Source organism: Podarcis muralis, chromosome 2 (assembly GCF_964188315.1).
Source record: "Podarcis muralis chromosome 2, rPodMur119.hap1.1, whole genome shotgun sequence".
Taxonomy (NCBI): domain Eukaryota; kingdom Metazoa; phylum Chordata; class Lepidosauria; order Squamata; family Lacertidae; genus Podarcis; species Podarcis muralis.
This window is the reverse complement of record NC_135656.1, coordinates 26,173,354-26,245,442: the sequence shown is the minus strand read 5'-3', so window position 1 is coordinate 26,245,442 and position 72,089 is coordinate 26,173,354. Positions and strand designations below refer to the sequence as shown.

General features: G+C 43.6%; 1 long non-coding RNA gene across 1 annotated transcript; it reads left to right on the top strand.

Moving 5' to 3' along the window:
* The first annotated feature begins 27,807 nt into the window (after nt 1-27,807).
* Nucleotides 27,808-71,772, top strand: LOC144326713 (uncharacterized). Its single transcript, XR_013391691.1, has 2 exons — nt 27,808-28,820; nt 69,091-71,772. It is a non-coding gene; the product is annotated as an uncharacterized LOC144326713 (long non-coding RNA).
* Nucleotides 71,773-72,089: the final 317 nt, after the last annotated feature.

The following is a 72,089-nucleotide window of genomic DNA, read 5'->3' as shown; positions in this document are numbered from 1 at the left end:
TGGCTTCTGTAAATCCAGGCCTGTCCCTGGAAAATAGGGACACTTGGAGGGTCTGTATTTTAAGAATAGGAGTACAAGAGGGTACAAAAGCACAAAGTCCTTTTTCGATGAAGAGGAGTTGGCCTTATCTAGTGCCCAACCAGATTCTTCATTGTCATTCCCCAGATGCTGGTTAATTTCAGGCATCTTGTGCCTGACTTAGTGATCTAAGATCATTGACTCAGAAAACAGGAAAGGTCAGGTTGACTAACATCCAGCCCAGAGGCATTAGGCATCACAGCCAAAATAAACAGACGTTGCAGAGGATGCAGCCTCCCAGAATATGATTCTTATGTCGCAAGAGAGAAAGAGGCAGATTCGGAGGGAGAGAGAGAGAGAGAGAGAGAGAGAGAGAGAGAGAGAGAGAGAGAGAGCAGACAAGCAAGAGGATATGATGTGATTTGTCAAGCACGTTCCTGCCATCATGAAGGAAAAATGAAGTTATCCATCTTGAGTGACTTCTCTGGGAAACAGATGGTGGTGGTAGCTGGGTGGATCAAATTGGGAGCTGGAAGAAGACAGGGCTGAACAGAAAATTAAGAGGATATGGCACAGGGATTGCTTTTGTTAATTAAGAGAAAAACACACAGTAATCCTTAAGAGATCCAAGACAAATAAAGCATCTTTGTTTGGGGCAAAAGACGTTGGCTTTTAATCCTCATTGAGCAACCTGGGCCAACACCCTCCTCCTCCCGTGCTTCTGAAGGAATGTTGGCCATCCCAGCAGAGCAGGTGGGAGGCACCCCAGACAGATCTGCAGAGAGGAACAATTCCCAGGGCTTTTAGAGCATGACTATCATGTTCTGTTTGTGCAGACAAAAGGGAATGCAGGTGTTTTCCTAAGTGGAAATGCTGCTTCTGAGTCATTAGCTGCCTGGTAGAGAGAAAAGAGGTGCTGGAGCTCCGGTAGAATCTGGTCATCATCTTGGGCAAAACAATGTATATCATCATTTTCAGATGCACAATTGTAACACACTTGTTGAGCATTTTACAACCCTGATCTCATTTGTCAACATATCTCTTCAGTGAAGTAGTTTATATTTTTTTTAGAGATGGAGCGCAGAGGAGGAATAATCACGGCTTGCCCCAGGCAACTCGGAGAGTTGGAACGGCAACCCTGGCTTCAGTTTCACAGAACCCACCCTTAATCTTTCTGAAAGCACCTGGGCTGTTTTGTGGGTCCGCCTCTCCCCATATGAACAGATTCAGACCCTGCAATCATCATCGGAGGCCCTTCTTCGTGTGCCTCCTTCTTGAGAGGTCCAGAGGACAGCAATGTGAGAGCAGCCCTTTTCTGCTGTCGGTTCCCCACTTATGAAATGCTCTCCCCCAGGGATGTTCGCCTGGCAACTTCATTGCATATCTTTAGGCGCCAAGCAAAAACATTCCTTTTCCCCTAAAGGTAAAGGGACCCCTGACCATTAGGTCCAGTCGTGGCTGACTCTGGGGTTGCAGCGCTCATCTCGCTTTATTGGCCGAGGGAGCCGGCGTACAGCTTCTGGGTCATGTGGCCAGCATGACTAAGCTGCTTCTGGCGAACCAGAGCAGCACACGGAAACGCCGTTTACCTTCCCACTGGAGCGGTACCTATTTATCTACTTGCACTTTGATGTGCTTTCCAACTGCTAGGTTGGCAGGAGCAGGGACAGAGCAACGGGAACTTACCCCGTCGCGGGGATTCAAACCTTCAACCTTCTGATCGGCAAGTCCTAGGCTCTGTGGTTTAACGCACAGTGCCACCCGCGTCCCTTCCTTTTCCCCTAGGTCTAATTTAATTGACTAATTAAATAATCTGTGGCCTTTTAAACTGGGAAGGGGGTGATTTTGTTTTTGTTTCTTACTATGTCACATTGGCACCATCTCTTGGGGCTCCTGGATGCCAAGGTGTCCACAACATTTTCACTGGGGTTCCCTGGCCGGGTGATGCAACACGTCACACGTGTGACATCAAACGATGCACCGAGGTCCAACAAGGCTTGTCGCAGCTGCAGAAGGGTCCGACAGGGCTCATCGCACCCTTCAGAAGGTGTGCCGGGCCCCGTGGGGCCCTGTTGTGCCTTGTGACATAATGCGTGCGCTGCATTGGGAACATTTCTAAGGCTTTGATAGGAACACAAGGCTATGGCCATCCGAGTGCAGTCATCACCCGAAGCATCAGAAATAGCAAGGCAAGAGCCACAGTCAGGGGAGGAGCAAGGTGGGGTGGTGGGGGGTGGACTTCCCTGGGTGTAATCACCGAGGGGGGTGACATTCGGTGCACTGCCCACCCGTGGCTCCCGCCTACCCCGAGCTGTTGGGGGAAGGCGGGGTAGTTGACTGCTTTTTGCCGCTTTGTTTTGACAGCCCTGCGCTCATGGGCTGGTGGAGGAGGCATGTAGGCAGGCAGGCAGGCAGGCAGGCAGAAGAAGAAGAAGAAGAAGAAGAAGAAGAAGAAGAGGAGGAGGAGGAGGAGGAGGAGGAGTTTGGATTTGATATCCCGCTTTATCAATACCTGAAGGAGTCTCAAAGTGGCTAACATTCTCCTTTTCCCTTCTTCCCCCACAACAAACACTCTGTGAGGTGAGTGGGGCTGAGAGACTTCAGAGAAGTGTGACTAGCCCAAGGTCACCCAGCAGCTGCATGTGGAGGAGCGGAGACACGAACCCAGTTCACCAGATTACGAGTCTACTGCTAAATCCTTCCCTCAACAACTCCTGGCAATGACAATGGGTAGAACACAGCCAGTTTTTTTATACTGTGAGTAGATCACAGTCTCTTGGGAGTCCAACTAGATTTCACTGTGCGTGTGTGACAAGAAATTTTCCACACCGGGTACCACCTGACCTTGCTACGCCACTGGCCACAGTAAGGCCCTTGCAGCAGTAGTTTGATGCTCTGGTCCCTCTTAGCATGCAGCCATAGCTCAGCAGTTGATTTGACTTAAGCATTTATTTCCTTTCACAGCAAGGATTGGCCAAAGGTCTCACTACCAGAGAGCTATGCTCAGGCTCCATCCGACTGTTTAATTCCAAATTAATTTATCCGAAATCATTACTCATCTTCAACTCTCCTGTGGCAGATTGGAATCGCTTTCCCACACAAATGGGTATCGGAAGGCAATCCATGATGTTGTATCATTCTTTGATCATGAGCACGGATCGGGGTGGGTGTGAGCAGGGCTGCAAGATAACTAATGAACAGCCTGGGTTCTTGATTAACCACCATTAGCAACCTGGATGTCTCTAGGCATTCATAGCTGTGAGGCGATTCCGACATTACCTGTGGGAACTGCTGCAACTGCGGCTGCTTCCCACGTTGCTCTGGCAACAGTCATAAGGAGCAGCCGTGTGGGTCAGGCAGATGATGTGGCTATTTCACTTTGAGTCATCAATGCTTCTCAGCGGCTGGGAAGTTGCATAGCCCCGCGCAACTGTTTATTGCAGATTCTGTTGCCAGCAGTGTAAGAAGAAGCAGTTTCAACAACGGAACTCCCTTGAAGATTGGGTTTGACATATGTACAGTCATACCTTGAGTTGAATGCGCTTCGGGTTGAGCGTGTTCGAGTTGCGCTCTGCGGCAACCTGGAAGTAACAGAGCGTGTTGATAGTGAAATGAATAATCTTTTAATGTGGGAAATCTTGCAACACCCCAGAACCTAAAGGATGGATATAGGACACAGAAAGACGGGGAGTCTTATATTGAGTCCTTGGTCCATCCAGCACAGAATATACAAAACATAATAAAACATTAAACATTAAAAAAAACCTTCCCTATACAGATGTCTTCTAAAGGTTGTATAGTTACTTATCTCCTTGGCTTGGTGGTCACATAACTCCATACCCTCCAACACTTCTCCGATGAAAAAATAGGGCTGTCCTAAGCTAAGGAAAGAGGGACATGGGTGGCACTGTGGGTTAAACCACAGAGCCTAGGACTTGCCGATCAGAAGGTTGGCGGTTCGAATCCCCGCGATGGGTTGAGCGTCCCTGCTCCTGCCAACCTAGCAGTTCGAAAGCATGTCAAAGTGCAAGTAGGTAAATAGGTACCGCTCCGGCGTCAAGGTAAAAGGTGTTTCTGTGCACTGCTCTGGCTCGCCAGAAGCAGCTTAGTCATGCTGGCCACATGACCCGGAAGCTGTACGCCGGCTCCCTCGGCCAATAAAGCGAGATGAGCACTGCAAACCCAGAGTTGGTCACAACTGGACCTAATGTTCAGGGGTCTCTTTACCTTTAAGCTAAGGAAAAACAGGACATTCTGGGATCAAATCAGAAACCAGGACAGCTTTTGTAAATCCAGGACTGTCCCTGGAAAATAGGGACACTTGGAGGGTCTGAGCTGGCTGTTCCTTTCCCTTCTTAAGGCATTGGTGTTGTTTGGTTTGCCTTCATTGCCAAAGTAATGTGGTTCCAATGGCTAGAACAGCTTCATAGTTCATGACATGGTGTTTGTCTCAGGCTCTTGTTGGCTTTCTGAAATACCATTTTGTTTGCCTCTGTTCTTGGCAGTGTCAAGCCAGCTCTCAAGGAAAAGCTTGTCATAGCTTGAGAACGTGGTCTAATGAATAATGAGGAGACCAGCTTGCTGGCATAATTGCTCCATGTTTATATTTGAAATGGGATAGCATGCTTCTACTACGATCCCACCATCCCAGACCCTTTCTCTACCTCCCCACAGAGATTAGATTTCTAAATAATCTAGGACATTAGAGAGAAATCAGTAGCTGATTAGCCATCCCACTTGGCTGCAATCACACCTTTCAATATTAATTATCCATTCCTTGAGTCTGATGACATTGAACATTGGCGGCAAGGACCACTCAGTGTTTTGCATCATCAGTCTAAGACAATGATTTAAAGAGACAAAATAACCTGGCAAGCAGGAAATGAGAGCTCATTTGCAAATATGATTGGGGAATCCAATCAGAATCTCCAGTATGTACATATATAGCCTGTGGTGGGTAACCCAATTCACTAACACCACTTTGTATATGAAACACAGCAGGAGCTATTGCATAGTAGACTTTGTAAATGTTTCTGGACACATCCTCCTTAGACAGGCCAAGTCCAGCTAAAGTCAGCGCCATTTTGCGCTACTAGAAAACCCATAGGAGCCAACTCCTAAAGGCAAAGGTCCCTTCAGCCACCCTAGTACATTTCAGAGCACAAGTCAGGGTGTTGGTGCTGACCTTTAAAGCCCTAAACAGCCTCGGCCCCGTATACCTGAAGGAACGTCTCCATCCCATCGTTCAGCCTGGATGCTGAGGTCCAGATTCGAGGGCCTTATGGCGGTTCCCTCACTGCGAGAAGTGAAGTTACAGGGAACCAGGCAGAGGGCCTACTTGGTAGTGGCACCCACCCTGTGGAATGCCCTCCCATCAGATGTCAAGGCAATAAACAACTATCTGACTTTTAGAAGGCGTTTGAAAGCAGCCCTGTTTAGGGAAGTTTTAAATGTTTGATGTTTTATTGTGTTTTTAATATTATGTCGGGAGTCACCCAGAGTCAGGAGTCTCCCCATGCCAGAGTCTGGGGAGAAACACAGCCAGATGGGTGGGGTATAAATATATTATTATTATTATTATTATGATTGCCCTCCCCCCAAGTTGATTTGCATTGCCATTCAAATAGTTGTGTGCACCACATCATGTGATCAATTATGCAGGGTGCAGCTTACTCCACCCCACCCCCCCATTTTATTCAAGTTGACACCTCTGGGAGAACCTGATGCTCTTCTCTAATGGTGGGAAAACAGGAAATCCGCACAAGGGAGCATGACATATATCTACAATACACAATGATGCGATGATGCAAAAGAAGCCAACTTATAACAAGTTTTGTGTGGGTGCATGAGAACTCAATTAAAATATGGCTAGGGACGCTTAAGTGTGACCAAGAGCCAACAGCTGGGTTGAAAGCCATTAAAATCTCAACTTGTTGTAGAACTAAAAACACTGTGCTTTATAGGCTCATTAGGAAAAGGGACTGGCCACTCCAAGTCCAGTCTCGGCTATCATGCTGTACCAATTTTCCATGCACTTCCTTATTATATCAAACCCAAGGAGAAATGTTAGGCCAAGGAGAATCTTGGCTTGTTGAGACTTCTTCTCAACCGGCTTTTGCTTTTAACAGTGCAATCCTATGTATGTTTACTCAGAAGTAAGTCCTACTTTGTGGCAATTGGACAGCAGGATTTACCATACTTTAGTAGCAAGAAACAGTTCACAATTATGGATCAGTAGAAATAGTGCTTTTTTTTTTTTTTTTTAGATGCACTCTGCTCAAGTGCTTTTGCTTGGTTGGAATGTGTCCTTGAATTCTGATCATGTTTTTTGCTTATCTGGATGGATGATAGAGGATGCATGAGATCGTGTAGAGACAAATGGATTGAACAAAGGTAAAATGAGCAGCTGTGTAGCCCTGGAAGGTTGTCCAGCAGGGAATGCAGCCCTTGGGATGAAAAATGTCTCCTACCTCTGCATTTGTGTGTTTGTGGTTTCAACATCCTTGGCTGAGCGGCTGTTCTCTTGCTTTTTGTTTCCTTTCCTCCTCCTGCTTTTCATTACTGTTGCTTTAGATGCTATTTTCCGTGGTGCTATTTCTTTTCCTCCTCATTTTAAAATAAATATGGCAGTATTTCTTATATCTCAACCTCAATTGTCTGAACTCATTTTTTAAAAAATGTTTTATTGTATTTTTAAAAATTGTTTTTCATATTGTAAGAGGCAGTACAAAAATCTTTTAAGCTGTGTTGTCTATTAATGTTGCCTCTGTTTTTATTGTATTGTCGTTGCACTACTGTTTTGTGATCTTCACTGGCTGAAGGCACCCAGGTTGCAGCTGAAGGGCATGGAATAAAATAATTCAGTTAATAAATTTGTAACCTATTACAGTGGTACCTCAGGTTACAGACGCTTCAGGTTACAGACTCCGCTTACCCAGAAATAGTACCTCAGGTTAAGAACTTTGCTTCAGAATGAGAACAGAAATTGCGTGGCGGTGGCGTGGCGGCAGTAGGAGGTCCCATTTTCTAAAGTTGTACCTCAGGTTAAGAACAATTTCAGGTTAAGAATGGACCTCCAGAACAAATTAAGTTCTTAACCCGAGGTACCACTGTATATCTATATTCTGTCCTGTTATGAATGGTTCTCTCTTGTGCTATATAATCCTCATAACAACCCTGTTGTAAAACGGAGAAAGCGTATGACCAGTGGTGTAGCTAGATCCTCGGGTGCCCAGTGTGGCCTGTGCGTTCTGCAGCCGGGGGTGGGGCATGCTGCGTGGAGCCTATCTGTCGCCTCCCCCTCAGCTGTAGGGCAGCTGAGGGAGAGGCAGTGGGCAGATGCAAGCCCCACACTGCTGTTTCAGGGAGCGCGGAGCCTGCAGGCACCCAAGCCATCATGTCACTCCCAGGAGAGACACATGGCTGAGGCGTGCTGCAGGCCCTGTGGTGAGTGCCACACAGCATTTTGTCACCCCCCACACTGCGTGCAGGGCCGGATTTAGGTTTGATGGGCCCTAAGCTACTGAAGGTAATGGGCCCCTTTATATGTCCAGCTGTCGTTTGTCAACAACAAATTGCCGCTGTTTTTTGTGTTGAATATATGCTATATGGTAATTTATGGACCTAATAGGTATCTAAAGCCATTTGCACATGCAGAATGTAGGCACCCTATATATAGAAATGAGCAAATGATATTTTAGGGAGCAGACTAGCAGGTGGGGCCCATTACTTACATCACAGGAGCCTACACAACACAAAACACTGTTGCTGTATGAAGGTTTTATTTTATTTGTTTTTTATATTATATTTTGGAAATGTACATCCAGGTTTTTTCCCTTTACATTTTTTTGGGACTCCCAAGAGAGTGGGGCCCCAAGTCATAGCTTGCTAACTTATACATAAATCCGGCACTGAATATGTGTGACTGGCTCAAGGTCATTCATTCAGATTTCTGGCTGAGTGAGGATTTGAACCTGTGTCTTCCAAGCCCTGATCTAACACTCGAATCGCTATGGCACACTGGCTTCTAAATAGTGTATGTATACCTGTGCCAATAATAGTCAGGAAAAGGATTGCCATTGTCTTTTAAATAGGAAGAATTCAGCTTGCTATTATCCTTAAAATGCAAACATGGATTTATTACAATGTGCTTTGAATTGGCACCACAGGTCTATATAGTACTAGCTGTTTATTGAAGTAATGCATTTCATTGTTTGGAATCAAAACAACTTCAATGTCTGGTATTAGAAGGGCTAAAAGCAACTTAAAGCACTGCATGCACTGTCTAGCGTTGATTCTTCCCAGATAGGATATGCGATCAGGAGGTGAATTCCAAACACACAGAAAAATAGCTTGATCTGTTCCATGCCGTCACTGTTCACTTGACTTAGGAGGGGCCTATGTTGAAGTGTTGCCACTTGAGGATTTTGCCTGGAAATGTTCAGAACCTTTTATTTCACCCTGTACATTGTTTTTTTCTTGAGGAAGAGTTCAATCTGAGTCTTTGTGACAGCTGCAGTTAGGTTTTTAGAAAAAATGTTGGCCGGGATTTTCAGCGATCTGCAGTAAACTGACATCCCACCCCCAACCACGAAGGGGTCTTGGCCTAAAATCTAGAACAGATCCATCCCTTCTGCTCTGTTTGTAATATACACACCTTGGTGAATTGCCGCTGAGTCAGGGCTCGCCCACACTTAACTTTTGCCCCACACTTTCTAGGCACAGATCCATGCTGTGCCTGTGTGCGTTCCTTTCCTTTTTATCCTGGTGCTTTCCCTGTGACAATTCAAAGCAAAATCAGAATACAGTCGTACCTTGGAAGTTGAACGGAATCCATTCCATAAGTCCGTTCGACTCCCAAAATGTTTGGAAACCAAGGCACAGCTTCCGATTGGCTGCAGGAAGTTCCTGCAGCCAATTAAAAGCTGAGGAAGCCACACTGAACATTCGGGTTCCAAAGAACGTTCGCAAGCCAGAACACTCACTTCCGGGTTTGCGGCGTTCGGGAGTCAAACTGTTCAACTCCTAAGGCATTTGGCTTCCAAGATACGACTGTATACAGTGGTACCTTGGGTTTCATATGCTTCAGGTTACAGACGCTTCAGGTTACAGATTCCACTAACCCAGAAATATTACCTCAGGTTAAGAACTTTGCTTCAGGATGAGAACAGAAATCATGCTCTGGCAGCGCGACAGCAGCAGGAGGCCCCATTAGCTAAAGTGGTGCTTCAGGTTAAGAACAGTTTCAGGTTAAGAACGGACCTCCAGAACGAATTAAGCATGTTACCAGAGGTACCACTGTACAGGAATTTGAGTTCCCCATGGTTTGCTGTTTGCTCCAATTCAGTGGAGCAAAGGGGGGAAAGTGCTTGGGGGGGGGGAGTGGCCGGAGTTGGACACAACAAGCGTGAACGTGTGCCTAGAAGCGAGGCACAAAAGGAAGCCTGGATAAGACCTCCGTTACGCTTAGCAGCTTTGCCCAGAAATGCAAAGGGATGAGGAAGATCAGGGAGTTGAAACACTATCCTATGATACAGTTCCTTGTATATTAAGGGGAGGAAGATACCAGGGTTGGCATCTGCGTGACAGACCTCGACACTTGGAGAAGGGCATGGGAGACTTCTCAACTTTATTTCTAGCTGCGCCGTAAAAAATTGGGACAAACATTGGAGGTAAACTGACAAAACGGTGTAACCCCCATGCTCTGGAGCCCAGATTCCATTCCCAGCTGCTTGAGCAGGACATCTAGAGACGGGATGATGATAACTTCAGTCTGTTTCATTCATCCTTACCTTTGCATATTCTGTGTTGCCAACCATAGAAGGAAGGACTCATTGTTACTGACAAATGTGCTGTTAAGTGAAGAGGCCTTGCCTCAGCGGTGGCTGCCGGTACAGAGACTGGCTATGTAAGCTAACATTTGCACAGGAACCTTTTTCCTATAAGGGAGAGAAATAGGTTTATTGGCATTGGAAAAGACCCAATTCTGGTCCCTTCATTCCCTTCCTTTGCTTCCCTCTCTTGGTCCATTTTATAAACAGCATCCTAATAATTTTAAAGGACTCCAATGGAGAAATAAATAAACCGCTTCAACCTTCACTGAAAATAATTCTGCTTGAATGAACTAAGAGCCTGCTGATTAGTATTTTAAAGGTTTTAGTAATAAGGGGTGTATTCTCTCCTGCCAAATGTTACTTAGCCATTTCGCTATTCAAGTCACGAAAGCATGCTTTGGAAGCAAATCTGTGGGCAACTACCACCCGATTTACTGACCCTGTTCGCACATAATGCTAAGCCAAAATATGGCTTAGCATGAATGAGAATGTCTGGGGCCCCAGAGCAAATATCACAACTGATGTGCTTCTCCTGCTTCCCCCTTGCACTCCTTCCAAACCTCCATCCATTTTTTGCTGTCTCCTGTTCCCCCTCCATCTCTCCCTCCAGGCCCCCCTAAAAGGTAAAGGTAAAGGTACCCCTGCCCGTACGGGCCAGTCTTGACAGACTCTAGGGTTGTGCGCCCATCTCACTTAAGAGGCCGGGAGCCAGCGCTGTCCGGAGACACTTCCGGGTCACGTGGCCAGTGTGACGAAGCTGCTCTGGCGAGCCAGAGCGGCACACGGAAATGCCGTTTACCTTCCCGCTAGTAAGCGGTCCCTATTTATCTACTTGCACCCGGGGGTGCTTTCGAACTGCTAGGTTGGCAGGCGCTGGGACCGAGCAACGGGAGCGCACCCCGCCACGGGGATTCGAACCGCCGACCATGCGATCGGCAAGTCCTAGGCGCTGAGGTTTTACCCACAGCGCCACCCGCGTCCCTACCAGGCCCCCCTACACATGTGAAATTAATCTGAGGGCAAGTTTCCACCCCTACTGTAAGATGCTGTGGAACTGCCCTACCCTCGTTTCTCTGTTGTAGGTAGCTAAGGTATCTCACTGGTTTTTCAGAGACAGTGAATCTGAATCAGGACTCACATGGCAAGTGGGGAGTTCTCTGTGCTATCTCACACTTCCAAAGGTGGAGATGGAGAAACTTCCTTAATACTACGAGTGGTATGGCCAACAAAGGGCACTCACGCATTTGGGAGTTACTGATGACATATTTCATGGGAAATGCTATGTCTCTTATCCGCCCCCCACCCAAAAGTACAATTGTAAAAAAATAGTATATGGATGATATAAATCTGTATTAGAACTGTATGACCTATGCACCAAGAAATTCCACCAATGTGAAACTCTTGGGGTTCTCCTTAAAAATCCCCAGATGTTCTGCTTGAGGGGAGACCCTTGAAAGATGGTGTCAATTTTGCTTCAGCCAAAATTCCAGTGACAACTCTCCATCAATGAATAGGTTGCTTTTAAAGCGTGGACACCTTCAGATTTTTCTTTCTCTTTTTGGGGAGTGTTTTTTGCAACACATCATTTGCAGCACACCATTGACACAACAACAGTATATTAATGGTGGATTTATACTAGATGGTCCAAATATGCTGATGGGAATAAGATGTAACTTCCTTGCCTGTTTCCACTCCTTGCAGAGAAAAACTCTGCCCAAATTATGTAAGATTTATGTGTTTTCTTTTACATTCCAGCAAGCAAGAAGGATAAGTATTATCCTTAGGCTGCAGATAAGGAACAGTGAAAGATCTGTCAAGAGATTCAGAACACTCTGTGCAATATTACCACCCCAATTCATTAAGTTCTTAAGTCCTGATATTGTCAGGACTTCCACTCTTCTGAGATGCTGCCGGCCTTGTGCTCCTATATCTGTCAATGGGGAAGCTGTTCAAGCTTGAATTTCCTGCGTAATCAGTTGCAAAATAAAGAAAGTGAAAGGATGTCTTCTTGAAAGACAAGTCATCGCTAGGGACTTGGCGTTCCAGTAGATAATCTGTTGGACTTGGACTTCCAGGGAACAAATTGACCCAAAGCTCATCACAAGAATGTGAATAGAGTCCGGCATTATCAATTCAAAGGCCCTGGTTCAGCATACTGTTCTCACATCGTCCAATCAGATGTCTATGGGAAGCCTGCAAGTAGCTTCTGGGTCCACATCAGAGATGCAAGGAGTCAGGAATGGCTCCTCTGCCACCCTCCCTCCCTCTCTTGTTGGTTTGAAACACTTGATCTCCTACCCCTTCAGTGTCACAACTTCCAGGATGGCTTATGATTAACAGCAGAGCAGGACACACACATACACAGGCTGGGAAGATACCAGGTTTTCAATATCGTGATATCTCACCAGCTAAACATCTCAATATATATATCACCAATATATCACAATGTCTGCAATAAGGATGGAGCTATGTCTGCAATAAGGATGGAGCTATGTAGAAGCCTATGTGGGACAAGAAGCTACAGTTAGAACTGGATATGGAACAACTGATTGGTTCAAAATTGGGAAAGGAGTACGACAAGGCTGTATATTGTCCCCCTGCTTATTTAACTTATATGCAGAATTCATCATGCGAAAGGCTGGGCTGGATGAATCCCAAGCCGGAATTAAGATTGCCGGAAGAAATATCAACAACCTCAGATATGCAGATGACACAACCTTGATGGCAGAAAGTGAGGAGGAATTAAAGAACCTTTTAATGAGGGTGAAAGAGGAGAGCACAAAATATGGTCTGAAGCTCAACATCAAAAAAACGAAGATCATGGCCACTGGTCCCATCACCTCCTGGCAAATAGAAGGGGAAGAAATGGAGGCAGTGAGAGATTTTATGTTCTTGGGCTCCATGATCACTGCAGATGGTGACAGCAGTCACGAAATTAAAAGACGCCTGCTCCTTGGGAGAAAGGCGATGGCAAATCTAGACAACATCTTAAAAAGTAGAGACATCACCTTACCAACAAAGGTCCGTATAGTTAAAGCCATGGTTTTCCCAGTAGTGATGTATGGAAGTGAGAGCTGGACCATAAAGAAGGCTGATCGCCGAAGAATTGATGCTTTTGAATTATGGTGCTGGAGGAGACTCTTGAGAGTCCCATGGACTGCAAGAAGATCAAATGCATCCATTCTTAAGGAAATCAGCCCTGAGTGCTCACTGGAAGGACAGATCGTGAAGTTGAGGCTCCAATACTTTGGCCACCTCATGAGAAGAGAAGACTCCCTGGAAAAGACCCTGATGTTGGGAAAGCACAAGGAGAAGGGGACGACAGAGGATGAGATGGTTGGATAGTGTTCTCGAAGCTACAAACATGAGCCTAACCAAACTGCGGGAGGCGGTGGAAGACAGGAGTGCCTGGCGTGCTCTGGTCCATGGGGTCATGAAGAGTCGGACACGACTAAACGACTAAACAACAACAATGTAGGAGCATTGACTGGTTCACGGTTTCCCTGCATCGTGATTTTTGCTGGCACCTGCTCTTGCGATTCACTGCTCCCTGCATGAGAAAGGCCAGCAGAGCCAGCAGAGTTAACAGAGGCTGCAGGAATCAAGGGAAGCATCGGCTGGCTTCACGGTTTTTAACACATTGTGATTTTTGCATGGCACACACACACATACGCACATCATGATTCGTGATAATTGCCAGGTCAAAAATTATGAAACTGTTATCATGATATGGACTTCAAACCGGCTTCGGATGATATATTGATATACTGCCCAGCCCTAACACACAGAGAGAGCATTGGATCACCCAGACAGGACTAACTCATGGCACATACAGGTTGGCTGCAGAGATCAGACACACTTATATATACACTACATTCCAGCCTTAGAAAAAATGCCCCATGTTGGTGTGGTTTCATATGAAGTGACCCCATTCACCTTTAACATGTTGGTGAAGATAATTCACTTTTAGGAGGATTGGAGGGGTGGCACATTTCTCCAAACTCCTGTTTGCAATGCAGGAGGAAGAGTTTTACAAAGCATTATTTTTTTTAAAACATAGCTTCAGATGAGAAAGGAAAACATCACTTTCATTCTCGGCAAAGAGGATGTAATAGGTCATCTTCTCCTATCAAGATCAGATTCCTCTCTAGTGTGTCAAACCTGGAGATTGTTGTTTGCTTTTCGAAGCTGCTACATTTGGGATTGATGTGGCAAAGGGCATGTTTTCTGAGTAAAGAAGAGTGTAAGCCTCAGCCAACGTTTTCGTGGAAAAGAGGCAACAAAGATCAGAGTTGCACCAAACTCTTGAGGGTCTGGATGATACTGAAGCGAGGCGGTAGCAAAGTGGGCTGTTGCCTAATATTTAGGCATTATGTACCAAAAAAGCCCTGTAAAGTAAGGAGACATTATTATCCACCATATTGCAGATTGGTGTTGGGGTTGAGAGACTGCAAGTTGTCTAGTGAGTTCATGGCAGAAATGAAATTTGAACCAGGGACTTCCTTACTCATAGGTAAAGGGACCCCTGACCATTAGGTCCAGTCGTGGCCGACTCTGGGGTTGCGGCGCTCATCTCGCTTTACTGGCCGAGGGAGCCGGTGTACAGCTTCCGGGTCATGTGGCCAGCATGACTAAGCTGCTTCTGGCAAACCAGAGCAGTGCACGGAAACGCCGTTTACCTTCCTGCTGGAGCGGTACCTATTTATCTACTTGCACTTTGACGTGCTTTCAAACTGCTAGGTTGGCAGGAGCAGGGACCGAGCAACGGGAGCTCACCCCGTCGCGGGGATTCGAACCGCCGACCTTCTGATCGGCAAGTCCTAGGCTCTGTGGTTTAACCCACAGTGCCATAGCTCTGCCCTTTAGCCTTCAGGCTGCAAAGGTAAGCACCAATCTGGACTGTCACAATGTTAAGAAAAGGATCTTAACAGCAAACAGCAAGTAAGATTTCCCCTGGATTGTCATTTGTTCTGGTCTATCGATAAAGAGTGGGGTTTCCCTGGGAAAGGAGTGGGGCAAAGAGAATACCACTCAGTCTAGAAAGTGAGGGTCAAGCGAAAAACCTCTTGGCCCCGTGCTTTTTAGGTATGGCACAAGTGGAAGTGTGGATGAGCTCATAGACTTGAAAGGTGTTTGAGGGCCTCTTGGATATAAGGCAGGACCAGTCCATGTCAGGACAGGACCAGTGGCCCAGCCATTAGGCAGAGTAAGCCATCTGCCTTAGTTGGCAGATGCTAGGAGGTGATAGTGAGGTGCCTACTAGTTTCTGTACATAAAAAGTAAGTGGGTGGGTGCCCCTTTGTCCTTCTCCCATGACAGTAAAATGTTTGGGGCTGGTCCTGAGATCAGATCACCACCAACTCTCAAACCGATCAACACTGACAATCTTGTGTCCTAATAATGGTTTGGTAGAACATGCTGGAAAGTTCAGGGAGGCAGGAGAGGATATATTATTTATTAATATCCTTCCTAACTTGTGCCAGCAAGTTCCTTTACTTAGCAGAGTTTCACATTCCCCCTTTGAATGCACAGCAGATAGCTGGTTGCAGGCTTGTTTAAGCCTCTCAATATTAGGTTCCTGGTAAGTTCCCTTATATCCCTCTTAAAAGAATAAACGCCACAATCTTGTGTAAAGTACAGTAGTACCTCAGGTTACAGACGCTTCAGGTTACAGACTCCGCTAACCCAGAAATAATACCTCGGGTTAGGAACTTTGCTTCAGGATGAGAACAGAAATCGTGCTCTGGCAGTGTGGTGGCAGAGGGAGGCCTCATAAGCTGAAGTGGTGCTTCAGGTTAAGAACAGTTTCAGGTTAAGAACGGACCTCCAGAACAAATTAAGTTCTTAACCCGAGGTACCACTGTATATAGGGATGCGGGTGGCGCTGTGGGTAAAACCTCAGTGCCTAGGACTTGCCGATCGCATGGTCGGCATTTCGAATCCCCACGGCGGGGTGCGCTCCCGTCGTTCGGTCCCAGCGCCTGCCAACCTAGCAGTTCGAAAACACCCCCGGGTGCAAGTAGATAAATAGGGACCGCTTACCAGCAGGAAGGTAAACGGCGTTCTGTGTGCTGCGCTGGCTTGCCAGATGCAGCTTGTCACGCTGGCCACGTGACCCGGAAGTGTCTGCGGACAGCGCTGGCTCCCGGCCTATAGAGTGAGATGAGTGCACAACCCTAGAGTCTGGCAAGACTGGCCCGTACGGGCAGGGGTACCTTTACCTTTACCTTTTACCACTGTATATAAAAGAAGTTTACTCACATCATCAGTTCACAGTTGGATCCCTGAAGGCAGACTTAGTTACAAAGTATATACATGTGGATAGTCCCACTGTCCTCTTTTGGCTGGAAGCCAACAGAGCATCTCTAGCTAAATGTTGCTGCTCTAAAAATGGAGGAAATCAAAGAGAGGAGGTGTGCTGCTTGACTTGCCCTTCTGTTACCTGGACAGATAAGGTCACACCCACCTCTAGTCACATACAAAAGGAAGTATGTCCCAGCCAGGAGGAAACAGGAAGTTTTCAACTGACTGGACCAAACATTCCCCTGCATGTCCACTCTAGGAAAACAAGGAATGTTGTACTTGACTGCTACTTATGTATCACATCCCACAAAACATAGTACAACATTCAGGTTTGGTGTTTTTTTTTTTTTTTTTTTTAACAATAAAACATTCATGCACCCTGTTTCTCATGCGAACTCCTTTTCTCACCTCAGAAACGGCCAATCATTCACTCCAGAGTGTGGCTGATGTCATGCTAATCTTCCTTGCCTTTCAACCTTTCCCCACAACACTGGCTTTAGCATTGCTTTGTATATACAATTTGGAGATGTCAACTCAAAAAAATAATCTCCGCAGCATTTCGCTCCTCTGCCTTTTCCAGAGAATGTGCTCACACATTTTTGAGTTATGAGATGAGCTCTATCACCAGGAATCTCCTATGCAACTCCCCCTTCACAGAGACGGCTCATCTCTCAACCCTTACCTCTGACGAGCTGTCTTCTCAGACTGAGCTCACTTCCTTCCTATCCAGTCTTACCCCTGATTGCTATTGGTTTTGGCACCACTGCTTAGGGGCAGGTAGGCAGATTTCTGGAGCAGGTGCATCAGGATTGATTTCCTTGCTTGCCAGGTAGAATAATCTGAAGCAGTTTCAGCAGCTGCCATAGGTATGCGGATCTACAAGGGATATATTAGTACTCCCTACCCCTGTGAGCAGATTTACCACCTTTAAAACTGCTTCTCAGGCGCGGGAGGCTGAACCCTGTGAAAGTGTCAGTGTCAGAGCATATTGGGTCAGAAAGCCACCTTTGGCACCATCCGAAAGTCCTTGACATGTTGGGTTACAACACAGATAAAAATGGATAGCAGAAAGTGTGGGAAAGTCTGCCAGATTGATTAGGCCTGGCCTCTCTCCTCTGCCTCCCTGCGCATGGTCTCCCAGGAATGCTTGCCTCGTTGTTTGCACTGAGTGGTTAAAGTCCTTGTGAAGAATGAGCAGCATTCCTCAGGGACCTCACAGAGGTGATTTATGACTGCGGTGTGTAGGAGCTTTAAGGTGGATGAGGTTTGACAAGATGGCTGCTTTTTCTATTTGATATTTTTCAGCTGTCTCCATTGGCAACTGAGCAAAGGAAATAACTTGAAGAGAGTATCTATGGTCTATGCATAGCTGTCAACTTTTCCCTTTTATTGTGAGGAATCCTATTCGGAATAAGGGAATTTCCCTTAAAAAAAGGGGGGAAAGTTGACAGCTATGGGTCTATGAGGTGCGCAGCCCTTTCCAATCTTTTGGTACTGAGTCTAATGTTTCCTTTTGTGTTTGTATTCTTGAATGTTGAAGAGCACCTCCCATTTCGAATGGTTTGGATGCTAAGAATGAAATGTCATCCCATTGCCCTGTGTTCTTCCCCTGGCCTGGGCTCCAGGGCACCATTTTCCTTCTTTGCTCTTAGCCACATTTGCCCTGACAGAGTGATAGAGTGCTGATGACATCACAACACTACATCTGATCTGATAACATTATGAACATCTGTGAACAATGCCACATGCCATCACAGGCAATCAGATTAAATGGTGCTTCAAACAAGGTCAAGGACATTGCGAAAGGAGAAAGAAAATGGCACTAATAAAAAACAGTGGAAAATATTTGGTGCACCCTGATTCCTAAAGGCATTATTGCTGTGCTAGTGCCAAGTCTACCTGGGTATGACAGAACTATGTTAATACTTCTAACACACAAAAATGAAAGTCCGAAAGCCTGTATTTCAGTATATAAAGATTTACTGGCTTCTTAAAAACAGCAACCCTGCTGTGTGTTCATAAATATTACCTTTGCACTTGAGAGGCAGTCTGCTCTGCCATATATGTTCTCATTAGAAAGTTCATTGCACAGTTTATCTTGGGATTATTTAGTATTGATTAATTAAAGACACTGTGAACTTCAAATGTGTGTATATTTAATGGGGGAGGGGGAGATGATGATGATTATTATTTTTAAAAATCTGGCAGATGGTGTTTTTCAACCTTTCTTGAGATCATTCCAAATGATCTGGGTTTGTTTGCTGACAGGATTTGTATGTGAACTAATTCTAGGGTGATGGGTTTGGATCTAAGGGACTCTGGAATTAACGGACAGAGGCCTAATGAACACTCAGCTGTTTAAAGCAGACAAAACCCACTTACTGTTTTTTATAGTTGGAAAAAAGGGACCTATTTACACATGGGCTCCCAGCCTGAGGTGGGCTGATGGTGCGGTCTAATGCTAGGTGCAAGATTCAGTACGTTGGAAGCTGAATCCTGCCTGTGGCAGTGCTGGCTGAGAGCCACTCAGATCAACATGGGCATTCAACTTCTCAAGTGACCAGCAGTGGCTGCCATTGCAGGTTGTAAGATTACACATTGAATTGGCATCAGTCTTAATAGTGCGAAACATAAGTTGTGTTTTTTTCAAGCCACAACAACGAAAAAACATAAAACAAATGTGCCTATTTGTTTTTCTCTGTCTGGAGAACCCTGGAAATAAATCCCAGCTTTTCTGTTTCAGATATTTAGGATGCAGCTGCCTAACACTTAAACGAGAGCTGGGATGACTTCATGTAGCGGATGAGATTCTCCCACTTCACTTGCTGCAGGAACTTTAGAGGACAAATATAAGTGCACTGTATCTACACTCAGGGCTGTCTTTACCCTGGGGTGCAAGGGGTGCGGGGCACCCAGGCACTGAATTCTGGGGGCACCCAGAGCCTGCCACTGAAGCCGCCTAAGCGTATTGTATTGAGCTGCTATGCGGCAGCGGGGTAGCACCTTGACACGACTGATCTTGCGCCGCCTGCTTGCTAATGCCGCTGCAGGGAGAGCTCTCTGGAAAGTCTCGCTCACCAAAGCCGAGAGGAGAGGGAGTGACAGGAAAGAGGGAGAGACAGACAGAAAGAGAATGCCCCTATTTAGCGACGGGAGTGCACATAGGCGCCAGAACTCGGATATGCACGCTCACAAGGGCCCTCCCAGCTCCTCTAGAAATAAGGTTGCTCCCACAATGAAAGGCTGCCTGAGATGGCTCTCCCATTTATGCGCACAATGTCCGCCCGTCTCATCTTTCAGACACCTGCCTACGACTGTAAGAGCATGCGTGGAGTCTTTACACCGACTCCCAATGTGTTCTTTGTCTTCTTTAGAAAAGCTGGTTTAAAACAAAAAATGCACAAAAAAACTCCTTTTGGAGCTGCGCAGGCGTGAGCACTATTTATCAAATGATAATAGTGACATAAGGCATAATAAAAGTTAATTTGGGGGCTAAACTGGGTGGATCTTTGCACCCCGGCGGCACATATGCTAAAGACGGCCCTGTCCACACTACAGCTGAAATATGTTTGATGGGAAACAGTATAGATTAAGCACATAACTTGCAAGCAACGCTTGGGAGGTCGGCCCACTAGAGTGAATGGGGCATTGACCCACCAACCTCGTTCCGCTTTGCCTGCCTTCCTCTTTGCAACCAGCCTAGGTGCGTGGCACTGACTGTCAGCTTCCTCCTTCTTAGGGCTCATCCACACTTGCCTTTTGTCCTTGTGCTTTCCCAGTCGGTGTGCCCTTTTCTTCTTCTTTTGCTCTGCCACATTCTTCAGGAAAACCCTCTCTTCACTGCTGAACCAGAGCAAATGGCAATTTCAGACCCTCCAAGTGTCCCTATCTTCCAGGGACATCCCTGATTTGGAGAAGACATCCCGGTTTCTGATTTGATCCCGGAATGTGCCACTTTTCCTTAGGATGTCCCTATTTTCATTGGAGAAATGTTGGAGGGTATGGAGTTATCCAACCCCTGAGCTGTCTGAAGGCAATTGGAAGCTGTCCAGAGTGGCTGGGACAACCCTGTAAGATGTGTGGGGTATAAACAGTAAAATTATAATTATGGAATGGGACATCCCTATTTTCATCGGAGAAATGTTGGAGGGTATGCAATTTGGGTTTTCCATGAATTGCCATTTGCTTTGATTCAGTGGTAAAGAGAAGGGTTATTTTGTGGGGAAAGTGCTGTGGCAAAAATAAATAAATAAATAAATAAATAAATAAATAAATAAAATATATAAATAATATAGAGGAGATGATGGAGGCAAAGCTAGAATTTTAGTTGGATCTGCCTGTCACTGGCCCTAGCTCCACCTACTGGTAAGGCAAGGTAAAGGAAAAGGACCCCTGGACAGTTAAGTCCATTCAAAGGCGACCATGGGGTTGCAGTGCTCATCTTGCTTTCAGGCTGTGACAGAAGCTAGAGCACATGGAAACACCGCTTACCTTCCCGCCACAGCGGTACCTGTTTATCTACTTGCACTAGTGTGCTTTCAAACTGCTAGGTTGCCAGGAGCTGGAACAGAGCAATGGGAGCTCACCCGTCATGGGGATTCGAACCGCTGACCTTCTAATCAGCAAGCCCAAGAGGATCAGTGCTTTAGACCAGAGCGCCACCTGCGTCCACCTACTGGTAGCCACCTCACCTTCTGCCCTAGTAGTCCCAACAGGCACAAGCCCAATGCTTCTGTTATGGGGTGGGGGAATGCTGTGCCATAGAGTTGGCAAATTTGATAGCATTTTGAAAGATTCTGAATGGCTTATAAGCACTCAAGAAACCACTGAATGGGGATGCTTTAGGTATAAAATACCTGTCTCAGGTAGCTGGAGGTAAATTATTCAAAGGTGCCTGGACAGCATGGGAACTAGAGAGTTAAAGCATTCCCATCTCCTTTGCATCACAGCTTTGATGTCCTCTCTTGATTAGATGTTTGCCTACTCCTGTGCGGAGAGTTTGGGCATGAGCTACTGTTGACACTCGATGTTTAGCTATGGGTAAAGTTTAAACAGCACTTATCACAATTGTGACACCTCTGGAAGGCTACACTAGTTTAGCAGAATGTTTCATGCCACCACCTGCTTTGAATTTTGTTCCTGTCCACCTAGCTCTTAAAGAAGCAGGGACAGAACTGGGAACTGCACTGGGGTTCCTATCATTGTAGGGCCAGGGCTATTCCCTATCTGTCTTGCTGGCTGATGCCCTTTAAGTTTCCCATTGGAATCAGCTGTATACCATATCAGTTCGCAGACCCTCCAAGTGGCCCTATATTCCAGGGACAGTCCTGGATTTACAGAAGCTATCCCGGTTTCTGATTTGATCCCAGAATGCCTCGCTTTTCCCTGGGATGTCCCTATTTTCACTGGAGAAAAGTTGGAGCTCTGTACAGTGACACCTCGTGTTACATACCATCCCCCTTACGGATGCTTCAGGTTATGTGCTCTGCTAACCCAGAAGTAGATGCTCCTTGTTGCGAACTTTGCCACGGAATGCAAGCGGAAGTCGCGCTCCGGCGGCCTCATGTTACAAGTGGTTTCTGGTTACGAATGGACCTCCGGAACAGATTAAGTTTGTAACCGGAGGTACCACTGTATAGGGAAGGTTGTTTTTTTTAAAAAAAGAATGTTTAATTTTTTATTATGTTTTTTTATATGTTGAAAACCACCCAGAGTGGCTAAAATTATTATTATTATTATGGAATAAAGGTAAAGAGAACCCTGACCATTAGTCACGGACAACTCTGGGGCTGCGGTGCTCATCTCGCTTTATTGGCCGAGGGAGCTGGGGTACAGCTTCCAGGTCATGTGGCCAGCATGACTAAGCCACTTCTGGCAAACCAGTGCACAGAAACGCCGTTTACCTTCCCGCCAGAGCGGTACCTATTTATCTACTTGCCCTTTGACGTGCTTTCGAACTGCTAGGTTGGCAGGAGCTGGGACTGAACAAAGGGAGCTCACCCCATCATGGGGATTCGAACCGCCAACCTTCTGATCGGCAAGCCCTAGTCTCTGTGGTTTAGACCACAGCGCCACCCGCGTCCCATTCCATTATTATGGAATGGGATGTCCCTATTTTCATCAGAGAAACATTGGAGGTTATGGCTTAGTACTGTGACAGTGGCAGTGGCTCTCCAGGGTTTCTCCCAGTCTTACCTGGAGATGCTGGAGAATGGATCTGCTAAGGATGCGCTCTGCTGCCGAACCATAACCCTTCATCTGCAGGCCAAGATGGCTTGAGCTCCCTTGGACTGAGACTGCAGCTGTTATCTGTTTTGCTATATGAGATTTTTGTTTTAAATTGCTTAGAAAGCAATGCCCAGAGAGAGAGAGAGACATTATGAGGGAGATCAACAAATTCAATAGAGAAATAATAAATGAAATTAAATTAAATGAAAAGCATGATAAAATCACATGATTTTAGGGAACAATCCAAAGCCAAGCTCCACTGGGATGGGTGGAATTTGGAATAGGAGGATCTCTGGCCTAGCCTGCTGAAGTCTCTCACCCCAGCTCAGCCAGAGATGCACTGGCAGAAGTAGTCTGTTCTGGCTCAGCCAAAGCTGGCTGAGCTGGGTCAGGATTAGTCCCTAAAGGGGCATGACAGGGGCGTGGTGGTGGGGAGGAGAATCACCCCCCTTGTGCCGCATTTACATATAAGCTAAACAAGCTATAGCTTAGGGCCCCACTCTCTTGGGGCCCCCAGATTTTTTTAAAGGAAAAATAACACCTGGTTGTACATTTCCAAAATATAAGATAAAAAACAAATAAAATAAAACCTACATACAGCGACAGTGTTTTGTATTGTGTAGGCTCCTATTTGTTATGTGCAAATGACTTTAGATACTTGTTAGGTCCATAAATTACCATATAGCATATATTCAACACAAAAAACTGTGACAATTTGTTGTTGACAAAGGACAGCTGGACATATAAAGGGCCCCATTACCTTCAGTAGCTCAGGGCCTCATAAAACCAAAATCCAGCCCTGCTTACCCCTGTTCCAAACTCTGTTCAGCTTGATCACGTTCTCTAGCAACCCAGCTGAAGTTAACACTGACAAAAAGAAGGGTGTAAGTCAAACTCTATTTTAAAGGCTTGTTTTCCCTCTGCCAGGCTCAGAGTGGCTAAGCTGGCAGTAGCCCCTCTCCTGAACCAAGTGTGGAAGAGGGTGTGAATTACCTTGGTATAATTTACTCTGGAGTTATTTACACTGACAACTTATAGTTTTGATTGCTGTGTTAGAGGCTTGCGTGTTAATTTAGTGGATGATATACACGATAGTTGCAGCATCAGTGTATTCCCCCCCCCCCTTTTAAACTCACATCGAATAGCGTTGAACTAATTGAATTTTATGCACCAGCTAGTAGGAATAACAATTAAAAAGGCAACGGAACATAATTGCATCACCTTGAAAGCTGGTGTTATATTGGGCCAAAAATCGAAATGAGCTTTAGATATGACAGTCCTTTTATCTGTCATCTGATAGCAGAGCTATTCACGGTATTAAAAGTTTGCCAAAGGAACTCTGCTGAAAATTAATCCACGTTTGTCATCGGAGAGAATAATATCCTGGCTTTATTGCCTGGAATAAACAGAGTACCTGGAGTTTATGCTTTTGGTTTAAATGAGGTTAATCAAGAGTAGAGAGCAATGTATTTGAACAGCAACCCAGAAAAAAAATAATTGCTGAGAAAGAGGTGAGACAGGAATGGAACTTTGAAGAAGTCACACAATATCCTGAGAGATCCCACCCATCCTGCTCACAACTTCTTTGAACTGTTGCCTTCGGGCAGAAGATATAGGACAATGAAAACACGAACCACACGCCTTCTGAATAGTTTCTATCCAAGAGCTCTGATTGCACTAAATAATGATCTTAGGGCCAGTTGCAAGAAATAGCAAGCAGGGAGTAGGAAGGAATGAGATAGGTTTTAGGTTATGTTATGCCTTTAATAGGTTATGTTATATTCTGGATTATGTTATGTTTTTATAGATTATGTCTGAATAGGATGAGAGTGTTGGAGATACGTGCAAATGTGTATGTGAACCCGGTCTTTGGGTGGGTGTTTGATTTTCGTTGTTGTGTATACTGTGTATATACGGACAATGACAATAAATTTATCTATCTATCTATCTATCTAGCTAAAGTGGTCAAACTGTAATTGCTTAACAGCACTGGCTTATCTTACTGCATATAATTGTGAAACTACAAAGGCAGCAACTTATATTTTTTTTTAGATATCACCTTGAAAAGATACCAATGGGGGAAGGGGGTTGGAACAGAATTTAAAAACAACTTCACACTCAACCTTTGCTCTTTTTGTTTTAATTATTGACATTTCTTGCAACTGAAGCGTTTAATGAAACATTTAAGAATTTAATGAAATGGATCAAATCTGTATTGGAGTAAACCCATGCCAGAAGTAGCCCATTGAGGTGTGGCATCAGTTAGAAGGTTTTTTTGGGGGAAATCTTCCAATGGGCAGCTGGGATCGCATAGAAATCTAATTGGTCTCTAGTTCATTAATGCTTACAGCATAATAAATTGGTTAGTCTCTAAAGTTCCAATCTTTCCTGTTTTAGCCCTTTAAAAGTTCAATGGAACATACCCCCCAGGTAAGTAAGTACAGAATTGCAATCAAGTACAGTGGTACCTCAGGTTACAGACACTTCAGGTTACAGACTCCGCTAACCTGGAAGTAGTACCTTGGCTTAAGAACTTTGCTTCAGGATGAGAACAGAAACTGCACTGCAGTGGCGTGGTGACAGCGGGAGGCCCTATTAGCTAAAGTGGTACCTCAGGTTAAGAACAGTTTCAGGTTAAGAACGAGCCTCCAGAACGAATTAAGTTCTTAACCCAAGGTACCACTGTAGCGTATTAATTATTTTTTTAAAAAAGCAGTCTAAGTCACGAATTCTTTCATAGGGAGTTTTGTTAACAAATAACGTTCTCGGAGATCAAGCTGATCAAGGGTCTGGAAACCAAGCCTTATGAAGAATGGTTGAGGAAGATTGGTATGTTTTGTGTGGTAAAGATGAGACTGAGAGGAGATAGGACTCAAACCAATGGCTTCAAGTTACAAGAAAGGAGATTCCAACGAAAAATCAGGAAGAACCTTCTGATGGTAAGAGTTGTTTGACAATGGAATGAACTCCCTCGGGAGGCTGTGGACGCTCCGTCCTGGAGGTTTTTAAGCAACGGTTGGATGGCCATCTGTCACGGATGCTTTAGTTGTCTTCATTGGATTAGATCAGTGTTTCCCCAACCTTTTTCGGACTGTGGCCCCCTTCCAAACTTGTTTCCTTCCTGTGGCCCCCTCCAGTGGCATAGCTGCCCACCAGATAAGTAAAAATCAATACAAATCTTCGGATCTCTCCCCCGCCCCAAGTCTGCCCTCCTAACAAAAATCCTGGCTACACCCTCACCGTCCTACCGGTAGAAAGCGAACATGTGTTTTTTATAATTTTTATTTATTTATACAAAATACAATTACATAAAATGAAAGGAACATAACGAAATTTGGTTGAAGCAGAAAAACAGAGAATCATCTTTCTAGCGGAACCCCCTGCAATGTAGGAAACTCTGTTAAAGCATCCATGACAGATGGCCACCCGACTTAGAAACCTCCAAGGAAGGAGATTCCAGCACCTCCTGAGGGAGATCCAGCTTCCATGTGTTATAGAAAGGAAACAACACTTATTTGACCCCAAAGGGCGAAACCTACAGATAGTCCAAAAGTTGCAAAGGGAGTTCTGTATATATGGGGCAATTCTAAAAATCAAGTGGTCCTCACTGACCTGCTGCAAAAAGACCTTGTCATCTGGAGGAGCCCTGGCTGCCTAGATAAAACACTATAGCCCCCCACACCCTTACCTGGAGTAAAGCCCATTGAACCCAGTGTGGCTTTCTTCTGAGTAGACACTTAGTTATTTACTAGATGCAAGTCAGCAGCACCAGAGGTAGATTTCACCCCGTGCCTTTCAGAGCCAGGCTGCCAATGGGTCCTGCCCACCTCAGCAACATCTGAAGGCCCCGATCCACCAGGTGCTGGGGTGCACCTCGAGGAGTCAGGCCCAGGCTGCCAACGAGCCCAGCATTGGCGGCAGCAACAAGAAGCTCCGGCTTGCCCAGCCCTACCCATTGCCACCCCACCAGTGCACTTAACCTGACCTGGGGGTTCTGGCACGGGCTCTACTGGTCAAAACACTCCCTTCCCCACTGGAAACAAAGCAGGACTCCTCAAAGAAATGCACGTGGCAAAAAGGAGCACCAGGCCCTGGCAGGCTGCCCCCTTACCCACTTGTGCTTGGCCAAGCGAATAGCCGGCCAATCAGGATTTTTTAAATAAAAAAAAAGTTCTCTCCCCATCACTTCTCATTTCCTTCTGTGGCCCCCTAGCCATGTGCTGTGGCACCCCCATTTACGCAATTTTCAACTGTGGCCCCCATGGAATATCCCAGGGCTCCCGGCCGGGAACCACTAGATTATATGACCCCCCCCCCCCCCGGGTCCCTTCCAACTGTACAGTTCTGTGATCAGGATTTATTTATTTTTTTGCTGCCAGAACTTGCTGAAAGTCAGTTCTGGCACCTCTCAGGTGGGCACCATTGCAAATTCTGAGAGAACAAGGGAGGTGTTCATGGTGAGTTCCCGCACCTCTTTTTCTATAAAAATAGCACTGTCAATGATTCTCTATACAGTAGTACCTCTGGTTACGTACTTAATTCGTTCCGGAGGTCTGTTTTAACCTGAAACTGTTCTTAACCTGAAGCACCACTTTAGCTAATGGGGCCTCCTGCTGCCGCCGCGCCGCCGAAACACAATTTCTGTTCTCATCCTGAGGTAAAGTTCTTAACCCAAGGTACTATTTCTGGGTTAGCGGAGTCTGTAACCTGAAGTGTATGTAACCTGAAGTGTATGTAACCCGAGGTACCACTATATTAGGTTTTATTAAGGCCATTGTTTTTTATATCTGTGACAATACCCGCTCGCAACATCTGGCTGAACCACCCTCAGCAGAAGCAGCCGCATCGGAGGGGTTTTGGAATGCCGGTGCAGGATATTTTCCTCATGCCAAAGCATTTTAATAATAAGGTGAATACCAGTGGTACAATTAACCTGTGTGGTTCTCTATCATCACATATTGTCCCCTCAAGAAATGACTTGGAAGGCTTTAATTATGTTATGTGCCTTTCCTTTCAACCCTTAAAAAAAATAAAAAATCTTTCCCTCAGTTCCCTTCGGGATGGGGGAAGGGTCACGAATTCTCTGAAGGCTCTTTGTTTCCCTCGCTCAGGTATTAAATTGATGGCACAACAATCTTGGACTACGTTCGGTTCACTTTCCTGCTCTATCTAAATGTAGTCCTTGTATTACCTTCCACTCCTCCCGCCTCCCTCCCTGCTCACCGTTCTTCCACCAAGTGTAAATCTTATGCAGGGCACCTAAAGAATGGACTGCGCAGGAATGTGATAGAACAGAGACAAATTGTTCAAACTGTGTGAAGAAGGGGGGGGGGGAGAAAAAGAAAAGAGGGAGGGGGAAAGAGGATGAAGAGGGCAGCTGGGAAAAGAAGAAAAGCATCCCTTGTCAGTCGAGGTTCTTTGGAGATATGTGCAGAATAGCAAAGTTATTTTTTTTAATGGGTAAAGGGGGGGGGGGATTAAAAAAAATAGTGTCTTCCAACAAGAGCATGGTTTCGCCGGCACAGTGGCCTATACAGAAAGGTGACATTTGAGAGAACAATTGCTAGGCTGTTCCTCCATGCCTGCTGCTATGAAAGAGGCTTAAGAAAAGGTGTCCTTGGACGAGAGCTAATAGTCATCTTCATCATTCCTTCCTTCATGTGCTCTCTTAGCAAGCACTGCCTTATGAAATAGGGGCACACAGCTAATAAACAAAGAGCTATAAAAGATCAGATGGTGGTACTCTCCTGCCTCACTTCCCTGCTGCTAGAAGGACGGAGGCGACAGCCGGCTGACCGCAATTGCTGCTGGCATTAACCCCCAACCTGGTTCCATTTGCCCCTTAGGCCTCTCTACCTGTAGGACTAGCACACTCAGGTCTGTTAAGCTCGGCTCTCTCTTTTGCCTCCAGGTTATAAATCAGCTTATCAATATAGTTCAATAACTTGGTAGGGATTGTGCTAGTTCTCTGTTTGCAATGGGGTTTGGTTTTTATTTTCAGTTCCATCATTTGAGCATCTGCATCCAACCCCTTCCTTTTTGTCAAAGTTGGCAATCTGATGCCGGGGAAATGCGTTATTGATCTACTAGCTGTGGTGAAGGCCTTGCTGGCTCCTGGGAGTATATGCTGGAGACGCCACTAGCTGCACTGGGGTCATGACAAAGTTTGGCTGTGAAAGAAGAAGAAGAAGAAACCAGTTGAAATGGCATCTTCCTATCCCAAAGACTGGACAAGACCTGTAAGGGAGTGAGCCCAATACGTCGTGTTTCAATATACGTACAGGAAATGCTGGATGTTCAACCTCAGGACCTTTTCGTTTAAGGACTCTGTATGCTTAAGACAAACCAATGCACTGGCTACTTAACCCGGATATCTGAAACACATTTCTTTTCTTCAGAACTGCATCAGAAAATACAACGAAGTTCATGAAACAGAAGGTAAGGAGAAATAATTAAAAGCTTGACAATGAACAGAAGACGACACTCTTGTCTTCGTGTCCAGATTACTTTGTGCTGAAAGCAATATTGTGAGCCCAGCATCTGAAATAAGTCTTCACCCAAGGAAACAATTATTTGAAAACTGAATGAATGAATGTTGCTTATTTCCCTGACTGGTTAGAAACTCACAAATATGCTTCAGGCATTATGGGTATGTTGACAGGTGTGTATTTTGTACACCGAGTATATAAAATTGTGTGTGTATGTGTAGAATCATAGAGACCAAAACAGGCAGGGAGCCCCCACCCCCCACTCAGTGCAAACTTATCTATTGACTAAGGAATTGTGATTCAATGTCTCTTGGGTATTTTAAAAAACGTAACTAGTTCTGCATTTGTTCCAACAAACGTGTGTTGACACTGCAATACCATGAGGTAACCTTTGTATGGTATCTATATTTCCGCCTCTTGCCCCAACGCTGTCCACAGTACCAAACTGAGTTTTCTCTGCTCCTTGGATATATACGAATGGGATTTCACAACAATTGTTGCCCAAATGTGCGGCAACAACTGGTGAACAGTGAGATGATTTGCTATTGTTTTCTCTCCCTAATTTTACCCTAGGTCTATAATCCTATACTTTCCCTATAAACTACATCATCCCTTCCTCATTTAGTTGACATGCTTGAGCTGTTGCATAAGGTTCCCTGCATGAGGAAACGTATTCTAGGGCAGTGCCTCTGGTCTCCAGAGATTTACTAGGGACTGCCACCTGTACAGCAGTGTTCCTGGCAGGGGTGGAGCTCAGCCAAAGCCACCAATATTGGCCGCAAACAGTCAATTATTTTTGTCAGCTGGTGGTTTAAATCTCTTTTTATGCCCCATGGGAAGTATCACGTCCTAACAGAAGGGTCTTGCCTTGCTTGTGAGAGACTCTGACATTTCCTGGGTGCCGCTGTTCTTTGCTACACTAGCCTGCAATATTCTTTCCACCTGGTGCAACTTTGCTATGTGTCAAAAGGAGATACTATCAGAGAACAGGGCGTTGCTAAATAATTTTCAATTGCTTTTTAACCACATGCATAAAATTATTTCATAGAGATGAAGATAATAGTTTTGCTACAAAGTGGTCCCTCTCTCCCTTTTTAATTGCGGAAGGGTGTTTTTGTTTTTCGAAAGGGGAGAAGTATATTATCCCAATTGAGAAAAATAAAATAAAATGGCATTGTAAGCAATGCCCCTCTGTATACCTGAATTATAACTGAATTTAGCAAGCTGCATATTCTGAGGTTCCTAGATTCTCATTGTACTATTTAGGTTCTTCATAAGAGGAAAACATCTCACCCCAGTTGCTTTCCTATGGTAGCATACTGTAGTTTGCAGAGGCAAAGAAAATGCCAAATAAGGAACAATGCACCATTCAACGATTGATGATTGCAACTTGTTTTCTAAAAGCTGGTGTCTGAAGGAATCAAGAATGGGTGAAAACTATTGCAACGACAAGGGCTTCATTAATGGCACAGAGTGGTCTGTGCTCGGCTTATATGCCAGTTGGGCTTCCTTAGAGAGTGTGTGAGACAGTATGTGAATGGTTGTGGTGAGATTTGAAGATTGCTGCCACAGACTGTTGGTAAATAATTTCAACAACGTTTCCTATGGCATGCTTATTCCACCACCCTGTGTGACAATAGGACTGTGCATTTGGGCTTCACTAAAAGACAGTTGAGGAAGGTGTGTCACATTGCTAGTAATGGTAAAGGTAAAGGGCCCCTGACAGTTAAGTCCAGTCGTGAACGACTCTGGGGTTGCGGCACTCATCTTGCTTTACTGGCTGAGGGAGCTGACGTTTGTCCACAGACAGATTTTCTGGGTCATGTGGCCAGCATGACTAAGCCGCTTCTGGCGAAACCAGAGCAGTGCATGGAAATGCCATTTACCTTCCCGCTGGAGAGGTACCTATTTATCTACTTGCACTTTGACGTGCTTTGGAATTGCTAGGTTGGCAGGAGCTGGGACCGAACAACGGGAGCTCACCCCGTCGCGGTGATTCAAACCGCCAACCTTCCGATCGGCAAGCCCTAGGCTCTGTGGTTTAGACCACAGTGTTGGGTTTAATCAACAGATGCCCTAGCCTAGGCTACAATAAAAAGGACTGAAAGCAGTGTGTTTAATGCTATGGCCAAGTTATAGCAAAGCATTTTTTAATGTCAACAGCAATTGGAATGGTAGCAAGTCTGGGAGTAAATGAACAATGCATTGCGCTGCTTTCTGGGGATGGAGAGAGCAAGTAAGCTGTTATACAGCAGAGGATCAATGTGGTTCAGTAGTTGGAGTGTAGAGACCTAGGTTTAAATACCTGAGCATTTAGGAAGTTCCACTGGTGACCTTGAACCAGCCTCTCCCTCTCCCACAGCTTCGAATACCTCACAGGTTTGGCATGAGGATAGAAATCAAAGTGGGGAACAACTTGTAGACTGGCTTGAATTTGGAGGAAGGGCAAGCCTAGCTGCACACAACAATTGCTGTACGGTTGCAGATATTTGTTTGTGATTAAGCCATAGAACTGAATGGCGCTGTCAATATGGGCTCATCCCCCTTGCCCTGGTTCTCTTGAGCTTTACACTGTTCCAACTGCTTCAAAAGCCCTGCAAACAGCCAGAGATGGGCTTCTGCAGCTGCACTAATCTGTGCCTCTGAGGAAATAATGAGTTTGTGATGACATCCTACCCTTCCCCCATCTATGTGTGTGAATCTTCTCCCGACATTTTTGAGTGACAACCTAATTAAAGTAATGATAATGTCAAAAGAGGGAGAGGACAAAAAGTGAACTGGCCTGAAGACCGTCTCTCTTGGGTCTCATGGAGCAAAAGATTCTTATCCGAGTGAGGGACGGAATTGTCAATATTTTGTAATTTATTTGTAGGTGGGAAGAAGGAGCACTGCTTTTAGGTCTCTCATTCACATTCCTCCCTCTTTCACATTCCTGAAACAAAACTAAGAATGTGATATGTGAATGTAGATATAGCATTACTGTGAATCAGAGCAGAGTATCCTAAACAGATGATATTAGTTCAGAGGTGGCCAGCCTTCTTAGACTGCCAGGTTTTTACTGTGTACTCTGCAGTAAAAATGCTGTCCTGTCCCACCACACTCTGATGTCATTTCACCTTTATGCTGAAAATGGCAGCCATCAAGGTATCAGCCGAAGGCACATGAGACCACCAACTTGCTGAAGCTAAGCAGGTCCAGGTGTGGTCAGTACCTGAGTGGGAGACTTCCTGGGAGCCAGATGGAAAGTGCCTTGGATTGTGCCCCCCCCCCCAAAGATGCCTAACTTATTTTTGTATGCAACAACAGCAGCCAGAATCTTGTATGCGCAGAACAGGAAAGAAGAGAACACACTAATGCAAGAAGAATGGAAGAATGCAAACCCTTTGGGGGATATCTGAAAACAAATTCATAATCAGATGAAATCATGAGTAGGATTTGAAATATGAGCAGTGCTAGAAGATTGATAATATATGAAATGGAAGAATATGTTTTAGGTGAAATGTTTATTAGAATGCAATATGTAAATGGGATGGGATTAAGAACAGCATAGAGGGAAAGGCAGGGAGTCAAAGTTTAAAGAGAAATGTATAACAAATTTGGAATCTGGAATATATATGTCAAGATTTTAAAATTTAATAGGAAATTTGACTCAAAGAAAGAGGGAAGGAAAACGACTTGGATTGCGGGATTTAGGCATATATAACCATATCATTCCTCACTACAGGAGCCAGTGATTGTGAGAAAAGGCATGCTGTGATAGCATCATGAGATGGGTAAGGGGTGCCTAAGCATTATGGAGAGATGGCTTTTACCTAGGGCTGCCATTTTTAGTGCCAGATGTGATGTTCTGTATGGTAATATCAAGCAACCTGGAGATCCAAAGAGGAATGTAGACAGGCTATATGTCATAGGCCCTGCTGCTTCTGTTTAGGTCCGCCAAATCCTGCAGCCTATACCCCTTGAGGTACCAGGACTGCAAGCTGGCTACCCATTTAGTGAATTGCATTTCATTGCTATACCTGAGAAACTTCAGCACACTGTCAGGCGTAGCCCACTATCAGGGGGCTGTGACCAGCCAAGAGTCGTCACCTAGTGGGCTTAATTCCTGAGTGGGGATTTGAACCCTGATCTCCCAGGTCCTGGTCCAGTGCTCTAACCACTACACCACACTGGCTTCCTAGAGTTCTTCTGCTGTGGAGCAGCTATATAAATTAAGTAGGTAAATAAATAAATACAGTCGTCCCTCAGAAGTCGAACGCCTTGTGAGATGAACGTTTTGGCTCCCAAACGCTGCAAACCCAGAAGTGATTGTTCCGGTTTGCAAATGTTCTTTGGAACCCAAACATCCGTCGTGGCTTTTGCAGCTCAGAAGCTGCTCCTTGGTTCCTGAACGTTATGGAAGTCAAACGGACTTCTGGAATGGATTCCGTTCGACTTCCGAGGTATGACTGTATGGGGAAAGCAAAATACTTGCAGAAGGATTTGGGATATTTGACATGAAGCTTGAATTTGTTTTATTATGGATTGTTTTATTTGATGTTTGAATGTGTTGTAAACCACTTTGACATTGTTTTCTTTAAAATATAAAGCAGTATAGATATGAAATTATTATTATTATTAATAATAATAATAATAATAATAATAATAATAATAATAATAATCTCACCTAATACGTTTCCTGAAAACCCAGTCAATGGGATTATGGATGGATGGCAGTGAATATAAGAATTAACTTATGATTTCATTGATTTTCTCTGTATTTCTGCTGAAAAGTCCTGATCCTGTTGGATAAAGGATACAGTGGTACCTCTGGTTACATACGCTTTAGGTTACATACGCTTCAGGTTACAGACTGCGCTAACCCAGAAGTAGTGCTTCAGGTTAAGAACTTTGCTTCAGGAAGAGAACAGAAATCGTGCTCCGACAGCGCAGCAGCAGCAGGAGGTCCCATTAGCTAAAGTGGTGCTTCAGGTTAAGAACAGTTTCAGGTTAAGAACGGACCTCCAGAACGAATTAAGTACTTAACCCGAGGTACCACTGTATTGTGCTAGGGGGTTCACTGGTATGCCTGACTCAAGAGGGTAGTGCTTATGTTCATAGCAACACGTGGAATTCGTTGTGAGATGAACTCTTCCCCTATTCTAGTAGAGAGAGAAAGCAGCTCAGCATTTGAGATGGGGCTAGGGTGAGAGCTGGAGGAAGCAGGTAGGCGACAGCTTGAACCAAACCAAAGTTCCCTTTTTCTGTTCTACTTAGATTAGATTTTACTCAGCAGGGTGAAATCTTAATTAGAGCAGCCCAGTCTTGCAGCTGCAGGCCTGTCCTTCGGACCCCTGCTCTGCCTTCTAAAATTTCATGAGGGAAGTTGTCATGCCTTATTTCCTGAGCTCTATTATTGGAGCAGTGAGCGGTGATTTCAATGGGAGGAAAAGACATGAAATTTAATCATCTTTATTAGATTCTGGGTAAGGAAGAGGGCACATTGGGTAGGTCCTGGACTTGTGCTTTGACTTTTCTAGTAGCCTTGAAGGGCACTCGATAGCTTCTTTGATAAGGAAACAGGCTTGGAAACCTAAATGGTATCTCTGTAGAAAATACTGTAGATACTTCAATATGATCTTAAGTTTGTAACGCTAGCCTGTTCTTTTTTCTCTCCCGCCTTGGACCAAATGGGACTTCTGAAATGGATACATACATCATGTATTTATTAATGCCCAGCTGTGATTTGAATGTTTGCCCCTTTGACGGTGTGACATGCATAATTTCTCAGCAGTCTGCTTGGGGAGCAGATGGCTGCAGAAAGGTGAGATACATAAAAATGGACAAGAACTCTCCTTAGCCCGTTTTAAGTTTCTCAGAGCAGCAGAAGGATGCTCCCAGCTTGGATGGGTAGGGATGGAGGTGGCATGCAAGAAACATTTCCTGGAGCACTAATGTGCTGATTTCAGGCACAATGAGCTATCATCTTTGAAGCTGGCTAAAAGACGAGACAGTTGAGATACTAAAAAAATGATTTATCCCACACAGTGAAAAAGAGCTTTATGTTCTCATGGTGAATGTTCCCAGCAGTTTATAACCATATTAAAGAAATATGTGTAATTCAGTATGCTGAACTTGCAGTTAAGAAACTATAAAAAAAAATTGTATGCCAAAATTGCAATATATATCGGAGACAAAAAATAAGCTAAGCAGTATACCAGAGACTACAAGCAGTGGTCCAGAATGGTGGGAATTCTCAGAGCATTTTCCTGAGATGGCTGAGGTTTGAGGTGGGTCTCCTGTCAGTGAGTGACATATGTCAAAAGACTGGAGTCACCAAGCCTTATGTCCCTAAGTCTTAGGGCTCAAGACATGTGGATTCCATATTATTTAGGGTTGCATTCAACTCAGTAAATTGTCCCTTCCCTTGTAAAATGGAACATTTGTCCCCCCCTCCCCACACCCATACACCCCCAAAATCTGTTCTCAGAGAATATTTGGGGATGGCAGGAGTGCCAGCTTGAGCCCACGACTCTGGGTGCCATGCAGTGAGCATGGCCCTGGCACCCAAATGTATGGGTGCCTGGCCCCTTCATGGGGAGTTTTGTGGGGGCTCGGGCACCCAGAACCCCAGGGAGTTGGCACCTATGATGGCAAGGGATGCAGACTACAGGAGGAGAGTGGGGAAAGCCTGGCTGTGCTAGTGCTAATCCTCAAGGTAGCACAATTATTTAGTATTATTTTATATGTGGTCCATTGTGTTTGGGCCCAGGAATTAACTAGTTGCAAGTGCATATGTTCTCATCTTTCTCTTTCTGTCCAAGGGCAAGCAATTGCATTCTGTAGCTGTGGAAGTTTCTGAACAACGTACATGGTCATTTTAAATGTAGACAGCATTAGTTTAATGGGTGCTTAAGGTCATCAGATTCTTTGAGATTATAGGAAAATACAGTCTCTGCTACAGGAGTCAACTCCTAGGGGCTGCTTCCCCCGAGTTAATGGGCATTGCCATTCAAAGAGTGTGCTTGCGCCATGTCTTGTGATCAATCATGTGGGGCGGGGCTTACCTGAGTCTCCCAATCTTTTATTCAAGTTGGCACCCTTGGTCTCTGTTCACTTCACTTTCCTCTTACTCACCTCCCTTGTTTCCTATTCACTCTGGTTTGCCAGTTTATCATAGTTTGAAGTGTGGTCTGGAAGCAGCGATTCTGCAATTGCAATTTAATCACTGGTCTAGATAATGCGAAAGCTGTTTCCTTTTAAGTGTAGAGCACCAGTGATATGAGCTCATTTGGCTCCTGTCCACAACAGACTTATTCCATTCTAATACATTAATAAACTTGAATATCTGAATAACCATACGAAAGATCTGAGTTTTTAAAAAAACAATCCAAGCCATAACAGCCCCATTTCCAGCACAATACTGGAAAAGTACACCAGTATCACAAAATCTCAGCATCTGTATCTATTGGAGTTCTCTAAGAAAGGTAAAAAGAAAAGAAAAGAAAGACTAAATTTAAAGTGCTAAAAATTATCGAGCAGCTGTGTAACTCCAAAGTATGAACTCAGGATTCAGAAGCATCACGGAGAGCAGGTCTAGGTTAGCAATACAGAGGATGGAAATTAGAAACAGAAAGTGCTTCCTCATCATGACTTCAGGTACACTAGCTGTTATTTATTAAAGCAATGAGCCTGGGCTCTCTCTGCACGTATCCTCAGTTTCAAACGACACCAGAGAGGAAACATTATCTAGTGGGATCTAGAGAACATTAGCTCTCCCTTTCTCCCTCCTTCCTGAGAATGTAAGAACTGCAGGAGGAGGTAGAAAAGGAAGAGGGGGAATCAGGGAAGGTCACCTTACGGTGCCCTGGGAGGGTAACCAACCCCATTCAAAGGTCCAGGTTGATCTCTCCAGGGTCATTACTGCAAAAGCCTGTGAAAGGTTAGGAAGGAAAAAGCTTTTCGGAAGTCTTTGCCTACTAATTGATTGAGAGGGGCGGAAGGAAGGATGTATCGAGAGAGAGAGAGAGAGAGAGAGAGAGAGAGAGAGAGAGAGAGAGAATGAGCCCCCTGCAATTTTTTCTCCTTCTTCCCCTGAAATGTATGATATTAGAAATCTGTAACTTTACCTGTAACAGGGCAGAAGGGAAATCAAATCCAACAGGAACAGGGCTTTCGTTTCAGTCTATTGACATAGTTGAAAGACGCCTTTCCTTTTACTGTTAAAAATAAATGTGAAATTTGCAGCAACAACAAAAAGAGGTGAAACAAACCCTGGAGCTACAAACTTTAATGAACATTCCTGATAGCATCACCTGGTTAAATATAGCTTGTTTATCTAACAAAACAAGGAAATGGTTGTAATCACAGTGGTGTGTAGCTACTTCCAGCTTTCTGCCCTCTTATCTGTAAGTAAAAGTAAAGGTACCCCTGACCGTTAGGTCCAGTTGCAGATGACTCTGGGGATGCGGTGCTTATCTCGCTTTACTGGCTGAGGGAGCCGGCGTTTGTCCGCAGACAGCTTCCGGGTCATGTGGCCAGCATGACTAAGCCGCTTCTGGTGAACCAGTAAACGTCATTTACCTTCCCGCCACAGTGGTACCTATTTATCTACTTGCACTTTGACGTGCTTTCAAACTGCTAGGTGGGCAGGAGCTGGGAGCAAACAATGGCAGCTCACCCCATTGCGGGGATTCGAACCACTGTCCTTCTGATCGGTGAGCCCTAGGCTCTGTGGTTTAGACCACAGCGCCACCCGCCCCTTGCAGTATCTGTAAGTACTGAGGTAAAATTTAGATACTTCTTTTAGGGAAGATATTTCAGCTTCCCGCTTTTTCTAATAATTGGGGTACCATGGGCTACGTATCTACCCTGGGCTGTGATTTAAAGCTCAATTTCCAAGCACACACACACTTTTCTCTCTCTCCAGAGCTTTCCCTGCTCTTTAAAGCTCTATCAGAGCAAACAGCAACCCACAGAAAACCTGAAATAATGTTTGGTCTGATTCAGCTGTAAAGAGTGGGCTTTTGCAGGAAATGATTGGGGTAACACCCACCACAAATGCTCAGACATGGAGTGTTAAAGCGTGAACCTCTGGCTGGAAAGAGCAAGGCAAACAGTGAGTAAGCCCTAAGTTGCCTCAGAAGGATCCCATGGTCAATAGCATCAAAAGCTGTTGTGAGATCAAGAAAGAATAACAGGAGCATACTTTTCCTGTTCTTCTGATAAAGCTCATCCATGGTGATGAATTTTATAAGTCCCTAGGGTTACAATGACTTTGTGGCAACAATAGTGTTTTTTAAAAAGCATTTTTTTTTTTGTCATAGGTGGTTGGAATTTATTGTTTGTAATTTGCTGCTGTGAGTTTAGTTTTGTTCTTGAATCTACTGTTTTGGGTAACCAATACAGTAAATTAGTAAACTGTGTTTTGTTTTTGTTGAACTTTTTATAAAGCAACTTACAAAACAACTTGCACCTTTGAGCTTTTTATAAGGAAAAGTTGGCTGTAGATACTTTAAATAAAAGGGGTGCACACCATCCACTGATAAGAACTTGCTCTTTGAAATTCTGATCATCTGGCTTTTGATCTCTCTCCCTCTCTTTTTACTAGAATGAGAAATTAGCTCAAAGAACAGACAAGCAGCAGATTATTTGTTCTGCAGAGGAATATTCATGTGATCTAGCACTAATTCATTTTTCCATCTGTGGATGTCAGGTAAATAGGACCTCTTCTTCTAAATAGAGAAATAAGGAAAACCAGGAGACTTGCTCAGAGTTTTGCAGAAAGAAATTGAAAACAGCAATACAACAGAGTGGTTTGATAAATATACCATATTCGTACCAATACATTTCTTAGATGTAGTTAAGACTACTGTTGGGGCAAAAATCCACAACAATGTTTTCAAACATTGGGTTGTATTCAAAGTAGTGCTAAGGAGAATGCTCCATCCGTGTGGAACATTCTCTCTCTTTCCCCCCTCCCTCTGTGCCCCCAAAATCTGTTCTGGGTTCACCCCAATCCTCTGGAGGAGATTTGGGGGTAGCACGGGGTGCGCATATGGGAGGAGAGACAAGAAAATCCAATTGAGTTATTGCAAATCTTTGCACTTGTGAAGCTATTAGTTAAATATCGCCCACGGTGCCGGATTCAAACTGAATTCTAACACCACAACATTCAGAAAACCTACATTTTGGCACAATAACTCACATTTTTTGAAGGAACCCCTCTTTCCCCCTCTCCTCTCTTATGCAAAGACATGTTCTTGCCACTAAAAATTGAGTTTTCTTGCCTAAGGGTAAGGAGTTTTAATGGTGTTTTTTCCCTGGAGTGGGGGCATTTTAGGAAGAAGTTCCCAACAAATTTTTTAGTTGGATGCATAATCTCACGACTGCTTGTTGTCCCATTCTGGTCCTTAAATCTGATCTTGAATTTGGAAATATGTTGGGAATAGCCAATGAGGGCACATGACTGAAGGCGATGTGGAGAGCTGATAGGAGGAGCACTGAGCTAGGTAAGCAGTGTCATGAGTTAGGTAAGAAAAACAAATGGATGTCAGGCTTGTAGAGAGAAATGTCAGTGTTGGTGTTGTTCTAGGCCTCCATTCTTGAGGTGTTGACACACTGAAAGCTCTGCTGTATATCCTAGATCATGCACTTTTAGGGAGAAATCTTCACGTAGGCCATAGAAAATAATTAACTGTGGTTTGGTAATATCAGTTACAGGAGCAGCTAAAGGCAAGAGAGAAAAAATGTCTATAGTGCTCAGTGTATCAGAATGTTTTGCAAAGAAGGAAAAAAAATAATAATTAAAGGATGTATTCCCAAGTTTGACTTCCAGGCAAACGTTACAAAATGGGATAATAATGTGCCCTTTCATTTCAATTTTATATGAAGGTTTTACTTCAACTTGTAATGGAGATGGAAAAATCTTAAGTTTCTAAGGCTACTGGCACTGTGCCTAATACACTCAGATCTTTTTTCCCCTAATAAAAAATAGATTCCAACCCCATACCCCTCTATCCAGTCTCCCAATACCAGCTATAAAAATAGGGAAGAGTTGAGAATACTGTAAATGGTGCAGGACGTAGGATATTGTTCTTTGTAAAGTAGGGTCTATTCATCCATGCCATATAATTAGTTCATTAGCTGTGTACTAGAACCCTAAAACCATATTACCAAGTTTTCCATCCTCCCCCCTTCTATTTTTTTTTAAAATGCACTTAACAAATATCCAGCGCTGAAGTCACAGACTAGTTAACTGACTGGTGTAGCCCACTCAACATTGCAATTATTACTGAGGCTGTCTCTAACTTCCAGTCACCCAACAAACAGCCTTCTCTCTTAATACGTTCTATAATGCCACAAATATATTATACAACCTCCTATTTCCAGGTGAACAGCCAGTCAGACGCTCCTTAGACTTTCCTTGAGTGGTGAATCATGAGAATCTTTGTGCTAGGTGTTGAAGACCCGTTGCCTTTTAATCTCTCTTTAATTTGTCAGACTTTTTTATTTTATTTTATTAGAAAGCAATGTTGTTTGTTTTTCATTTTTGACCTAAAAGAAGCAACGTTGCCTGAAGTTCAGAACTCCTTGTGTGCTCTGATGTGTGCACACAGGGATGGCATGTATATCCCATTCATAGGAACCAACTCCTAGGCGTCAAGGTCTCTTCACCCCCCCCCATAAAATATATGAGGGGTCTGGACCCCTACAAAGTTGATGGGCATTGCCATTCAGATGGTGTGTGCACGCTGAGTCTTATCATTGATTATGCAGGGTAACCCCCTGCCCACTTCAGGCTTCAGGGAATCTGATCACTCCCCTGGTGGCAGCCAAAAAGCAGATAAACAAGAAGTGTTCTTACCATGTAATTTATTCAGTAGTCACAGAGAGAGAGAGACGTGAACAAGTTATGTTTATAATTCTAGCCAGGCCCATAGCTAAGTGACATAAAGCACTACAGTGGTACCTCGGTTTAAGAACAGCCCTGTTTATGAACTATTTGGTATACGAACTCCGCGAAACCAGAAGTAGTGTTCAGGTTAGTGAACTTTACCTCAGTCTAAGAACAGAATCCGAACGGTGGAAGGGCACCGGCGGTGGGAGGCTTTGTTAGGGAAAGTGCACCTCGGTATAAGAATGGCTTTGGTTTAAGAATGGACTTCCGGAACGGACTAAGTTCGTAAACCGAGGTACCACTGTCTGGAACTCTGCACAAGTGTGCCTCTCCCATTAACCATGTATGCTTAAGTGAAGCAGCCTACTAGGTTTATACAAACAGCAGCTCCCCACACAGGCAAATTTTTATTTTAAACATATGTTTCTTATTCAAAAATGGTCAGAACGAAAACTTCAGTCACCTCACACCTAAGGATTATTGTGTATATGAGGGTGCAGTTTGTTTCTGTTAAATGCTGGACAGCATCCAGGGTATAATGGATGAAAAAAACATTGCTTTCTGTTAAAAACAAACACACAAACACACCAATTAAAAAAGAAATTAAGAATGCAAGCTGTCACTTTTCAGTTACCATAGCAGGAGATGGAGGGATGAAATCTGAAGATCTGCAAGTACAGCTTTTTGAGAGTTAAATTTAAGCCTTTGGGGAGTTGATCTGCAGATAGATAGCTTAATAAAACCTTTGAAAGGGTGGTTGTATTTGGGGTTGCAGTGTCTGACATACACTCTGGCTTCTATATATATATTTGTATTTAGCTGGGGCAAAGTTCTGGTATTGTGGTTGAAAAGTAGGACTTAACAGGGAAAAGGTGTTAGGTGAGGTGAATACCTCTCTGGAAGCAATGTCGTCTGAGGTGTAAAATGGTCGTTTAATCCCAAAGATGTGGGAATACACTTTGTCAATAGTAAAAGACTAAACTTGTTCAGAGGCGGACTGAAAACAGGAGCAGCGGTTACCCTCTGGTGAGCCTTGGAACAAATTAAGGTCCCATGGGAAAACACAGCTGGAAAATACCCAGGAAACTTGGGAGTTCCTGCACATCTCTTCCCCATAGTTGTACGAATCTGCCCTAAGTTAGCAGAGTTATTTGAATTCATTGCATAGTTACTGTATCAGTTATTTATCTTATTATGATTATTTGTTACAATTATATTCCACCTTTTCCTCCAAGCAGCTCAAGGGGGTGAACATGGTTCTCTCCCCCCACTCCACATTTTATCCTCACAGCACCCTGTGAGTTAGGTTAGGCTGAGAGATGGTGTTGGCCCAAGGTCATTCATGATTCGAACCCTGGTCTCTCAGGTCATAGTCTTACACTCTAACTTTTATATCACACTGGCTCTCTCCAGGTAGTATAACCTTCTTGCCACTGAGACAGGATGGCAACCAATATACATGTTCATGTTTATCATTTTGAATACAAAATGTCCAAGCTATGACAAAATGCACGCACAGTAAAAATAGACAGTAAGCGGTGTAAGGAAATCACAGAGGAGACTTGCTCAAAATGGCAAAATCCAAACAAAAGTTAGGCTAGATGTGGTAGGGCCCTGAGATCAGCTTGTAGACTTGCTTCCAAAATGCACCTTCCAAGGTGCCACAGTTACCAGGTTACACACCCAGGTTTTTCAGATAAAGACACTATGGCTGTTTCTATCCAATAATTGACCTGAAATGGTAATTGACTGCATCATATGGCTGATCTGCAATAAATAAGTGTTGTTTGCAAACTCACTGACATAATAAAACCATGTGGTGCAGCTTTTGCAAGACTCTGCCACATGACTACAGGTGAAGAATTGTTTGTGTGGATTGGAAAACAACATGTACATAGCAAGCGAGCATGTCAAGAAGAAGGGTAGCCTTCTTTCTGACACACTAGCTTTCTGTATGCATAGTAGCTGGCTTTGACTTTATTGTACAAAACAACAGCCAGAATCTATAAAACGGACTCTCAGATCTGTCTTTATTAAATATCAGTTGCAAATAATGTCATATTTGCAAAGGACTTCTCCCCTTTCTTCTTTGAAAAGTTCTGCTCCTCTGTTCCTATCTTCTCCAGTTTTCTTTCTTTCTTTCTTTCTTTCTTTCTTTCTTTCTTTCTTTCTTTCTTTCTTTCTTTCTTTCTTTCTTGTTTTTTTAACTACCGAAAGAAAACTAAAAGTATTTTGTCATCTCTTGCCAAATGATTTCTATCTCGGTTAAAAAGAACTTGCTATTTCCTGAAAACCTACCACTTTTTTCTTCTCTAAATACGTTTTGAGCATTGACTCAAATTCAAGTAACTTGATAAGGAATGAATGAAAACAAATGAATTCCGGCACACTGGGGAGAATGACAGTTGTGCTGGCAAGGGAGGGGATTGTTGCTGTGACGACAAAAGTCCTTAGATATCCAGACGTCTAATTTTATGGTTTAGAACACTGGTCTCTCTCAGTGCCAAAATGTTATGGGTAGAAAAAAAAAGCTATCTGGATATTGCCAATTTTGTAAATATGACTATTTTCAAAGTGTGTTTTTAAAATGAAGCATGTTTCTGAAATTCTTTGAGCAACAGTTTCACTGCGGGATTTTGTATTGTATTGTTTTTCTTTCATGCAAATAGAATACCAAGACCTGGTTGACTTCAAACCTCTTTCATTAGGCTGTTATTCTCACTTACAAAATTCAGTAATGGAAATTTAGGAAGGAGGGCCTCAAGCTGCAGTCCTCTGCACATTACCTCAATGGGAGTTACTCCCGAGTAGACATGCACAGGACTGCACTGTCAGGAAAACATGCTCTTTACTATACTACATTAGTGGGGGTCTCCAGTGGGGTTTGAGTTTCAGAGACTTCAGGTTTTGATGTAATCTCAAAGTATCAAAAATATACATTTTTTGTTGAGAATTAAAAGGCACTAATTGATAGTAAGAATACAAAAGGAATAACATATGGCAGAAAATGATCTCTGAAATTATCAAATACTGCTGCAAGAACATACATCCCACAGTCCCTTTTGTATTCTTTCATTGCTTCAAGACAGTCTGTGAATTGCACATCCATCCTGATTTGTTTGCAGGGAAGTGAGAAGGTGTTGCAACAGGAAAGTGTTGCACACATTGCAGTGCATTTCCCTATCATTTTCCTTATTGCCAAAGCCCGATCTTTTAGGAAAGCAGATATGTTGCATAACAGCTCCCGATCAAATATAATTGTGCAGCTTGAATTTGCTGTTATGTGATGGAATCCCACCCCCAAAGAGCAGCAGTCTTGAAGTACTGTTAAATGAAGAATTTGACCCCCTCTTAATATAGCAGTTTAACAATTGGTCACCATTGGTGTGGTTCAATAAAAGTTAAATAAAAGTTCGAACCTACCTTCCTTGCTGTTTGCTTTATACTTGTTCTCACATGCCGTTCTCAAGCAGTTCACTAGTTTCTTGACCAGGGATGCGGGTGGTGCTGTGGTCTAAAGCACTGAGCCTCTTGGGCTTGCCGATTAGAAGGTCAGCGGTTCGAATCCCCATGACGGGGTGAGCTCCCGTTGCTCTGTCCCAGCTCCTGCCAACCTAGCAGTTTGAAAGCACACCAGTGCAAGTAGATAAATGGGTACCACTGCAGCAGGAAGGTAAACTGTGTTTCCGTGGGCTCTGGTTTCCATCACGGTGTCCCGTTGTTCCAGAAGCAGTTTAGTCATGCTGGCCTCATGACCCGGAAAGCTGTCTGGGGACAAATGCCAGCTCCCTTGGCCTGATGAGCATCGCAACCCCATAGTCGCCTTTGACTGCACTTAACCATCCATGGGTCCTTTACCTTTTTATTTTTAGTATCTTGACCAGTAATGAGAGATGCAAGTGGTCTACTCACACAAGCAATGCAACGTGGCAGCCGGCAGCATAAGGGTTGTGACTCCTCTTCTGTGATCAGAAAATATATATATGCAATTTTCCTGTTTGTGGAAGTGGCTAAAATGAAGGCAGAGATTTCTATGAATCAGAGGAACTTTGAGAGCTGACTCAGCGGTTCATCACCCAAGGTGGAACAGGACTTTCACAAGGCAGTGCATATGCTATTGATAGAGATTGGAGGTGCATAGTACCCAGAGTAAGATTTAATCTGAATTTAGTGGAAATGCCATAAAACACCTATTTCTGGAAAGAAAGTTTATTGCCTTTTGCATTATACACAAGATAATGTGCCCTACTTGCCTTTCCTTTGTTACTGGAAATCTGAAATCAGCCATATGTTCTTCTAGATTGCTTTTTAAAAAAAAGCTTCAAAAGCTATTATGCATCTAGCTAAATCAGGCATAGGCAAACTCGGCCCGCCAAATGTTTTGGGACTACAACTCCCATCATCCCTAGCTAACAGGACCAGTGGCCAGGGATGATGGGAGTTGCAGTCCCAAAACATCTGGAGGGCCGAGTTTGCCTATGCCTGAGTTAAATAAAACCTCCATTTCTTGATAGCTCTGAATACTGGACAGTGTGAACATGCAGCAGGGGAAAGAAATCCCTTTCATATTCTGCTTGTGAGTGGCCAGTGGCTTTTGCATAGTTGCCTAGACCAGAGATGGAAAGCATGTTGTTCCATCATATGTTGTTCTAAGTGTTGTTCCAGAAGAGTATGTATGGTGGAAGAAAGAATATCAGTCTTCTAGTTTGGGTGAAACAGCCATAATTTGGTGGTGGGAGTCATTCATTGCGTGAAAATGCAATAAATCGAGAATATGTTGCTGATCAGGTGTTTTTTTAGCCATCTATGCTTCTTCCAGATGCTTTCAAGAGATCCGCATTAAAAAACTAAGTGTGTCATAACTACATTTAATTAATATTTGCAAAATGTGGAGCACATTTTTTTTTAAAAAAACTTTTAAGTACCTGGGAAGTTTATTTTTGAACAAGTCACTATGTGCATTCATTTATTTCCGAGGGCTTTTCCATATTCCAGTTTGGATTTCTGTTTACCTTGGGGCTTGGAACGTCTCTGGTTGAGGGATATGGAGTTTTGATTGGTACAAAGCATTTGCACGACACAACTCCCTAAGACTGTGCAGTATTTTTAAGAAATGGATAAATCGCCTCCCCAATAAAAAAGTAAGTTTTCACATGTACTTTCTTTAGAATTTAGATTGGAAGCCAAAACAACTGAGAGGGAGACAGAGAGCGAGAGTGAGAGTGCGATGGAGGAAATCAAGACTGTCAATAAGCGCTAAAAATATTTAGTGTGGCAGCTTCTGTATTTTCTTTTTTGTGAAATGCTGATTAATATTCAGTGGCTGGAGGTTAATGCACCATTCATTTTATTCCCTTTACATCCTCTGCACAGCAGTTGCCGTTCCAATTTTGACTCATAATTCTAGCAAGTCTGGTTCCAATCAGGATATTAGTAACTCACTGAATAAGCGATGGGCGGTGTGTGTGTGTGTGTGTGTAGCTGAAAAAAGAAGAAATAACACAATTGTTAAAACATGTCTTTCAATACAATCACAAACACTCACCCTCCCAAAAAGGAGAACAAATGTTAAAGTTCACCATCAGGAGAGGATGTCTTTCATATGCTTATCTACAAGGTAAAAAGACATTTCATCATTAGGTCAAGGAAACACTGCGAGAAATGGGGCCGTCCAGTTTTGTCTTTCATTATTGATGCTGACACAATGGCAGCAGGAGATGAAGTTTAGGAGAAATGCAGGAAAAGGAGGGTGTTTCTTGCCTCCTTCGTGGCTGCAGATGTTTTTCAGTAGTGCTGCAGGAGTTCCGTGGAAATTCAGCACTCCCTTCATAATGGGGTGCAGAAAATGACATTTTAAAGAAAAGTTGAATTCAGCACCAGAGGGACTTGGCAGCTGCTGTCTTTACAAACTGCCCCCCCCCCCCGGTCTGGTTCTTCCACCTTCTTCCCTGATGCAGCCATGTTTTGTACTGTGTTAGCAGACCAAGGTGGAATGAAAGTCAATATGAGTACAGTGGTACCTCAGGTTAAGTACTTAATTAGTTCTAGAGGTCCGTTCTTAACCTGAAATTGTTCTTAACCTGAAGCACCACTTTAGCTAATGGGGCCTCCTGGTGCTGCCGCGCCGCCGGAGCACAATTTCTGTTCTCATCCTGAAGCAAAGTTCTTAACCTGAAGCAATATTTCTGGGTTAACGGAGTCTGTAACCTGAAGCATATGTAACCTGAAGCATATGTAACCCGAGGTACCACTGTAAGGGATAAGGAAAAGCCATCTTCATCCCAACCACTTCCAAGCTCTGAGGCTAAAGAATGACTTAGAAAAAGTTCTCTAGCCCTGACTAAACCTAAAGTTAATTGTCAATAGCATAATATATTCCGTGTAAACTCATTCCAAATATCATTGTATTTATCCAAAGAAAGTCTGTGTCTATAAGATGTCTGTTCATATGTTGCCAATGTTGTCATGTTGCCAAGCCATTGATTAAGGGAAATCATATCTCTATTCTTCCAGTTCATCAGTACTGTATCCTGGCCACCATTAGGGCACATAGAATCCATTTTCGCTGTCCTGTTGCCATTTCCCATACAAAGGGTATATGGCATAATCACCACTGAAAATCTTATTTTTTTTCCATAGTGGTTTGCATACCCTCCAACATTTTTTCTGATGAAAATATGGATGTCCCATTCCATAATGATAATTTTACTATTTATACCCCAGCCCCAGCCACTCTGGGCAGCTTCCAACATATATAAAAACATAATAAAACATTAAACATTAAGAAAAAACTTCCCTATACAGGGATTGCCTTCAGATGGCTCGGAGGTTGGATAACTCCATACCCTCCAACATTTCTCTGATGAAATTAGGGACATCCTAATGAAAAGTGGGACATTCTGGGATAAAATCAGAAACTGGGATGGCTTCTCTAAATCAGGGACATCCCTGGAAAATAGGAACACTTGGAGGGTCTGGGCTTATTTTTATATTCTAGCACTTTCTGCTGAGGATTGCCATATTTCAAAAAGTACAATTCCTGACACCCACAAAGTTCCCCTACCCAGATTGTTGATCTTTTTTGGGGGAAACCTAACCCAGAAATAGTGATTTTAAGCTTTTTGAGCTGTTTCTGCTGTCATACATCTGGGCTTTCCCTGACATTTTGCCAATTCGGCAAACCCCCCCCCCCCATTTTTATACCCCAAAACCAGGATAAGTCAGGAATTTTCCAGACATATGGCAAGCCTATTTCTCCCAAAACTTCGTAAGTGTGGAACTCAGTAAAAGCATGTTTCAAATGGTTTGTGTTTCTATAAAGCCAGTGGTCTTCAGAATGATTCAGATACAGTGGTAACTCGGGTTAAGAACTTAATTCGTTCTGGAGGTCCGTTCTTAACCTGAAACTGTTCTTAACCTGAGGTACCACTTTAGCTAATGGGGCTTCCTGCTGCCGGAGCACGATTTCTGTTCTCATCCTGAAGTAAAGTTCTTAACCTGAAGTACTATTTCTGGGTTAGCGGAGTCTGTAACCTGAAGTGTCTGTAACCCAAGGTACCACTGTATGTGTTAATGGCCAGGATGTGTCATAATCTGTTAATTGAATAAACTGCACGGTTGACAGAATATATGCCCTACATGTTACGTACATGGGTTCCCCCCTCGAGAGGACTAGATAAGCCTTCCAGAGAATAGCAAACGAAATAAAAACAAAAGCTATGTCAGTGGAGGAGGTTCCATATTTTGTGTCTAATCGTTTGCACGGATGGAAACGCTTTGTGTCCTACTCACACAGCTGGGTAAACCTGTTTTCATCCCAGGTATGCTTCTCTTGTGCAAAAGATTCTTTCTGTGGAACAACTGGGGATTCCAACTTCTCTGAACAGGCTAAGCTTCAACAGGCCTGGGCACGAGATGTCTAGCCAAAATGCAAAAATTGACCACAGGGCACAAGTGTGCTGTTTGTAGCCGAGCAGAGAATGCTCCCCGGGTCCTTTCATCACCTTTCCCCTCCCCGCGTTTCTCCGAGGATGATTTAAATTGGAGGCAATAGCACAGAGAAAAATCTAATAAAAATGCTATTTAAAGTAATTCACAGTATTAAGCGCTTTTGTGCTACCTCTCCGCCAGATTGCCATTATTCATTATATTGTTGCTAAGGATTCCTTCCTACCTCCAATAAAAACTCATTTGTCCTAGCAGAGAGGAAAGGCCACCATAAATATTTAGCTTCATTTAAGAACTTTAATGGGGGCTTCAAGTTGCATTTACCAAGCCAGTGACCATAATCCCAATAATGCTCATACTAATGTGAATTATTGTTACATATATATGGGAAATACCCAAACATACAAACCCTGCCCTTGTGTTACCTGTGGTCTGAGGTGGTACAGTCCAGAAACAATGCCACCATTAAAATATCATTTTGCCCCTGTGGAATGGGTTCCTCATTTTGGTAATTTTTCAGGAGATGGGGGGCTGTGGTGGATCTCAAGAAGAACGAAACATTTCCACTGCTTAGAAATGTGTCTGCCCCTTGAAATTAAGAGGAAGAGACGACAACGAATTTAAGGAAGAATGGAAGATGTTTATTGCATATATACAGAAGAATTGGACACAGGTTAATACATTAGCAGGGTTTTAATTTTATTATGAATGGATAATAGGTAATTCAAAAGGGTTTTTAAATTTAACAATGGGCATGTGGTATGTTGACAAATAATTGAACCAAGGAAGGGACTAGGGGGAAGTCAATTTATTTTGTTTTGTTTTGATTTTGTATTGTTGTTTTTATTTCTGTTATTTTTGGAAAATTAATAAACTGTTATAAAAAGAAGAAGTGTGTCTACCCCTTTAAAGGAGACCACCTTCAGTATGATGCGCATTGTGATGCAATCCTATTTGGTCATTGCCAAACCTACCCCACCAGTTCTAGTTGGGCCTTTACTCTTGTTTCTTCCCCCTGCCAACCCCTGCCCAAAACTTTGCACAAAACTGGGCATGGATCATAGAGCATTACAGCATATAGTTGTCAACTTACAGATTTGAAAATAAGGGACCAGCAGCCTTGAAAATAAGGGATCAGCAGCCAAAATAAGGGATTTTCAGAGCACAGGTATGTTCAACTTCTGAGCTCCTCTGAGCCAAAGGCAGAAAGCCCAGCCAGCAGCCAAACGAAGCCTCAAGCGGTGGTTCCCACAGCACAGCAACCTGGCAAAGGGGATGCAGCAAGGAAAACCACCGTCACCTCTCCGCTGGGAAGCGCTGAGCAAAGGTGAGTCCCCAGGCAATGCAGCCGATTTGATTGGCACAAGGCATGCAAGCTCCACCCCCGTTGTTTTTAGACTCCTTATTGGGTGAGCAATGCAGCCAAGCAACACAGTTGGAGCCTCCCTCCTCCCTGGCCGGCAGGGAGGGAGGGAGAGGAGCTGCTGCCTTTGAAACCTGGGAAATTTAAGGGACATCATCAATAAGGGACAGCAGCGGGACACTATGCTGGGATAAGGGAGTTTCCTGCCAAATAAGGGACGGTTGGCAGCTATGTTACAGCACAATATTCCCAAATGAATATGGACTCCGTTTTGTGAGACAAGCAGCCATGACCCAAATCGGGCAGCAGAATGGAGCCATACACTCCCCGCAAACGCTGACACCTTTATTATTATAATGGCACAACCCACAAGGAAAAGTTTCCTGTGTGACCTTGTTAAGACGCATAGGAGCACAGAATGCGTGGTCTGTGTTCAGATCAGCACAACTGCAAATCCCATCCATTTCAATGGGGCTTGCAGTTAAAAATCCTAGCAGTTCACACCAGCAGGTTTTAATCATGAGCTCTTTGCCATTTGACTTGACTCATCATCTGACTTCAAACGTTGGAATTTTCTAAAGCCTCAGATGGAGAAATTTGCTGTGACCAATGAACGTTCCAGCTTTATCTTTTGCAAGAGTACAAAAGTCTAAAGCCCTCTCTCTCTGCATTGGGTGGTAGAGAAGTTTTCCAAAGTGTGACTTTGGAGAATCCAAAAAAAGGCTCAGAAAACAGCAGACATAAGAAACTAGAAGAATGCAGTTGCCTTAAAATTAAGTTCTTCAAATCCCGTCACATTTAAGCAACATTTTTAAGGGGGACTTATTTTGTTGCTGCTGCTTTTAATGTCTGGAATTGGCCACTGTAACACCAGTGTCTCCTTTGCTATTTAAATATACTTACAGTGCTGAGGAGCTGGTCCGTCATTCAGCTGAAATGGGAGTTACTTGTGGTGACTATAAATAGCTGCCACTGAGCAGGCTTCAGTACTGTGGATGGAAAACGTTGGGACTCCCTCACTTGTTGCAGCTAATCATCATAACCCATGCCATAAACATGTGGTTGCCCCACACCGTGCCAGACACCCTGTGACATCGGCAGTCGGGGGCAGCCACTCCAGAGTGTTGCGCATGCAAATTGAAGCTAACCAAAATTGATCTAACAAGCAGATGGAGCTTTGCAGTCCCAGACTGTACCAGGGCGTGTGCATGTGTTTGTCACCGCAACAGGAGATCCCTGAAGAGGTTTCAGGAGGCATGCCAAGGAGGGGAAATTATGCCAGCATAATCCGATCTGTAGCCTTGTTGGAAGGATGTGGCTCACAGTCTCTCCCTTGCCAGGCATTCTGAGTGCCAGAGCAATGCTGGTGGAATGAATTTGTCGCTAACACTCCCTTTGGGAAAGCTTGGTATACAGTCTTACTCCTAAGGCACTGATTCATAAATTATGTTAAGGCTTAAACAAACAAACAAACAAACAAACAACACCCTGCGTTCCCCTGATCACACTTTGCTTCATTTTCACCACTATCCAATCTATTCTTTGTTACGGTTTTGCCTCTCCCTCTTGGAATGTGCACAAGCTCTACAAATACTCCCAAGAAAGTTTGATTGAAATCAGCTGAGGGTTCATTCAGATTTCCACTTGGAGCGCCGCTTCCCCCCTGCAGGAAGAGCCACTCTTTAGCAATGACTCAGAGCAAATGTCTGTTGGGTATTCTGCAGATTAACATTTGCTCCAATTTAGTGCTAAGGGCTGAGATTTCCCTGAGAAACTGGTGGAACAAGCTGAAAACAGCTTAGACCCGTGCTAGCTAGGCATGGGACACGCAGAAGTGTGGACGAGTCTTCAGTTATTGCTTGATTCTCCTCAACAGTGTATTCTCTATTGACTCATTCAGTCAAAAGTTTTTACAGTGGTACCTCGGGTTACATATGCTTCAGGTTACATATGCTTCAGGTTACAGACTCCACTAACCCAGAAATAGTGCTTCAGGTTAAGAACTTTGCTTCAGGATAAGAACAGAAATCGGGCTCCAGCAGCACGGCGGCAGCAGGAGGCCCCATTAGCTAAAGTGGTGCTTCAGGTTAAGAATAGTTTCAGGTTAAGAACAGATCTCCGAAACGAATTAAGTACTTAACCTGAGGTACCACTGTATTTTTTAAAATTCCCTTCTCTCCATCATATGACACTTCTCACCCAGTGGGGTGCGGGTGGAGCTGTGTTCTAAACCACCAAGCCTCTTGAGCTTGCTGATTGTATGGTCAGTAGTTCGAATCCGCTGTCCTGTCGTTTTGTCCCAGCTCCTGCCAACCTAGTAGCACAAAAGCATACCAGTGTATGCTGTAATTAAATAGGTACTGCTGTGGCAGGAAGGTAAATGGTGTTTCTGGCGCTCTGGTACTCATCACGGTGTTCTGTTGTGCCAGAAGTGGCTTCGTCATGCTGGCCACATGACCCTGAAAGGTGTCTGTGGACAAATGCCGGAACCCTCAGCCTGAAAGTGGAGATGAGCACCACATCAGTGGATTCTGAGCACAATTCAAAGTGTTGGTGCTGACCTTTAAAGCCCTAAACGGCCTTGGTTCAGTATACCTGAAGGAGCGTCTCCACCTCCATTGTTCTGCCCGGACACTGAGGTCCAGCTCCAAGGGCCTTCTGGCGGTTCCCTCGCTACGAGAAGCCAAGTTACAGGGAACCAGGCAGAGGGCCTTCTCGGTAGTGGTGCCCGCCCTGTGGAACGCCCTCCCACCAGATGTCAAAGAGAAAAATAACTACGAAACTTTTAGAAGACATCTGAAGGCAGCCCTGTTTAGGAAAGCTTTTAATGTTTAATAGGTTATTGTATTTTAGTGTTCTGTTGGAAGCCTCCCAGAGTGGCTGGGGAAACCCAGCCAGATGGGCGGGGTATAAATAATAAATTATTATTATTCTGGAAAAATCTGTGGCCCACCAGAGGATATTGGACTGCAGCTCCCATCTTCCCTAGTCATTGGCCTAATCAAATGGGTGGGGCTGATGAGAGTTAAGAGTCCAGCAACACATTCAGCTAGGTTGGACTGGCAGATTTGCTATTTATTCAACGAGTGTCCAGAATTCTCTTCGTAGCCAAGATATAATGAGCAGGAATAAAATAGTAGACATTCATCCTGATCCAGTTAAATCCTGACACCTCCAGAAGGATCTCAGGTAGCAAGTACTGGAAAGATTCATGCAGGGGCAAGACTATTATTAGGCTAACTAAGCAGTCATCCAGGGAGCAGACTTCAGAGGGGTACAGTTTTATACAGATTAGTTTTTGTTATATATCATAAATTTCTGATAATAATTTACTTTTATTTTATATTTTGAAGAATCTTATAATTTCTATTAGACTTTTTTTTTTAAAATGAAGCTAGCATTTAGGATAGGGGCTGCAAGTAGTTAGTCTTGCCTAGGATGCAAAGTAGCCTGGCACTAGAACTGGGCTCATGCCTAATATCTTAGAAGACTTTTGGATTAGGTGAACTCATATTTTTAGCCAGCTTCCTGTGTTTATATGTGTTTACATGACTCCCTATATCTGGGTAATTTATGAACGAAAAATGTGAACACCATTCTTGATGAGTTCACTACAATCTGATTTTGGGGGGAAAGTTAAGAATTTGGAATTTCAAATCTTAGATTTTTATTTGCAAATGCAAAAATAATCCCAATATGGAAAAAAAACCCACCTGGGTTTAGCTCAGTGTTGGCATTCTCTGTATGGATTTCTCAAGAATGTACCTAGCCAGTTAAACATCAAGGTAAATAGGGAATAACTCTTAAGAAAGTTGGCTTCATACGGCAGTTGATTAAAACAATAGCTTAGCCCCAAGGGTACAGAAACGGTCAGTGCAAATATGTGCTATGGCTTGTAAGTGGATGTAAACATCAGTTTTAAAATCATGTATTTAAACAATGAGGCCTGTAGCCCTTAAGATAAACATGAATGCTATGTAAATCTGATTCACAGTTTCTGCTCACAGAGAAAGGAGAGGGAGAGAGAACCTGTTCCTTTTCTTCTTCCAGGACTATTGCTCTTGAGAATAACAACCCTGTCAAAAATCAGGGTGGAGGAAATGGGCAATGGGGAATAGATGGGGTGACTCCGGTCCTATCATTAGGTAGAGTGAGGCAGCTGCCTCATGTGTCAGATTCTGAGGGGCTTGGGGCTGATAAGTTGTGTGTGCTACATTCTGCGGCATTCAGATATGGTGGAGTTGTAGCATTCAGTTGTCAGTCTCATTGGCTTTTGTTTGGGGAAACGTGGGAGATAAGCCATCTTGTCTTTTGCCTCAGGCAGAAAAATGTATTGAGCTACCCCTGGGGCTGGGTACAAAGATCCTTTATGATTCTTTCCAGGTTCAGAACAGCCTTGATGTATTGTGTGACATTAAATTGTCTGTCTAGTGTTCAGGAGATTGCAGAGAGCAGGAATACCTTCCACTTTTGAAGCTCTAGGCGTTATGAGTAGGCCTCATTGGACTTGAATGATGGACCACTACTATGACCCAAGAAGAAGAAAAGGCTAAGGAGTAAACCATTCACAAATCTGGAGTGGTGCACCCACCCTCATCCACGTTCTGATAATATCTAGAGTTGGAGTGCAGTGTTTGTTTACATTTGATTTACATGCACTGTGGAGTTACCCCTTTGGCATGTGACCCAAGGCCCGTACTTTTATAGGGAAAGTCCTTTTTATTCGCTAGTGCAGCAGGAAAAACCCCCACCCCAGACTATTACCTCAGGCTTCCTGGTGACAAACCTGCCCTTGATTAATTCTCACTGCCTTGTCGTTTGCTACTGCTTTTCCTTCTGTGTCCATGCATGCACACTGCTTGCTGATGTATCTGCATCCTGTATTCCTATGCGTAGTGGCACATGATCTCTCCCCTCGCCCCCAATACAGACACATTCCCCAGTCGCTTCCAGGGTTAGCCACCTCTTTGACTATCATGTGGAAATGCTTCAGCATTCATTCAAACCCTTGGGCTGGAATAATTAGCCTCACATGATCCCCCTGATTTGCAACATGTGGCCGACACCAAAATCCTTACTTTAAACTGCTTGTTAGTTTCAAATCTTGGTTTGATTTCAATTTTAAGCCTATCGGGCTTTCCTGCGGCTTCTCAACCAAGATACCTACCTGCGGAGGGAAGGGGGAGGGAGTCATTACCCCCCCCCTTCATCTTCCTTAAAGTCAAACATGTGCTGCTATGTCTAATTTTCATTTGGAAGCAGGAAGAGAGTAGGGATTGGTTTTGAAACGCAAATCCTCCCATTGCTGATCCTTCTAATTGCATGGTTTTTAACTGGGGCATGGAGGGAAGCATTGTGGGGTGTTTCCACACCCCCTCTTAAAGATTGTTTGGAAACTATTTTGAGAAAACAAATGCATGCACATTTAAGAAAAAGTAGACACACAATGCACCTCTAGGCAAACATCTGATTCCAGGTTACAAATTATGTGATGGGTACTCCATAAATTATCCAGCAGTTGTTACAGATGTTTAAAGCTTTCCATGTCAGCCTTGGATTCGACTTCCCCCTTTTTTCCTAATTGGGAACAGAAATCCAATTAGACAATAATCCCGTCTCCTTTGAAGTCCTTAACCACAGCGTCATACAATATTAAGCTGTGGATGTTGTGTCGTTGATGGAACTGGCTGCCAGGCAACAGTAAAGGACTTTGCTGATACAGGGTAGCAAAGTACAAGTTCATCCCTAGGCAGTGATCTGATGTTCTCAGCTACACTTCTGGGGAACCGGAGACATTTGCCTGTGTGCTCAGACTCACGCTGCATTTCAAGCCCAATGTGTTAGCCTGCCCTGTAGCATATGGTTCAGGGGGAAAGGCTTATCTTGTAAAAATAAACACATGCTAATATATAATATCCTATGATATTTGAGCGGAAGAATAAAACACACTAGCTATAAAATAAAAACCCGAAGCAAACTTTATATTAAATGAATGAGCTGTAATTTGAATTTTTGGATTTACGACGATTGCCTTTTTAAAGCGATTAGTGCTATACTGAGTGCTTTAGAGAAAGTAGAAAATGAATGGACTTAGCAGAAATGGTGAAATGAACATGTTTAATCAGAGAAAAGCTACTGCTAACATTTGCTAAAGATTGGAAACCTCTCACAGACTTTTTGCGTGAAAAAGAAAAAGAAATAATGACATTTGGATTTGAGGATTGAAGATAATGGAATATAGAAAGTGGCTTTATTAGGTGTTATACTGGAGTGGATAAAGTGAATAATTTTTATATAAAGCAGACAGATGAAGAATCAGAAGTTCTTTAGTTTAACTTTTTTCTCTCTCTCTCTTAAATATTTTTGTATTCATTTTTCTCTATCTCTTCCCCTTCCTTCCTTCCTTCCTTCCTTCCTTCCTTCCTTCCTTCCTTCCTTCCCTTTCTCTTTTTTGCCTTTAGAGTAATGTTTTAGTCTGGATTAAAATATATATATATATTTGACAATAATCTTTGTATTTTTATTTTTTTTGTAAACCCTATTTTAAAAAATAAATAAAAGAAAGCAGAAGTGGCATATTTCTTGCCCTGCGAGCTTGCAATTGACATTTCAGAATCTATACTTATTCTTACTGAAGCATGGGTAATACTATTTCTGCATTCATGGTTCAACTGTCTCTATTTAATAACTCAGTAGAGTTGTTCCCTTTTCTCCTGCCTCTCCATATCAAGTGTTTATGCCGGATTTGGTTATGTCATGCAATATGACATCCAAGTTGAATGTTTTTAGGTCCCCGTAGATGTCGTTCTGAGCATCAGCTTAACTCTCAGGCTCAAATCAATGGGCACAAAGTTAAGCACTTTAAAGTCCCATTCATTTCGACAGGAAAGATTTAAGCATGTGTTCAGCTTGTCCCAGTAAAATCAGTGGGACTCCAGAGTACTTACCTTTGACTGGGCTGTGCCCTGAGGAAGTTGCAAAGCACCAACGAAAGTGAAGGGAATGTGTTCTGGAGCTTTTAAACAAATGGAAATGTCAAATTCAGTTATGCATTCAGTTGTACAAATAATCAAATTTTACATGCAAAGACAATATGGCCAATTCATTTCAGCTGTGTGCCATATTTCCTTATTTATTTTAGTCCAAATTGGAAGAAGCCTGGAGGAATTAATTAAGAAATGTCATCATGGTACTTAAAGGATGGTAGCATGGATTGAGAGGTGTGTGGGGAGGGGGGAAGATGATGCAATTGGTTCTCAAATATCCAACTCCTGCCGTTGCAGATTCTGGCTAAGCCTTGCTCTGGGATTTGCAATAATTTTAGATTATCTGATCACCAGAGCTTTTTGAATGCCTGTTAGACCAGTCATGACAAAAAAACAGTAAGAAATGCCAAAAGTCATAATATTACGATGATCCTTGTGGTTTTAGTTGTTTATCTCCAGCAGTTGCAAATATTTCTGACCTCTAGGGCCACGAAACAAAGGCCAGAGAATTTCATGCCATAGATCTTGATGGTTCTGGTTCCAGGAAAGAAAAGATAGTAACAGGTCAGATGATACTTGTTATAGGATGAGGTGCAAGCTTGCAGATTGCACAGAATGCTTCACCAGCCTGTGTTCTGTATACAGTGGTACCTCGGGTTACATACGCTTCAGGTTACATACACTTCAGGTTACAGACTCCGCTAACCCAGAAATAGTGCTTCAGGTTAAGAACTTTGCTTTAGGATGAGAACAGAAATCATGCTTCGGCGGTGCGGTGGCAGCGGGAGGCCCCATTAGCTAAAGTGGTGCTTCAGGTTAAGAACAGTTTCAGGTTAAGTACGGACCTCCGGAACGAATTAAGTACTTAACCCGAGGTACCACTGTAATAAACAAAGCTGCCAGTCTCCTGTGCCACAAGTAATTACTATCTGTCGAATTGAAACAGGTAATTGTTTTATTGCAATAAAATCCAAGGGGAGGCATCAGACAGCAACCAAAGAACCAAATAGTTCATCTCAATCCCCTCATGATTTCCCAGCTCTTCTCATCATTTTTCAGGAATTAGTTTGTCTGTGCACGTATAGTTTTTAAATAGTATTTCAAGCTGGCCACTTTGGATGTCCCTGAGTTGTGTTTTTGCTGGGTGAAGCCAAATAGTACACTTTGTAACAGCTTCCCTTGTAATAAACAAAATACATTAAAGTCTGATGTTGACCAGGTCTAGCGGCGGTTGTGGCTGGAACGGGGAACGTATTCTGACCACTGCTGAATTGGGTTTGTCAGGAAAGCCAAATGCCAAGAACAGCAAGTCAGAAGCTCAGATTATTTGTTCCTCTGTTTCTCCTCATCCAGTTACAAAAGAAAACAGGAAGTTATACCGGATTAGATGGCTGCAGCTGAGCCTCTCAGGGACCTGCTCATTTTTCTTTGTTTTCTTGTCCTGGAGCAGCAACTCTGATGCCATTGAGTGATAGGCCAAGGCCACAATTTGCAGAGCGTGAGCTTCCTGTTGTGGGAGAAAAAGTGAAGAAAGAGGCTGGCCAAGAGGAACATTGTCGCCCTCCACAAGGGCGACAGGGATGGCGAGGCAGGGGTTCAGAGTTTAATGTGCTCCTTCCTACATGCTCCACATGCACGACTGTTTTGCATGTGCGACTGCTCTGGCTGTGCAGTTGTCCGGCTCACACAGAGCCATGTGCTTGTGTGGTAGAATTGCTTTGCAGGCCGCCGTGTGCAATGTGTGGTTGCTGAAGGAAACAGATGTGATGTTGGAGGAAGGGCTAAGAGTGCAGGCCTGCTTGCTCCTGAATGAATCTATCTTTCCTCTACACAGAAGTAAAGTGTGCATAGGGCTCATGTGCATCCCATGCTTGCAGGCGTAAATGTATGTATGGAGATGAATGAATCTGTTGGTTTTGGATTCTCTGAGCTCCTTATTTTTCTGATCTTCAGTTGAACCCATTTCTGCATCAATTCGTTATTTTTTTCTTTTAAAAAATCTGCACACGTATCCATATGCACAGGTGGGGGGGATTTTCCCTAATATATGCAATTTGTGAGCCATTTGAACCCATATATAACTTTCTGCAATCCATTGTCCCTAATATAATTTCGTTTGTGCTCTGTTTTCACTAATACACACACTTAGAGGTTGGAGAATTGCACCACAAAATTCGGAGAAGTGTGCATTTCAAAGGATACCCATGTTTCAGTCTGCTTCTTGACTTGCTTAGTGGTTCGGGAGTGTGAATTAGGCAGCTTTTCATGAAATTTGTGAACAGAATCAGTTTCTCCTCCATCTTTCTGGATGTGAAAATTCAGTGCAGACATTTTAATAATCTATGTTCAAACACGCGCCAGCATCTGAAAAATGTAATGTACCAACTGAGCTAAATGGGACAACGACATAGACTGCTTCCTAGATTCCAATTAAATGCCTTTTATTGATAACCATGAAGACGGGGTAGAATTGATCCTAAGCTCCAGATGAAATAAACAGACAGGATTGTAAGTTGTTTTTATATACAGTGACAGCGGCAAGAATATTATTGGCACAAAAATGGAAACAAGAGGAATTACCGATGAAGGAAGAGTGGAGGATGAAATTGATGGACTATGCAGAGTTGGATAAATTGACAGGAAGGATTCGAAACCTGCGGGACCAGAGATTCTCAGAAGACTAGAGAAAATTTACAAACTATTTGAAAAGCAATTGTGATGAACAGATTACGCTAGTAGGATTGCAAGAAGTTTTGTAAGGTGAATTATTTGAAATATTGCAAGAAAGACTACGAGGAGAACTATTAGTTAAATATAATTAAGTGTAATATAGAAATTAAGAAATGCATAATAAGTGACTGAGAATAGAAAATCATCAGAGGTGTTGATGGAAGTCTAAAACATTGTATAAGATGAGAAGTTATGTTGTATGGCTGTTGGAATTGATATGTTAAAAAATTAATAAAAGTGTGTGTGTGTGTGTGTGTGTGTGTGTGTGTGTGTAAGAATTGATCCTAAGCTCCTGGATGAAGTATGATTTTTTGCACTGGACTAGAATAGATGATCCTTGGAGTTCCTTCCAACTCTAAAATTCTGTGATTTCTAAAATAAGAAGTGCTTGGGCTGTTTGTTCTCTCCACTGGTAAGGAAAGGGCTCTTTGAACATGCAGACAGGTATTCACTTTATTATTGCTTAATATGTTCCAGGGCTGAGCTCTGGCACAGCAGATAGGTTCTGGAGCGAAAGCATGGTGAGGTCTTGGCCCCAGAATGAGTCACTGCCGAATGTCTTCTGTGTCTTTTCACTTCGCAGTGAACGTGGCTGTGATTCTTCCGTCGGTTTCAGCTGTATGAATTAATTTTAGAAGCAGATGCCTTATATACAACCAGCTAATTCAGGTGAATGCATTTCAGGTGTCTAAACTCTGTTTAGGAAATACTGGTTCTTGTTCCATGAAGGCTGTTTTGCTTTCAGTTCGGAACTTTTCACACTCTCCCGCTTGGTGTTTGCCATTCTAATTCTGTCTGAATTCACCGAGCACAGCATATCTTAAACACAGTTTCTAACTTCCTGTTCAGTAGTTATGAGCAGTCTGTTGGCTTTACCCCAAGACGAGAGATGGAACTGGCACACCTTGTGGAAGAAAAAGCAAAGATCCACCCTGCCTTTTTTTCTCTCATCCAGAACATGGGTTGGATGACGATTGCCTGCTACAGACGCAATAAAGCATACCCTGATGGCAGCACTATGAGATGGGAGTTTTTCTAGACCTATTTCATATCCAGGGCCTTTTCAACACTGGCTCCAGCCTGGTGGAACGCTCTGTCTCATGAGACCAGGGCCCTGCAGGATCTGATTTCTTTCTGCAGGGCTTGTAAGACAGAGTTGTTCCGCCTGGCCTTTGGCTTGGAATCAACTTGATCCCCTGCCCCTCTTCCTTTCTCCTTTCTCCTTCTGTGATGGAACTCCTATTTGGGGAGTTCCCTGGCTTTTTTCTGGCCCATGTAGTACCAGTCTGGATAGTTGGCCTTGGGGAAGACTTGACGTTTTCATCCCCCAAAAAGTTTTTTATTTGAGTTCCTATTGAAATGAGGCTTCAGAGAGCCAGTGTGGTGTAGTGGTTAAGAGTGGTGGACTCGTAATCTGGTGAACCGGGTTCGCGTTCCCGCTCCTCCACATGCAGCTGCTGGGTAACCTTGGGCTAGTCACACTTCTCTGAAGTCTCTCAGCCCCACTCACCTCACAGAGTGTTTGTTGTGGGGGAGGAAGGGAAAGGAGAATGTTAGCCGCTTTGAGACTCCTTCGGATAGTGATAAAGCGGGATATCAAATCCAAACTCCTCCTCTTCTTCTTCTGCATTTTAATGTTGTATTTTAATCTTGTTTTTAAGTTGTATTTCAATCAATTGTTTTTATACCACCCTGAGCCTGGCCTTGGCTAGGGAGGGCAGGGTATAAATAAAATTTAATAATAATAATAATAATAATAATAATAATAATAATAATAATAATAATATCCTACAGGCACTTAGGACCAAGCACACTTTCTACACAGGGTGCTTTCTATGTGTGCGCTTTATTTCTATGTATGCCATACAGCAGTGAGGAAGATCATAGAATTGTAGAGCTGGGGAAGGGACCCCACATCTAGCCCAACCCCCTGCGATGCAAGATGCAAGGTAATCTCTCAGGAATGCTTGCTTAAGTCTCATTGCAAGAGAATAGCCACAGTGATCTATAGCAGGGATCACGGTCGGGCACATTTGCAAAACCTGAGAAACTGTCTTGTGCACATCCCAAGCACCGCAACCTCTCCTATTGGTTACAACAGAATGTTTCTTTCGAGACTAATTTCAACAGGGAGACAACAGGTTTTGGACAATAGGTTTTGGACAGACGCAATAAAGCATTTCCTCATGTAATGCAAAATTAATTTATGAAATCTGCAGTGATAGGCATTTTACTTTTACTTTTAAAAGACAACTGAAGGCGGCCCTGTTTAGGGAAGTTTTTAATGTCTGATGCTGTATTGTTTTTAATATTCATTTGGAAGCCGCCCAGAGTGGCTGGGAAAATGGGTGGGGTAAAAATAAATTATTATTATTATTATTATTATTATTATTATTATTATTATTATTGGCTTGGATGGCTTTTGTTTTTTAAAAACCAGTCAGTATCTCTAAGCCTAGCCTACCTCACAGGGTCGCTGTGAGGATGAAAACTCACCCAATTCACATTTTTCTAAACAAAACAAGAACCGAAATACAGCACTTCTCCAGATTTTGCAATGCGGTTCTGCAGCCACATTATGTGTACGCAGATGCGCCTACAAGGGTATAGTGTACATAAAAATCAAAGTGTTGATGAAACTAACATACAAAAGTTATTGTAGGGAAGGTGGCTTTGCAAAATTCACATGCTAGGCAAAATGCTAGTGAATTTTCATGAGGACCTTTTTTAAAAAATAAAATCACAAACCAATGTGGAGAACTGAACTCAAGACTGGAAAAATAAGAAACTGAGATAAACCAAAATGGGCAGCTTCACCCTTCTTTACAGTTCTCTTATGCATACCACATAATATCCCATAATGTCCTGTGCTTCCTATTTGCTGCTATTGCTGAGTGCTTCTGCATAAGCACAGAATTTCCCCATGGTCAAAGTAAATGGAGGTGCACTTAGTGGGTTCCCCATGTCTGGGTTTGGACGTATTCAGGAGCAGGGTGTAAAACAAAGAAGCTGGGTGACATTCTGTCTCAATGTCTTAACCTTTTGAAAGTTTTCTTACTTTTTAGAGAGCAAGGAAACACAGAAGAGGATAATTACCACTTTGATTACCTTCCCAGAAACTTCTAATCTAATTGCAGCAGATGCCAGCCAAGCACCAGGTGTGAAAACAGGATTTTACAGAAAGAAAGAGGAAGAGTGAGAGAGGGAAATTATATATATATATCAAGAAATCCAATTAAGATATAAACCAAAACAAAGATTGTTGCTGACGGCAACTCACATGCTGTGGGCGGTGATTAAGGAAAGACAGGGATGTTTTGCAGAGTGAGCTTGAATCCGTAAAATGCCAATTTTGTAACATTTCTTTAGAGTTGCACAAATCAGGTGGCATTTCTTAGGAGAGGTAATGTGGTGTATTGGTGAGAGCAGTGGTTCTCAAACTTCTTTCTCTGGGCCACACATTCAGAATAAAAATTTGTTCATGCCACATCATTTATTTTTTTCAGTTGAAAAGAAATACATCGGAAAACAAAAAGAAACAACTTTTAGGCAACTGGTTAGAGCAGGTGCTGATAACACCAAGGTCGCAGGTTCTATTATCATATAGGACAGCTGCATATTCCTGCTTATTCCAGCTCTTCAATTCTGTGTTTCTATATTGTCAAATGGACAGCTTTTTGACAGCATCAGACCCTGCAATGTGGGCCTAGGCTTGAGGCGGCAAAATGGTGGATAGATCCTGAAGGAAAAATGGCCCCCCTTTTAACAACCGTCAGCCTGCTGACCAGGGCTGGATTTAGGTTTGATGAGGCCCTAAGCTACTGAAGGTAATGGGGCCCTTTATATGTCTAGCTGTCCTTTGTCAACAACAAATTGTCTCTGTTTTTTGCATTGAATATATGCTATATGGTAATTTATGGACCTAATAGGTATCTAAAGCCATTTGCACATAACAAAATATGAATTTTATCAAAGTAATTGTTGAACTGAAATACAATTAAGAAGAAGTATATTAATAGTGAAATGCAATTAAGAAGAAGTATGGTGTTCCCAGTAGTGATGTATGGAAGTGAGAGCTGGATCATAAAGAAGGCTGATCGCCGAAGAATTGATGCTTTTGAATTATGGTGCTGATGGAGACTCTTAAGAGTCCCATGGACTGCAAGAAGATCAAACCTACCCATTCCTAAGGAAATCAGCCCTGAGTGATCACTGGAAGGACAAATTCTGAAGCTGAGGCTCCAATACTTTCACCATCTCATGAGAAGAGAAGACTCCCTGGGAACAATTGAGGGCACAAGGAGAAGGGGACGACTGAGGACGAGATGGTTGGACAGTGTCCTTGAGGCTACCAGCATGAGTTTGACCAATCTGCGGGAGGCAGTGAAAGACAGGAGTGCCTGGGCTGCTCTGGTCCATGGGGTCACGAAGAGTCGGACACGACTAAACGACTAAACAACAACAATATTAATAGTGAAATAATTATTAAGCTCTAACTTTATGTAGGTTTAATTTTGTTTTTTATCTTATATTTTGGAAATGTACATCCAGTTTTTTTCTTCCTTTAATTTTTTTGGGGGCCCCCAAGAGAGTGGGGCCCTAAGCTATAGCTTGTTTAGCTTATATGTAAATTCGGCACTGTTGCTGACTGAATACTTTGCCCTGCTGTATAAATTGCTCTTAAAGGTTGTCTGCAGCTTTCCACGTGCATTAAGATACATTTGGGGCATGCAAGCTGTGGGTAAGCTTGCTCTCTGACTTTTGCCTAAATTAGGTAAGGACTTCATTTGTCCAGGATATTCACATCCCGGCTGTTTCCACTGGTGCCAAACTCACTTTAAACCATAAAAAAGAGAGGTTAATAATGAAAAAGGCCATAAAACAGCAATCACACAGTTGGGACAGCTTAAACTCCAAGAATGTGGTAGGCCTGTACAATCCCAGATTGCTAGGAAAAACTGAATTACACCCTCTCCATGTGTTTGGCATCGACACATGTGCATAGCCGGCAAGTCACAGCGGGTACATCCATTTTTAATTTCCAGTATCGGTGTGCGCATGGGATAGGTTTTCCTCTTCCTTATCACTCAGCACAATATATATCCATCTGTCTGCCATGCAACTTTCTGTGGGTGCTCCCAAATCTTGGGTTTTGTCCATGTGCTTCATTTTAAAAAAACCAAACTAAGTGGCGGGAAGTCAAAGGAAAGTTTGCTTTCCTGCTCAGACGTTAAGTTCGCTGCATCACTTTGCGCACAGATCACTACGGGGTGAACAAGCAACCTGATGCTCGCGCTAAAGGAGTTGCATCTTTTCTGGGTGCGCCATTTGAACACTCACAGAGGCTTAGGTTTTTTTGCAGGTGCTCGATCCAAGTGTTTAAGAAGCTTGAAGGGTGCTTGCAAAGCAACATTGCCTGCTGCCCTGTGGCCCTGCCCCCAGACCCAGAAACATGGGGCAGAACTGGGGGAAAGCGGTGCAGGAGATAGTGAGCATATTTTCAGGGACGCAAAATTAGGAAAATGGGGGTGAGATTGCCTGAGTTGTTGAGCTTTTTTGGGGGAGGGTGCCCCATAGTTGTCAAGTTTTTTTTTAAGGGGGGATTGTCCAAAATCACTCAGCCGCCTCACCTACGCTGCCGCTCGCACGTGTTGCAAAAGCCACCTACCGTCTGTCCCAGCACCAGCAGAAGCCGCCAATCCCCCGCCCTACTGCCACAGCGACAGCCAATCAGCACCAGCCCTTGATGCGTCCACCAATAACACCCCAAATAGCCGCTGACAATTTCCAGCCAAGCCCCGGCACCAATCAATCACACGTCCCCCCTGTGCACTATCTGTGTATAACATAACATTTCTAACATAGTTTTTTAATAAAAATCCCTCTTGTCTAATACATGGAAAAGTACAGTATCTTTTCTTGCCAGTGACTTGGGACTATCAGTCCCAGATTCTAATGGCACTGGCTGCAGTGGAGGAGACCCTCCAAAGGTATGCGCAGCTGGTGAGTAGGGCATATCCTCCAACATTTCTCTGATGAAAATAGGGACGAAAAGTTGGACATGACTAAACGACTAAACAACAGTAACAATTCATTACTATTACTACTACTTATATTTATATCCCACCCATCAGAATGGGTTGTCCCATATCTTAAAACATGAAACATTTTAAAGCTTCCCTACACAGGGCTGATTTTAGATGTCTTCTAAAGGTTGTACTTATCTCCTTGGCTCAGCATTCGTATAACTCCATACCCTCCAACATTTCTCCAGTGAAAACAGGGACATCTTAAGGAAAAACAGGACATTCCCGGATCAAATCAAAAACTGGGATGGCTTCTGTAAATCTGGGACTGTCCCTGGAAAATAGGGACACTTGGAAGGGACTGTATATATTTTTCTTCATGTTGAAAGCTGCCTTGAGCATGGTTTGAACTGTGGAAAGTTGGCATACAGTGGACGCTCGGGTTGTGAACGTGATCTGTGTGATTCAGTGCTTCTGTGCATGTGCAAAGCGTGATTTAGCGCTTCTGTGCATGCGCGACCGCTGAAACCCGGAAGTAACCTGTTCTGGTACTTCTGGGTTTCGGTGGTCCGCAACCCAAAAATACGCAACCTGAAGCGGCTGTAACCCGAGGTATGACTGTACAAATAAAATTACGCATGTATGTATGTATGTTTTTCCAGCCACATGGTTCTGGTCTGTAAATCTGATTTAGCACTGAGCTGCCACTGGGGAAGTTGCAAGCTCTACAGCAGTGTGGGATTTTCCAGTGATTGTTCCAGAAGTCATCCGGCAGCAGTGTGGCAGAGTGGGGAACACACCCTGCATTTATCAGAAAGAAGCAGTGGAGGTGGATGGAAAGTGGAGTGGGGGGGGGGGAGGCCCCAAGGCAGAAGGAGCAATTAGGCATGGTGTCTGTTCTAGCAGGCATTCTGTCCAAGTCTCTCCCCAGTCAGAGGCACAGCAAGCGTCGCTGACAGCCTCCTTTTAAAAAAAGAAACCACCCACTTCCTGTACGCCACGCTGAGAAACTCGGATCCAGATTTAGATTGGGCTCTAAATCCCTGCATTAAGTTTCAGGTTGTGCTGCCAAAATGTGCTACACACCTCTGGGCACAAACGGGAGAACAAAAAGCGGAAACCTTTCGGAGGACCAAATCCTTCCCTAACCTTTCAATTAGTCTCTAATCCCTTCACTCCCATAAAAAAAGAAAAAATCTCTGCTCCAGGCTGCCCCTGTTTTGTAGATTTCCACCAGCCAAGAAAGTCACCTCCCTTAGGTTCTGTCTCTGTGGTTTTCGAAGGGTGAGACCTCTCCTTCTGCCATGGACCACGCCTCTCAGGAAGGCTCATGTAATTGCAAATCGAGTTCCCCCATCCCACCACCCCCTTTGCGGCACAAAAGGAACAAGCTTCCCCTGGCATCCTTTCCTCTGATGCAAACATTTTCCACCTGGCAGAGTCGGATATTTACAAAACACCGTAATTATTCCTCTCTCTCTTCTCTCCGTCAATTTTCTTTTTTAAGGGCCCCATTGGTGGAGATATTTTTAAAAGCATGACACAGATGATTGTGACACATTCGGTGTTCTTAGTGGGTGGGTGCAGTGTTATTTCATGTTGTTCTTGACATGGAGCCCGGCATTACAAGTGTGCGCTTTATTAACTGAGCCTGATAATCGTGTGCATTGGGACGGCCTGTTCCCAGAAATCGCATGCAATTATTTCTGTACAGTGTGTGCACATGTATGTCTGGGCTCTCTGTGTATAGGTTCAGCTGAGCAAGTTGTCCACACTGTATTTGAGGTTGGACCACTTGGCTGCTGTGGGTGTAAATTTGTGGCTTGATTTCAGTTTATAATAATTTCTGCCCCCGGATACTTAATTTTTAAAAGCTTTTCCCATTATATCAGCTAGATCCTCTGCTTAAAACAGGGAGCATTTGGGGTGAGGTGGAACAAATAAACAAACACCACAGTCTTACCTTCTCTCCTAAGACATGACATACATTTAGGGGTTATTCTCATACAAGGATAGGGAACCCACATGCCTGCAGAGGTTGTTGGACTCCAATTCCCATCAGTTCCAGCCAACATGGCCGATGGTCAGGAATGATGGGAGTTGTAGTCCAGCAACATCTAGAGGGCTACAGGCTCCCCATTACTGTTGTTATATCACATACCCAGTGCTTTTTTAAGGGGGTACACATGGGTACGCAGTACCAGCACCTCTTTTTTATGTTAAAAACTGTGGCACTTACTGTTACAGCTTCATTTTGGGTAAAGGTAAAGGTAAAGGGACCCCTGACCATTAGGTCCAGTCGTGGCCGACTCTGGGGTTGCGGTGCTCATCTCGCTTTACTGGCTGAGGGAGCCGGCATACAGCTTCTGGGTCATGTGGCCAGCATGATGAAGCTGCTTCTAGCGAACCAGAGCAGTGCACGAAAACGCCATTTACCTTCCCGCTGGAGTGGTACCTATTTATCTACTTGCACTTTGAGGTGCTTTCGAACTGCTAGGTTGGCAGGAGCAGGGACAGAGCAATGGGAGCTCACCCCCTCGCAGGGATTCGAACCACCGACATTTTGATCAGCAAGTCCTAGGCTCTGTGGTTTAACCCACAGCGCCACCCGCATCCCTCATGGTGAGTACCAGTACCTATTTTTCTAGAAAATAGCACTGCACATACCACTTGATACTATTGTTTTTATATGTGCTGGGGAAACACAGCCAAATGTGCAGAGTAAAAATAAATTATTATTATTAATATTATTAATATTATAAAACCTCTCAACATTATTTACAATGATGTTCAGGCTATGTGCTATGAAACATCATTACCACATCTCTTTTTCCATGTACCCTGAGGTTCAAAGTTTGCAACATAGCCACCTGCTTTTCCCGTTAACAATGGGACAGTTTTCTGGCTGTTCAGCATCATTTATCCAGGGGTAGTCAAGATGTCCTAGACACCAAATGGCCACTATAAAGTGGTTGATGCTGAGGCATTCATGCCCACCATTTAAAGTGGGTGGTTATGCTGTTTGTGGTGGTAAGAGGCTTACCTGATCCACACGCAAGTAGCTTACACCATGTGTGGTAAAGTTGCCAAATGGCGCAAGGCGCTTTATATTGCACATGATGATGGCGATAGGAAAAAATAATAATTCAAATACCTAATTACTTCTTGTTCACCTTCAGGGAAAATAGAGGGGAGGAGAGTATCAGAAGAAGCTGCCACTCCTTTAGCCCAAGAAACAGGCAACCACCACTCATCTGCTACTAACATGCTGTTTATTTGAATGCTTCCAGGAGGATACAAATATGAAAACCACGACTGACTGGAAATGACAAGCATCCTGAGACGGACTTATGAAATGGACTCCTCAGTTGTTAGGTATCCTGAGAGTCATGAACCTTAATGCAGTCCATTCGTCATCTCCATTCTTCTGAGCGCAGGGTGTTTTCTGTGGGCACAACTACATGCAAACCTTCGAATTGGTTTGAAACCAGTTCTATTTCTTTTGAGGACTCCCTGGAAAGTAGCCGTTGTTTTGATATGAAATCTGCAAATTGTCTGCTTGAGATCTCTCGTCTCCTGAGAAGAAGCTGTCCTTGTTTGGCAGTCTGCTGAAGATTGTGGGTGCCTGCAACAAAGGGCTTCAACTTTGCCCGTTGGCTTTGCAGGGGCCCAGCCCCACAAATATATTATTGTGGGCCAGCTTCCTGGAGTTGGCTCCAGTGGTAGCAGCTAAATGAGTGTCAATCTGTTTTAAACGCAATGTGTGGACATGCTCAGAAACAAGCCACTTTGCTTTGCCTTCAGCTCCCTCTCGAAGGAAGTTACAAGAAATCAACAGACCCACACAGTCAGGCGGTAGCATCGGCGGCGAGGATGGTGCCAGTGGCCAAGCCTGGCCCCTTTTCCAACTGAACTGGCACGAGTCCTTGAACATGAACTTTTGGGTTTTATAGTTCTATAAAAGGCAGCTTACCACAGAGTCCCGTTTTAGCAAGTTCAAGCGGGCGGGGTTGGCGCGGTCTCCTGAAGCTGGTACCTCGTCTCTGGTGCCGACTTTCAACCCCATGACGTCAAAGAGAAACAGGTTGGGAATCCCAGAGTGCCAGAGGGAGGGAGCAACAGCCTCGGGCCAAGCCACCAGAACTAGATTTGCCAGAAACCCTAAAAGCTTTCTTGGCTTCCCTGTTCGGAGACTTTGTGCAAGACTTGGAAAGGACTCCCCATCAACCTACTCGCCTGCCCTTGCTCGAACAAGACCCCTCCCTATTATCCTTTGGGCTACCTTGGCTTTTCGTTTCACTTTGGACCTATTAAACAGATGGGAGAACGTTGGCACAGGGTGGGTGTGCGGACTTTTTTAGAGCCCCAGGTATTTGTTCAGCCTACACTTCCTCCTCATGGATTTTGCTTTATGGCAACAACCCCTTGCCCTTGGCCTCCGTGCCAGATTCTTAGCCCGTGTGTTTAAATGAAACTTTATGATCTGGCCCAAGTCTTTTCCCTTGGTATTTTGACTGCCAGGGTGAAGGAGGCAAGAGGCGCCTGCTCCACAAAGCTTTTCCATGCACCAACCTGAATTTGATGACTCTTCCTAATTTGGCAGTGTGAAAACGGCTTTTGGCTGTACTGGTATGTATTAGTACTTCTCAAATGTCCATTCCCAGGGCATTCACCTCTGTCTTGGCATGCCATTAAGGTCAATCCTGTTATCCCTCAGAATTTCCTTGTTCGGATGCCACCTTAAGAAGGGCAAAGTCCTCCATTATAGGGAATATTTTGGGAGAAGCTCTTTACCTCACATTCAGTTCACCCTCCAAACCCAAAGACTGATTCACAAGACCGTTCTGAATGTGGTGGTGTTTTCCTGTAACTTTTCTCTCAGGAAAGGATCAAGTGAATTTCCCAGCATTTTGTGGGATCAGGATTCACTGCTTCTGGCTCAGCTTTGCTTCTCAAACCTTGCTCCAAATAGTATCTTACAATCTTAACATCAGGCATTCATAAGACAATTTCCCCAAGCCAAAATTGTACGGGGGAGATGAACTTCTGGTAATGAGAGAGCTGATGGATTAGAAATATTCTTATAATAATTTTGCCATGTGCAGAGCATGTTTTTAGAGAATTAATATGATTCAGTGTTGGTAATTTGTTCTGTATTTTATGATTTTATAATTTCACAATGTTTTAATTGTTTTACTGTACACCGCCATGATATTTAATGTACACTACCATGATATTTTTTGAATGAGTTGGTAGTTTAGAAATACTGTGATAAATAAAGTAAAATAATAGTAAATAGGTCAACCAAAATAACCAAGAGGATAAGAATAAGAAATGAGCCACTGAAATGATCAAAGGGATGAGTAAAGGTTGGGATTTTTTAGTTTAGGGAAAAGGTAAGTAAGTGGTAATGTTGCATTGTGCATGGCATAATAATAATAATAATAATAATAATAATAATAATTTAATTATTTATACCCCACCCATCTGGCTGGGTTGCCCCAGCCACTCTGGGTGGCTTCCAGCACATATAAAAACACAATAAAACATCAAACATCATACAGCTTCCCAATACAGGGCTGCCTTCAGGTGTCTTCTACAAGTTGTATAGTTATTTATCTCTTTGACATTTGATGGGAGGGCATTCCACAGGGAAGGTGCCACTGCTGAGAAGGCCCTTTGCCAGTTTCCCTGGCATGGATAATTTTATTTTTGAACACGTTCCCTTGATGTATTTTGCTGGGGGTGGATGGGAGACAGCCATTTAAATCATAATTCACAATTCTGAATTTCTGCAAATCAACCACCTGGCAGATATTTGGAATGGGAAATATACAGCAGCAAAGCAGAAAAACATTGTGTCACTGAATTTCTGTGAATTTGCGGGAATTTGCTGCATTTTATGGTGTTCCCTGCATGGATTTGTTTCATTTCATGCTTGAATAATAATAAAAAAGGAATTTGTGGATGTATTTATTATTTACACATATTTGTTGTCAGTGAACCAAGTCCTCTAGAAGACATACAAAACCTTCAAGTCAGGAAAATTTTAAACACAAATTGAATTACACAATAAAACATCAAATCAGAGAAAATACAACATTAGAGCAAAAGGTACAGCTGCATAAAAAGAGTTACAATGATCCCAGAAGGGTAAAAATAAGAGTGCTCAGAAACTCTTAAGAGATTAAAAGAGCAATCAAAAACACCCACGTACCAGACTGGGGGAATGGTGGGGGTTAAATTTTGCGGAGGTGTTGCTCCATCAAGCTCTGCCAGCTAAACTAGC